Source organism: Lagenorhynchus albirostris, chromosome 2, assembly GCF_949774975.1.
Source record: "Lagenorhynchus albirostris chromosome 2, mLagAlb1.1, whole genome shotgun sequence".
In the NCBI taxonomy this organism is placed as follows: Eukaryota; Metazoa; Chordata; class Mammalia; order Artiodactyla; family Delphinidae; genus Lagenorhynchus; species Lagenorhynchus albirostris.
Window position 1 is genome coordinate 108,135,160 of NC_083096.1, and position 60,948 is coordinate 108,196,107.

At 38.6% G+C, this 60,948-nt stretch overlaps 1 protein-coding gene across 9 annotated transcripts; it reads left to right on the top strand.

The window, feature by feature from the left end:
- The first annotated feature begins 5,320 nt into the window (after positions 1-5,320).
- KYAT3 (kynurenine aminotransferase 3) lies at positions 5,321-59,271 on the top strand. Of its 9 annotated transcripts, none has more exons than XM_060142491.1 (15): positions 5,321-5,439; positions 11,519-11,700; positions 12,626-12,725; positions 28,760-28,818; positions 29,411-29,555; positions 30,197-30,346; positions 33,463-33,549; positions 34,338-34,463; positions 34,560-34,680; positions 40,783-40,859; positions 42,090-42,179; positions 46,155-46,341; positions 50,905-50,981; positions 51,391-51,477; positions 58,899-59,271. In XM_060142491.1, the coding sequence occupies exons 3-15, from the start codon at positions 12,627-12,629 to the stop codon at positions 58,959-58,961; spliced, it is 1,368 nt and encodes a 455-aa protein (XP_059998474.1). In that variant the 5' UTR covers positions 5,321-5,439; positions 11,519-11,700; position 12,626; the 3' UTR covers positions 58,962-59,271. The 9 variants fall into 9 exon arrangements, with proteins under 9 accessions (XP_059998474.1, XP_059998476.1, XP_059998479.1 ...); XM_060142488.1 differs by having other exon boundaries at positions 5,368-5,456; positions 11,521-11,700; XM_060142492.1 differs by lacking the exon at positions 5,321-5,439 and adding an exon at positions 5,835-5,967.
- Positions 59,272-60,948: the final 1,677 nt, after the last annotated feature.

Genomic DNA, 60,948 nt, shown 5'->3' on the forward strand with positions numbered 1-60,948 from the left:
TTAGAGCTGGTTTGGTGGTGCTGAATTCTCTTAGCTTTTGCTTGTCTGTAAAGCTTTTGATTTCTCCATTGAATTTGAATGAGATACTTGCTGGGTAGAGTAATCTTGGTTGTAGGTTCTTCCCTTTCATCATTTTATATATATCATGCCACTCCCTTCTGGTTTGTGGAGTTTCTGCTGAGAAATCATCTGTTAACCTTATGGGAGTTCCTTTGTATGTTATTTGTCCTTTTTCCCTTGGTGCTTTCAATACTTTTTCTTTGTCTTTAATTTTTTGTCAGTTTGATTACTATGTGTCTTGGCGTGTTTCTCCTTGGGTTTATCCTGCCTGGGACTCTGCACTTCCTGGACTTGGGTGGTTATTTCTTTTCCCATGTTAGAGAAGTTTTCAACTATAATCACTTCAAATATTTTCTTGGGTCCTTTCTCTCTCTCCTGTCCTTCTGGATGCCTATAATGTGAATGTTGTTGCATTTCATGTTGTCCCAGAGGTCTCTTAGGCTGTCTTCATTTCTTTTCTCTTTATTCTGTTCCACAGCAGTGAATTCCACCATTCAGTCTTCCAGGTCACTTATCCGTTCTTCTGCCTCAGTTATTCTGCTACTGATTCCTTCTAGTGTATTTTTCATTTCAGTTATTGTATTGTTCATTTCTGTGTGTTTGTTGTTTAATTTTTCTATGTGTTTGTTCTTTAATTCTTCTAGGTCTTTGTTAAACATTTCTTGCATCTTCTCAATCTTTACCTCCATTCTTTTTCTGAGGTCCTGGGTCATCTTCATTATCATTATTCTGAATTCTTTTTCTGGAAGGTTGCCTATCTCCACTTCATTTAGTTGTTTTTCTGGGATTTTATCTTGTTCCTTCATCTGATGTATAGCCCTCTGCCTTTTCATTTTGTCTATCTTTTTGTGAATGCGATTTTCATTCCACAGGCTGCAGAATTGTAGTTCTTCTTGTTTCTAATGTCTGTCCTCTAAGCATAACTCTTTTGACAGATATAATCGTATATATTTGAAGTAGACAACATGGTGATTCCATATATATATATACATTGTAGAATGATTACAAAGATCAAGATAATTAACACATACATCCCCTCACACAATTAACATAGTTAACTCTTTTCTGTGTGGATGTGTGTGTGTGCGTGCGTATGTTGAAAACACTTAAGATTTACTCTCAGCAACTTTCAAGAACATAACTCTTTATAGCAAGAGTGTAAGATGGAAAACACTTTAGGAACTTACAAACCCAGACTTAATTGTCATTTTTTCCTGGAGCAGGTCCTTCCTAGTACTGCTTGAGTATTATGAGTAAAGGAAGAATGTAGTTCTGCCTGCCTGACCCTTAATACCTACAAGGGACAGATGCTGCTTGAGAAGTGGCCTTATTACTCCAGATAATAAGGCATTGCTTGTATCTTCCACTTTGTTCTCCTCTCTGCCATTCTATTGTCGCCTGCAAGGTCCATGTAAAGTGAGATGTCTTTGGTGAGCAAATGAGAGGAGTCAGTAAACCATCACAGCAGTACTATGACTGCATATCAGGAAACCTATACAAAAGATTTAAACAAAATTGAGGTTGATTTCTCTCTTATGTCAATACAGTAGGTCTGGAGCTAGAGTGGTAGCTTCATGATATCAGGTCTCAGGCTCCTTGTCTTCCATACTATTGTTCTACCATCTTCAACTTGAAGATTCTACCTGGTTGTGCAAGAGGGTAGTAGCCAACATGTCTGTACTCAAACTGTCAGGGAAACCACAAACAGAGGGAGCAATAAGGGCATATGATCCTTCAAGACATTTCCTGGAAGCAGCACATATAGCTTCCACTTATATCCCGTTGGCTAGAATTTAGTCATATGGCCCCCACCCAGCTAAAACAAAGACTGGAAATCCAGTCTTTATACCAAGCACTCATATACTCTGCTGAAATTTGGGGGTTGTATTACTATAGAAGAAAAGAATACTAAATATTGGGGCATAACTAGCAGCCCTATCCTAAAGATTCTCTTTCCCTTTTTCTTAAGGAAAAATTGCATAGTACTTAGTAAGAACCAAGCACAATTCTAAGGGTTTTTTTTTTTTCAGTCTATGAAGTCATTTAATCCTTAAAATAGCACTATAAGTAATGTTCTATTACACACATTTTACCGATAAGGAAATTGAAATACAGAGAAATGAAGTAACTTGCCCAAGTTTACACTGCTAGAAAACTGCAGAGTTGAGATCTGAACCAGACAGGTTGGCTTGCCAACTAAGCTATACTGCCTTCTCTCTGCTGTATTTCAGAATATTTTTAGCCCTCTGTATGAGAAAGTGGAAAAGACTTTAAAAGGGAGATACCATCTTTTTATTCAGAAAACAAATGAGCACAAGATATAAGAAAAGCACAGCCTTTAGTTATTAATTCCAAGGAGTCACTTACATTTCTGTTTTAAAAGCCAACATGAGTATAAAGAATAACACAGGGCTTCCATGGTGGCGCAGTGGTTGAGAGTCCGCCTGCTGATGCAGGGAACACAGGTTCATGCCCCGGTCCGGGAAGATCCGACATGCCGCGCAGCGGCTGGGCCTGTGAGCCATGGCCGCTGCGCCTGCGCGTCCGGAGCCTGTGCTCCGCAACGGCAGAGGCCACAACAGTGAGAGGCCCGCGTACCGCAAAAAAAAAAAAAAAAAAAAAACAATAACACAAACCTTGGCATATGAACAAAGTATTTGAATGCCCAGCATTTGGTCTTCCAATCATTGAATGAACGTGCATGTAAACCAATAACAACAATAAGAGATGGCAAATCAAACATATTTATACTCTCTCTCTCTACTTAAACCACACTGAAATAACAGTGAGGAGGTTCTTTTAAGCCATAACCCTATGAGAAAATGAACAAGGGGAAAGACAGTGACAACAAATTTATAGACCTTAGAAAGCAAACAGGCAGGTAGAAATTGACAGCAGATTCAAAAACGGTTAATCCCAGACTAGTCATAAAGAAAGCCAAAAAAGCAACTAGATGCACCCCCACAGAACTCTCCAAAGGTTCAGGACTAAAAACACAAGGGTCATTTAAAGGCCTTTCTAAGAAACAACTAGATCCTCAGATCCCCACTGCAAGTTTGCACATCCCCACCAAATTTCCTCCTTCACTTCAGCAAGAGATTGGAAGTTTATACTCTGAAGAGGGTAAACAGAGAGTGTATGAATTAGGACAAACTAGGCAGAGGTGACTGTGGAGTGGTAGAGCTGAAAAAGAGGAATAAGTGAATGTCGGCAGAATGAACGTTGTGACCCTAGCCCTCTTTTCTTCCTCTGCCACCACCATAGCCCAGACAACATCATATCTCCCACTAACAACCTCCTAACCTCCTCCTTCCTGCTTCTACTCTCGCCTACCTGCAAGTCTCTTCTCCAAAGTAACTAGAGTGACTTTTTAAAATGTAATTAAGATTATATTATTCCTCTGCTTAAGATCTTCCAATGGCTACATCAATATAAAATTGAAACTTTCTGTGGTCTTCAAGGCTCTGCGTGATCTGGTCCCTGCCTTTCTCTCCACCCTAATCTGGAAGCACTTTCCCCTGGATTACAGTGCATTAGACACACTGGCCTCTTTCTTATTCCTTGCATGCCAAGTTTATTCTCATATCAGAGCCTTTTCAACTGCTATTTTCCTATCCAGAATAATTTTTTGCAAAGTTGTGTCTTTATCATTCAATTCTGGTTCAAATGTTACCTTCTCAAAAAAAGCCTATCCTGACTATCGTATTTAAACTCTCTGCAGTCTCCACCCCTCATTGCTTCTTTCATAGCACTTATCACCATCTGAAGTCATTGTATATACTTACTTGTCTATTGCCTGTTTCTTCCTCTTTAAGGTTTGAGACACTCACTTTCTCTGCCTCATTTCCCCCAGAAGCCTCCACACCTATGTTTCCAATTCACGTATTTGTTAAATATGAGAAAAAGATAAGCAGTACTTGCCATCAGGAACTGAACTGACACTTCCCCTTAAGGCTTCGGTATTGTTAGGAACTAGCCCTGGTGTTCGTTCCCCTGTAAAATATAAAAATCGGACAGAACACTAACATCAGTCACTCTCTGGTTATGATGAAATGAGACAACAGATAAGATCACTCAATAAACTTGCCTAAACTCAAATAAAAACAAGGTCACTGCAAACTACAAAAATAGCAAACTTCCTCTTCTCCCGGCTAGCAAAACCATTGCTTCTTTACCAACTACAGACTTAGCCTTGCAATTTTCCTCCCTTCTTCTACATAAGATGTATTATGATGCCCAATCTAATAATCACCCCCACTTCCAGACAGCACCCAAAACAGCATGAATCTCCATTTCCTTGAACCCTCCCCTCCAAATCACCCAATACATGCTCAAATACTTGTCCCTATTGTACACAAGCATCTCTCCATTCACCTGATAATCTTCTGAATCTTGCAGTACCTAGGTGCAGAGTAGATTCCTTCAACCAGAGATTATCTTTGTTCTTTCTTCTGCAGTTGAATAACAAGCTACTGCTCCCCAACTCCTTCTATACTCTCATTTTCTTAAATTAGGAGATAAGGAAAATCTAGTTATGAAACCTAATTCTTACCAGAACCTCTCCTTTGGCTAACACTGCCCTCAATAAAGGAGTAATTTCTGATGTTCCTTTTTCTCTTAGCCGATTTTTCTTCTTCACGTTTAAAGTGTCACTTATTTTCCTTCTCAGTTTCTACCCTATTCCATTCCCGGTTCTCTGATCGAATTCGTTTTACTGTTCAGGAAAGTAAAGTTCCTTCTTTTCCCCCCTCACCACCATCATAGGTGATAAATACATCTACAAAACTTTTCGCACGCTCTCTTTAGCCTTGCCCTCTCTGGCACCTTCTAACATCGTTCAAACTACATGCTTCCGCTCACCTAAGCCCTGTGACCCCACAGCTTGCTTTTTCTTCCAAATCAATCCTTTGTCCTATAACCCGCCCCAAATCAATAGGTCACATACATCCAATTAGACCTCAACTTCATACCCAATCCCGGCTATATACAAGCCTCCGCCCCATTCCACCCCTCACCTAGACCCGCGTCCATTGCAAGGCCCTGATCCGGCTCCGCACCTCCACCTGCCAAGTCCAGTCCCGGTTCCCGGCTGTCCTCACAGCACATCACGCCCGAGTCTAGACACCACAGCCAATCCCCGGCCACATCCCCGCGCACCTCCCTCCCGCCCCCTTACTCTCCTGTGCCCGGCGCCTTTAACCTCCCCCTTCTCCACGCCCGCCCAGTTGCGTCCAGTCCGCTACCCCGGCCTGTCCCTCAGCCAATCGGCGTTTGGAATCCCGACCCCACAGTCAATCCCTTCCAGGCTCCGCCCCCACGTCCGAGTCCAGCCCCATCAGGCTCTTGAGGCCTCGCGGGACTGGAAGTCAGGGAGACGAGGTGTTCGCGTGACGGTTGTGAGTGGGGCGCAAGGTGGTCACTTGGTGGGGCTGAGGGCAGTGGTCTCGGGTGCGGAGACGCGCGGAGGGAGGTTGGGAGGGAGGGAGGCCTAGCTAGGGTGCGCTCGCCCGGCCGCGCGCCTGGCGGGCTGGGAGGAAGAGCCGGGGCTGGATTTCCTTCAGCATTCGGACTCGCCGTTCGGAGCGGAGGCGGGAGCGCGGGCCTGGGCCGCTGACCCCCGGCCCTGGCGGCCCACGGGGCTGGTAGCAGAGGGTCAGCGCTGGAATTTCAGAGTTTGCTTGCTCTAGAAAGGGAATGGCCCTGAGGTGACTGATCTTATAGGGTGGGGTCCCTTGGACCCCGGTCCTTGTCTCCTCCTTTTGCGCTTCATTTTTGCAATTTGGGCATTTTGTAAACGGTGTGGGAAGCTGACACCGACTCCAGTTCATCCGTAATCAGTATTCTTCCAGTTCATCCGTAATCGGTATAATCAATTTAAAAAAAGGAACAAGGCTGCTCACTTGCCACGTAAGTGACTCTTAGTGGAACCCATAGTTTTTAAGATAAAAGAGAAAAGAGGCCCAATCTGTTGCTTTTGGAGCCCCCAGCCAGTACGGACATTCTTCCGTCTTGCTGGCGCGCGGCTCCTCCGCTGCTACCTGAGGGCGCAGCCGGGCAGCTGGCTCCTTCCACACTGGGCTGCACACCCACCATTACAAAGTTAACTCACGTGGGGCTGAAACCAAACTCGTGACAACTTAAACCGGACAGCCAGATTCCTTCCCTCTGCAGAAATTTGTAATTAATTACACGAATCCCATTTTCACAAAACAGCTTTTAAGCAATTTCAGGATCATGTCTCCTAACTTAAGTCTTGTGCCGGCTCAGTATGGCTGATTTTTCCCATTCTTGCTTCAGTGACGTGGCTTTGAGGCTTATTCCCACTGTACTTCCCGCGCCAGTACCTTGTTCACCTCCTATATGCCCTATGTTGTATCAGTAAGCCTTATAAACATTCTAGAAGTGGACCAACAGGTACAGCGTGAGGTGGAAATAAACTTTCCTTGGGTCAGACTCTTAACCTGGGTTGTGCATTCATTAGCACTAGGCCTTTTTGCAGTCACCTCACATTAATCTTCCTTGAGCTTGCTGTTAACCTGAACATCTGTACTTTGTGAAATTCACTAAATCTTTTCCTACCTCTCCTCCACATATGCAAAGTGGTTATGAATTGATTATCTGGGTTTAAGTCCAGAGTTTCAAACTTTTTACAGTTCATCTTGACTGCTTTATTCATCTTTTAGCTCTGGATTCTCCAACAATCCATCAGCCTTCTCAGCTTCAGGTCCCCTCAAGCTGTGCCACACATATCTTCTGTATCTTCATTTTAAACAGCCTACACCAATGATAATAAATAGTTTAATTTTCTATTGATCATGTGTATATGACTGTGGAGTTTATCTTATGTATAATATGCCATAATCAGGTTTACTAGATACCCTGATTCACAATTTCCTGATTTTCTTCACAGAACTCTGTTTTTAAGTATAAATGAAACAGTGAAAATATTGTTTAAAATGAAAAGCCATATACCTTTTGATTTTGTCCAACTTTTCAATGACATCCCAATCTATTCATTTAGCTTCTCGGTGAATATGCATATGAAATGTTAATTGCTTTAGAAAAGTGCTGCTCAAAAAATGTTTATTTAAAGTACAGAAGAAAAAAAGCTTCAGGGGTTCTGAATTTGTATCTATCAGCCTGCTTAGATTTCTTTGGAGCCGATAATTCACTGGTGCCCTCACAGTTCCTTTTACAATGAAATTACCTAGTGAGAGAGTAATGAGTGAGAAGAAAAAAGATCTGGGCATTGAGGAATTCTGTCATTTAAGTTTGGGAAAATGAGAGATTGTCATAGGTCAAAAGCCAAGGGAAAATGGTGTTTCTGGGAGGAGACAGGGCTTGACCAGCTGATCTAAAGCTGCAGAGAGCTCAAGGAAAGTGAGAATTGCAAAATGTCCAGTGAATTTAACAATATGAATGTCAAAATTGACTTGCGCAAGAGCTGCCTCTATGGAATGATGGGTACAAAAATCAGATTGCACTGGGTTAGGGAGTATAGATTGAGGAAAGGGGACAGTTAATAAAATGATATGTTTTCATTGGGTTGGCCAAAAAGTTCGGTTTTTTTCAATAAGATGGCTCTAGTAGCACTTGGTTGTCTTTAACTTCATTCGAAACAATTTTATTAGATGGTATTGTGACAGCTTTCAAATCAGCGTGCATTTTTAAAAAACTTATCAAAATTGGTGAATTTTTATATAGCCATTTTAATATTGACGATGGAAGAAAAAAGCAATATTTTCAGCATATTATGCTTTATTATTTCAAGAAAGGTAAAAACGCAACCTAAGCGCAAAAAAAGATTTCTGCAGTGTATGGAGAAGGTGCTGTGAGTGACTGAACGTGTCAAAAGTGTTCTGTGAAATTTTGTGCTGGAGATTTCTCGCTGGGTGACACTCCATGGTTGGGTAGACCAGTTGACGTTGATAGTGATCAAATCGAGATATTGATTGACAACAATCAACGTTATACCACTTGGGAGATAGCTGACATACTCAAAATATCCAAATCAAGCATTGAAAATCATTTGCATCAGCTTGGTTATGTGAATCACTTTGATATTTGGGTTCCACATAAGTTAAGCGAAGAAAACCTTCTTGACCGTACTTCCGCATGCAATTCTCTACTTAAACGTAATGAAAACGTTACGTTTTTAAAACAAATTGGGACAGGCGATGAAAAGTGGATACTGTACAATAATGTGGGATGGAGGAGATCATGGGACAAGGGAAATGAACCACCAGCAACCACATCAAAGGCCGGTCTTCGCCTAAAGAAGGTGATCTTGTGTATATGGTGGGATTGGAAGGGAGTCCTCTATTATGAGGTCCTTCCAGAAAACCAAACGATTAATTCCAACAAGTACTGCTCCCAATTAGACCAACTGAAAGCAACAGTTGACAAAAGCGTCTGGAATTAGTCAACAGAAAACGCATGATCTTCCATCAGGATAATGCAAGACCACATGTTTCTTTGATGACCAGACAAAAACAGCTTGGCTGGGAAGTTCTGATTCATCTGCCATATTTACCAGACATTGTACCTTTGGATTTCCATTTATTTCGGTCTTTATAAAATTCTCTTAATGGAAAAAATTTTAATTCCCTCGAAGACTGTAAAAGGCACCTGGAACAATTCTTTGCTCAAAAAGATAAAAAGTTTTGGGAAGATGGAATTATGAAGTTGCCTGAAAAATGGCAGAAGGTCGTGGAACAAAACAGTGAATTCGTTGTTCAATGAAGTTCTTGGTGAAAATGAATAATGTGTCTTTTATTTTTACCTTAAACTTTTTGGCCAACCCAGTAACTAGAGGAGACTTGAGCAAGGAAAGCTGAATATGCTGAGGAGAGGGGTAATAATCAATGGAGCAAAGTCTCTGTGGAGGGGAGAGGAATGACATCTAAGTCATGGGAGGAGGGACTGTCCTTTTGTAGCAGGGTCACTTCCTTTATTATAGTAGGAAGAAAAAAGGAATATTTTTAGGTTTGTTTTTTTACATGTGGGTAGGTTGAAAGAATTCGCGTCTGATGGCTTCTGTTTTCTCTGTGATAGAGAGCAAGGTCATCTGCTTAGACTAAGGAGGGTTTTATGTTAGAGGAGTGTGGGAAAAATTTAATCATTTTGTACTATGGGAGAGAAATATTGCCTATTCTCTTATGGCTTTTGGGTGGGCCCAAGAATTAAACTGACATAATACAGATTAACAGGAGAAAAGCACACATTTAATAAAAGTTCTGTGTGACACAGGAACTTTCACAAGGAAATGAAGACCCAAAGAAGTAGCAAAACCAAGTGCTTTTTTGCTAGATTGAACAAAGAGAGGCCATTGTGGAAAAGTAACCAAAAAATATAGGGAGCCTAAAGGAAGATAAGAATTATTTTAACAAGGTCTGTTTGTACAGAATTCTCTCAGCTTTAACTCCCTGTCTAAGAGTGTTTCTTTTTTCCCAGTATAGGGCAGGTATCTTTCACATGGGAATTTTATCTCCTGTTTTCAGGAAGAAAGGGGGAGATCAGATCACTCTTCTTGCCTCGGCTGTTTTTCCAGTGCCTTTAGCTCACAATAATCCTTAGGCCAAAGTGGCAATTTTGGGGGGAGTATATTCTGCCATCCTGTACCTATAAAATATAGTAGAAATGCTGGAGAGTGTTGGGGGTCAATTTGAGATTAATGACCATAATTTGTGGTGAAACCGATCCTATCCTTTGTGATTTTCTCCAGCAGTCCACAGCTTCATGGGCCATAGGAAAAACAGACACTGTAATTGAGTTCATCCGGGGCCAGGGTTTTATAGATACCTATCTATAAAAGACAGACGGGGAGCTAGGGCATTGTAAAGAACATTATTGAAGCAGTGGAACTGGCGTCTAAGTTGGAAAATAAAGGAAGGTGAGGTCTGATTGAGAAAAGGAGAGGCAGCCTCCTAGAGATCTTGATGATATTTAAGAATAGTAATCATTGGAATAAGTAAGCAAATTGGAAGGATAGGTAGTTTATGGTCAAAGATCAGAATACTTCAATTAATTGTTTTGGAATTAGACCAGATTGAGGTAATGGCAAGGTGCAGGATGTGACTATAGGAGAGAGTGCCTAGGGTGGGATGGAAGAGAATAGTGATGGGCACAGGGATGTCAGTTGTTGGATGGACCATCTCTGAAGACATGGGAATTACCTGGGATGATCACAGTACTTAGAGTTGAGAAGAAAACTGTGTGCCTAATGACAAAATCTCTAATGAATGACAAGGAGTTATCAGCAGGCCAGAAGATAATATCATTGAAGCAGATGACGGAAGTAGTAGTCTGGTAATGGTAAAATAGACGGTAAGAAAGAGATAAGTGAGGCATATACAAGCAAAAGCTGACACTGAGGCATATAGGAGTGGTATCTTCAAGGAGCAGTAAGGTTTCAGTTCAAGCTAGGAGGTACAAGGAACACTTTGAAAGCATAAAGATGTAATGGGATTCGCTGAGAATGGTGCAGCCGTTCCGAAAGACACAGTAGAAAGTTTGGAAAGTGGAAGAGAAATGAAGGGCTGGGTCAGTTTCCAGGCAATACTTTGCATTATGGTGGTAATGTGCTGCAGAAAACAGGGAAGAAGAGGTGGGAATTAGGCTTTGGGATTTCCAGATGAAAACAGGTAGATTTAGTGTCAACTTCCAAAGGGGAATGGGTATTGAGGTGTGGTGGCCAGAGGGTGTGGCTCACCCAACCTGGGGGGAATCTCCCAAGACCTGCAGCCTGAGGTCACACACAACCAGCCACTGATGTACAGTACTTTCTGAGATTACCTGGAAACCAAGGATTCATTTATTCATCTGTTTTGAAGTATGGGGAAACTAAGGCCCACCAAAGGTCAGGGAATTGTCCCAGGATAGAAACCTTTTTTTAATATCAAAAATAAGGGTTAGAATCCAGGTATCCTGACTCCTAGTCCTGTTTGCTCCCCTCCCAGCTCCCCAACCCCATTTATCTGAAGAAGGTAGAAGAGGTTTCTCTCACTTTTCTACTTGCAAGGAAGAATTTTACTTATACTTTCGTTAATAACAAATAAATTAGGTTGAATTTAAATAAATGGGCATTTTTTTTCTGAAAAATATATTGTCCTAAATCAAATAACTCTATGATACTGAATGAAGATTGTTCAACATAGTCACTGTTGTTTGGTAATACCTTTCCTCAGAACTAGCCCTACTGCCTAATCCAATTAATATTTTATTCCTGAACAGAACTATTAATGACCAAAGAATAGGCATTTCTTGATTTAAGAAAACCTGGTCTTTGACTTGAAAGATGTAAAACGTAAGAGGTAATTATTTACTTTACAAAGGAATCAATATTTCATAAAAGGACTCATCATAAATAGTTCACTTAAATCATTAATTTATAATGCGATTTTATGTATTCATTCAGTCATTTGACACATTTATTTATCACGTGCCTCCTATGTGCCAGAGAAGACAGTGGTGAACTAAACGCACCAGGTCCCCCTGTTCATGGCGCTTACATTAAATTATCAAATGAATGAGTGAGTGGTCAGCCAAACAAACAGAAAGTGCTTTGCAGAGAATTAACCTAAGCTGATGTGATGTAGAATGGCTAAGAGGCTGTCATTTAAGCTGAATTTTATTGACAAGGTAAGGAATTTCTATTTCACTTTTTAAGAAACATCCAATATATTATTTTTCACATCTGTAGCCTTCACATTTTGGTAACTTAAAGAGATTCATAGCTATTGATAGTTTCAGTGGTCCCTTTGAATCAATAAAGTGTGTCTTTTTTTCTAAAAGTTTGATTATTAGAGATGAAGGAAATGCCATCCACTGATAGAACATTGTCAGAGTAAAACCTTATGGGAAGTTTCTGCTTTCCTGAATGCTTTCACTTCTAAATGGCAGTATAATAAGAATTCCATTTTGCTTTGATCTCCCTACTTTGACCCATGATTGATAATGATTTCCTTACAAGTAGAGAAGTAATCTAGATTCATGCCTCTTAGCAAGCCATTTCAATAGATTTCCAGCTACCTACTGGAATTGTTGAAGGTAGTACCACCTGAGAAAATAAGGGAAGATTCATTCGTATATTCTTCATATTTATCAAGGACCTACTATAATCCTTTTCAAACAACTTTCTAAATAACCTGTTTCTAACAACTTTAATTTACTGTTACAAATTGCATTTTTACTAGTGACTTCTCCAGACGATTCTGAAATTTAAGTAGTTCTTAGACTGAAATATTCTGGATTTTATGCCTACTAGGAATGGAACTTTTACTTCCTGTAGTTTAATGCTCTTGACTAAATTACAACTTTGTTTTTTAAATTCACCATATCCTTACAGATCTCTACTTTAAAATGACACATGCATAAATTTGTATAAGGAGGATTCTATTAGAATGATTCTAGTGATGAGAAATTATATCATAGAAAGAAAACTCAGCTATCAATAAATTTTATTTTTATTTTATACAAGTTTATGGTCTATCACCTAGCTATAAATGGTTAATAGTGATATAAGTATATATTTACTCCCTTTAAAATTTTTTCTTTTGTCCTGTAGCATGTTTTTGGCCCGGGGGAGACTGTGCACCCTTGGCAGTAGACCTCAATTCCTGAAGACAATTTGTGCTTCAAAAATCCTTGGACTCTCTACTTCTGCTGTAAGTATTGCTTAATCACTTACAGAAATAATAGTGCACATATTCTGCAATGTCCAAAAAACATAATTTTTTAGATACTTTATAATTATTTTATTAGAATGGGTATTTCTGTTATATAAACTGAAATTATCTCTTGTCATCAGCTAGACCTGACCTTCACTGGGCAGCTGCTTGCCTGTCTATGTATCAGGCATATTGCTGGGCATTTTATTCAATATCTCACTTTATTTTATTTTTTTAATTGAAGTATAGTTAATTTATAATATTATGTTAGTTTCAGGTGTACAGCTTAGTGAATCCATTTTTTTGCAGATTATATTTCATCATAGGTTATTATAAGATATTGGGTATAATTCCTTGTGTTACACAGTAAATCTTTGTTGCTTATCTATTTTATGTATAGTAGTTTGTATCTGTTAATCACATACTCTAATTCCCTCCCCCTGCACACTCTTTGATAATCGTAAGTTTGTTTTCTATGTCTGTAAGCCTGTTTCTGTTTTGTATATACATTCATTTGTATTTTTAGATTCCACATATAAGTGCTGTTATATAGTATTTGTTTTTCTTTGTATGACTTACTTTATTAAGCATAATATTCTCTAGGTCCATCCACATTGCTGCAAATGGCAATATTTCATTCTTTTTTATGGCTGAGTAATATTCCATTGTATATATACCGCATCTTCTTATGCCAGTCATCTGTTGATGCTTGGGTTCCTTCCATTGTAAATGGAATTTTCTCCCATTCTGTAGGTTGTCTTTTTGTTTCATTGATGGTTTCCTTTGCTGTGCAAAAACTTAAGTTTAATTAGGTCCCATTTGTTTATTTTTTCCTTTATTTCTTTTGCCTTGGGAGGCTAATTAAGAAAATATTGCTACCATTTATGTCAAAGACTGTTTCACATATGTTCTCTTCTAGGTGTTTTATGATGTTATATCTTACATTTAGGTCTTCAAGCTATTTTGAGTTTATTTTTGTATATGGTGTGAGGGAATGTTCTAACCTTATTGTTTTACATGTGTCTGTCCAGTTCTCCCAGCACCACTTATTGAGGAGATTATCTTTTCTCCATGTATATTCTTGCTTACTTTGTCATAGATTAGTTGACCACAGCTGGGTGGGTTTATTCCTGGTCTCTCTAGTCTGTTCCATTAATGTGGGTGTCTGTTTTTGTGCCAAAACCATGCTATTTTGATTACTGTAGCTTTGTAGTATTGTCTGAAGTCTGGGAGTGTTATGCCTACTGCTTTGTTCTTTTTCGTCAGGATTGCTTTGGCAATTCTGGATCTCTTATGGTTCCTATAAATTTTTTTTTTAACATCTTTATTGGAGTATAATTGCTTTACAATGGTGTGTTAGTTTCTGCTGTATAACAAAGTGAATCAGCTATATGTATACATATATCCCCATATGCCCTCCCTCTTGTGTCTCCCTCCCACCCTCCCTATCCCTATAAATTTTAGGATTATTTATTCTAGTTCTGTGAAAAATTTCATGGGCAATTTGATAGGGATCACATTAAATTTGTAGGTTGCTTTGGGTAGTATGGCCATTTTAACAATATTAATTCTTCCAACTCAAGAGCACAGGTTATCTTTTCATTTCATTGAATCATCTTCAATTTCCTTTATCAGTGTTTTATAGTTTTCAGTGTATAAATCTTTCACCTCCTTCGTTAAGTTTCTTCCTAAGTTTTTTGTTTTGTTTTGTTTTTATGTGATTTTAAATAGGATTTTTTTTTACATTCACTTTCTGATATTTTATTACTTGGGAATAGAAAAGCAATAGATTTCTGTATCTTAATCTTGTATTCTACAACTTTGCTGAATTCATTTATTGGTTCTAATGGGTTTTGTGTGAGACTTTCTGGTTCTCTACGTAGAGTATCATGTCATCTGCAAATAGTGACAGTTTGACCTCTTCCCTTTCAATTTGGATACCTTTTATTTCTTCTTCTTGTCCTATTTCTGTGTCTAGGACTTCCAATACTATGTTAAATAAAAGCAGCGAAAGACAAGGCATCCTTGTCTTGTTCCTGAATTTAGTGGGAAGGCTTTCAGCTTTTAACCATTGAATATTATGTTACCTGTGGGTTTGTCATAAATGGTCTTTATTATGTTGAAATATGTTCCCTGTATACCCACTTTGACAAGAGTTTTTACCATGAATGGTTGTTGAATTCTGTCAAATGCTTTTTCTGCATCTATTGAGAATACATGTAGTTTTTGTGTTTCCTTTTGTTGATATGGTGTATCACATTGATTGATTTGTGTATGTTGAACCATGCATGTGACACTGGAATAAATCCAACTTGATCATGGTATATGATCCTCTTTAAGTATTGTTGGATTCAGTTTGCTAATCTTTTGTTGAGGATTTTTGCCTCTATATTCATCAAAGATATTGGCCTGTAATAATTTTCTTTTTTTGTAGTGTCTTTGTCTGGTTTTGTATCAGGGTAATGGTGGCCTTGTAGAGTGAATTTGGGAGTTTTCCCTCTTCTTCAGTTTTTTGGAATACTTTGAGAAGAATAAGCTCTTTTTTTGTTTGTTTGATAGAATTCCCCATTGAAGCCATTGAGTCCTGATCTTTTGTTTGCGAGGAATTTTTATTTTTTATTTTTTTTTGCGGTACGCGGGCCTCTCACTGTTGTGGCCTCTCCCGTTGCAGAGCACAGGCTCTGGACGCGCAGGCTTAGCAGCCATGGCTCACGGGCCCAGCCACTCTGCGGCATGCGGGATCTTCCCGGACCAGGGCACGAACCCATGTCCCCTGCATCGGCAGGCAGACTCTCAACCACTGCGCCATCAGGGAAGCCTGTGAGGAATTTTTTTAATTACAGATTCTATTTTGCTTCTAGTGATTGGTCTGTTTAAATTGTTTCTTCTTTTTTTTTTTTTTCTTTGTGGTACGTGGGCCTCTCACTGCTGTGGCCTCTCCCATCGTGGAGCACAGGCTCCGGACGCGCAGGCTCCCGACGCGCAGGCTCCAGACGCGCAGGCTCAGCGTCCATGGCTCACGGGCCCAGCCGCTCCGCGGCATGTGGGATCTTCCCGGACCGGGGCACGAACCCGTGTCCCCTGCATCGGCAGGCAGACTCTCAACCACTGTGCCACCAGGGAAGCCCCTAAATTGTTTCTTCTTGACTTATTCTTGGCAAGCTGTATGTGTAGAAATTTGTCCATTTTTGCTAGGTTGTCCAGTTTGTTGGCACATAATTGTTCACAGTATTCTCTTTTGTTTTTGTTTTTTATTTTTAATCTCTGTGGTAGTGCCATTTCCCCTCTTTCATTTTGTGTTTTGTTTTTCTGGGTCCTCTATCAGTTGATAGTTTCATGGGTGTTCCCTTGTAAATGATTCTTTGATTTTCCCTTGCTGCCTTTTGAATTCTCTCTTTTACTTTTGCTATTTTAATTATGTCTTACTGTAGGTCTGTTTGAGTTCCTCTTGTTGGGGACTCTCTGTGATTCCTATACCTAGATATCTGTTTCCTTCTTTAGGTTTGGGGATTTTTCAGCCATAATTTCTTTAAATACATTTTCAATCCCCTCTCTCTCTTCACCTTCTGGAACCCCTATTATACATAGATTGGCACACTTTATATTATCCCATTGATCTCATATGTTGCTTTCTTTTTTTTTTAATTTGTTTTTCTGTCTGTTGTTCTGATTGGGTGATTTATTTTATCTTCCAGATTATTTCTTGTGTCATTAAGATGGCTATTCATTATTCCTAGAGTGCTTTTTGTCTCAGAAATTCAATTATCTGTTTTCAGCTGGGTCTTTATAGTTTCTAGTTCCTTGTTGAAACAATCTGTGTTTAGATCACTTCTCTTTCTTAATCCAGTCAGCATTTTTATTAATAACTCTTTGAACTCAGTGTCTGGTAGACTGATTATATGTTTCATTATTTAGTTTTTTCAGGGGCTTTCTCTTGCTCTTTTAATTGGGAGAATTTCCTCTGCCTTTTCATTTGACTTAACTTTCTCTTTCTCTGTGAACTAGGGAGAAATGGTTATCTATTGTGGTCTTGTAGGGGTGCTTTCATGTTGGAGCATCCCTCTGCAGACTGTGCATATCCTTCAAAGACACAAACCAGTGTCTTTGGTGCGAAGGCTGGTTTTGATATGGATGCCAGCCAGCTCTTCCCTTAGGGTGTGCTGACTGTTATCACCTTGTTAGGGGTTGTGGTTCGTGTTGGAGGATCTAGAGCCTGTGCAGGGTATGAAGCAGGACTTCCTGTCTGCTCTGTGGCTGTCGCCACCCTGTCAGTGGTAGGGTCAGCTCACCAGTTTTTGGAGCAGAAGCACTGAGGCTCTGGATTGATCAGGCTTCATTCCCCTTGAGTGTTTGGCTTGTGAACTCACAGAGTCAGATGCACCACCTGAGTAGGTGTCTGTGGCTCCACTCAGACACAACCTAAAGTCACATCCCTAACCCTGTTGTGGTTATCCCTGATCTAGTGCAAGGCTGTGGTGTGGAGTAGGCAGGCCAAGCACTCACTAGGCTGGGGCTGGGGCCGGGACATAGTGGCTGTAGGAAATGAGGCGACTATGCTGCCGCCAGAGATCTGGGCTGCCTCTGTGGCAGTCTTCTCCTAGGACCTGTCTGCCCAAGATCCAGTGCCAAGTTCTGGCGTGAAGTGGGTGGAGCTGGTACACTCATGTGTCTGTGAAAGGGACCTCATCATGTTGGTCGCGGTGGTTCCCAGGCATTGCAGGAGTAAGCGCTAACAATGGCCACCACTCCAGCTGGACCACAACCCAGGCCACTAGGCCATCTCTGTGTCCCTAGATCGAGTCTTCTCCCAGGACGTGTCTGCCCCAGATCTAGTGCCAAGCTGTGATGTGGAGTGGGTGAGGCTGGGGTATTCTTTCTGCTTGGATTGGGAAATGTAGCGAGCCAGCAGCCACCAGTGCAGAGCTCTCTCTGCCCTGTTTATTGGCAGGCCAGACCCCATGTACTCTTCACAGGTAAAGTCTAGGCTTCTCCAGTTCTCTCTGTTCCAGCAATTCTCCCAGCAGCCAGAGGGCTTGTCTCCTCCATGTAGGACCCTGGGACTAGGACACCCTGTCTGTGGCTCAACTCGCTTGCTCCCCAGGGGGAGGGTTCTCTCAGACCTTTCAGCTCCCTCACTGTGGCAGAGCTCCCTACCCTAAGCCTTTTTTCCATTCTGCCCAGTTAGTGGAAATCTTTCTTGCAGCTTTGGTTGTAGAGGCGTTCTGTCAGTTTCCAGTTAGTCTTCCATGCGAATTGTTCCACATGTAGATGTATTTTTTTTTTAAACATCTTACTATGCTGTATTCAGTCTGTGCATTCTTTTTTTTTTTTTTTTGCAAATTTATTTATTTTTATTTATCTGTTTTTTCGGCTGTGTTGGGTCTTTGTTGTTGCGCATGGGCTTTCTCTAGCTGCGGTGAGTGGGGGCTACTCTTTGTTGTGGTGCACAGGCTTCTCATTGCGGTGGCTTCTCTTGTTGTGGAGCACGGGCTCTAGGCGCACGGGATTCAGTAGTTGCGGCACGTGGGCTCAGTAGTTGTGGCTCACGGGCTCTAGGGCTCAGGCTCAGTAGTCATGGCATGCAGGCTTAGTTGCTCCGCGGGATGTGGGATCTTCCCGGACCAAGGCTCGAACCCGTGTCCCTGCATTGGCAGGTGGATTCTTAACCACCGCGCCACCAGGGAAGCCCCCTGTAGATGTATTTTGGATGTGTTTGTTAGGGGAGGTGATCACCATGTCCTCCTACTCTGCCATATTGATCTAATCCCCTTATTATGTCACTTTATATTTACAAAATTCTTCAAGTTATGATTTGTTATAATCCTGTTTTACAAATGAAACAGTGGAGGCTTAAATAGGTTTAGTAACTTGCCCAAGGTCACACAGCTTATAAGTGGCATAACTAAAATACCATTCTCACCTGTATCTAGCTCTGGTATTCTAAGTCTGGCTCTGTCTACTCAAGAAAGGATATTATATAGTGACTCTAAGTGCAGACCAGTTATAGGAGATATGGCAGATTGAGGACTAAGTTATGTAACGAATTAGAAAAGCAAACAAATCCAGAATGTGGGTCATAACCACAGGATAGATTCCTGACTTGGTTTCTTCAACAAGTCAGCACAGGGGAAAAGTGGTGGTGGGTAGTGTTTCAGAGGGACTGCTCTGGGGTGGAAAGAGGCTTAACCACCAGTATGATATATGGACCTTGTTTAGGAACTTGACCCAATCAACAGAAATGTAAAGAGATATTTTTAAAGACACTTAGAGAAATATGACTGTAGATTGGGTATTAGATGATATCAAGGAATCATTGTTAGTGAGCTGTGATGATGACATTGAAGTTATATAAGAGAATATCAATGTTTTTTAGAGATATATACCAAGTATATAGTGGCAAATGACTTAAGGTCTAGGATATGCTTTAAAATTACTCAGCAATTAAAAAAAAAGAAAGAAAAGGAAAAGCAGAAGAGATGAAGCAAATGAGGCAAAATCTTGATATCATTACTGAATCTGGGTAACATGTATGTGAGTGTTTTACATTTTGTTGAGTCTTTTAAGTCTACATCCCTACTTTGCATTTCCACTTTCAGTTTTTTCATTACAGGAACATTCTGTTATTTTCCCGTGCCATCTAGTGGCAAAAGAATGTAATTTGTCTGCTTTTTTGAATGGAGAGCCATACCTTAGAACTAACATCTATTACCTGTGAGATAATTCTGTTAGTGTCTGCTTGCTTGAACAGCATTTTGTCCAAAGGGAGAAAGAGAACATGATTTCACAATACCCCGGCAGCTCTTTTTTTTTTTAAGTTTTTAAAATTTTAATAAACTTCTTTTTAAAAGAGCGTTATAGCTTCAGAGCAAAATTGAGCAGAACCTACAGAGTTCCCATGTATCCCCTGGCCCTCACATGCATAGCCTCTCTCATTATCAACATTCCTCACCTGAGTGGTGTAACTATTACAAACATTGAACCTACCTCGATACATCATTGTCACCCAGAGTCCCCCCCAGAGGCTCTAGAGAGAATCCAGTCCAGCCTCTTCCAGCTTCTGATGGCTGCTGGTATTCTTTGGCTTACGGCCACATCACTCTAATCTTCATTGCCAGCATCTTCAAATCACTCTCTGCTCCATCTTCACATGGCCTTCTCTGTGTGTGTATAATCTCTCTCTGCCTCCCTCTTATATGGATACCTGTGATTAAATTTAGGGCCCACCTGGATAATCCAAAATTATCTCCTCATCTCAAGATCCTTAATTTAATCACATCTGCAAGGATATAAGGATATATATTGCCCTGTAAGGTAACATTCACAGGTTTCAGGGATAAGATGCAGATGTTTTTGGGGAGGTCATTTCTGAGCCAACCACAGTGGGGATTATGGAGAAGATGATCTCAAACAGAGGGAAGAACTTGAATAGAAGCATCGGAAACAGAAACGCACTGAAGGTAATTAGAGAGTGGCAAGTGGTCCTATGCTGTTGAGTCACTGTATATGAGGCAGCAGCACAGAGTGAGAGAAGGCTGAAAGGAGATTAAGAGCCTTGAGTGCCAGGTTCGAATTTGAGTTACGTTTCATGGACTGAGGAGAGCCTTTGGAGAGTTTAGAGCAAGCTAGTAGCATCACCCAGTCTGTGTTTTAAGTGTTTAGCTCTGGAGCACTGCAAATGATGGATTAGAGGCAGAATGCCATTTAAATAATTCAACGTGAGGATAATTAAAGAGGTAGGATTTCATTCATATGTTCAAAAAATACTTTTGAACACATTACCTTTCATACACGATTTTAGATACTGGAGATACAGCAATGAGCAACACAAGTCTTGTTTTCTGAATTTTTCATTTTAGTGAGAGACAGATCATTTACAAGTTAAAATAATTTTAGGTAGTTGTGAATGTCATAAGAAAATGAAATAGAGAAAACTGCTAGAACCATTGGTGGTACTAGTGGGAGAGAGGGGGTGAGTAACGTTAGGGCATATAGTTTCGGCAGCCCTCTCTGAGGAGGTTCTATCTGAATAGAGAGCATATCGAATAGAAGGACATAAGGAACCAGCCACATGAAGACCTAAGAGAGGGCATTCTAGGCAGAGGACGCAGCAATTGCAAAAGCTTTTATATCAGTCAGCTCTGCTGCTGTAACAAAAGCCACCAAATCTTACCTTCTTATAACAGTAGCCGTCCCATTCTCACTCAGGTTTTATGTAGGCTATAAGTCAGCTGTAGCTTTGCTGCAGGTTGCAGCTGCACTCTATATGTTTTTTTAAATTTCAGGATCTAAGGTAAAAATGTAACCCCTACCTGAGTCATGGTCTTCGCACAGTAGAGGAGAGAAGAACCAGAGGCTGAGCCAAACCATGCAACAGCTTTTAAAGTTTCTCCTGGTCCTAGTATATGTCACATTCACTCACATTCCATTGACCAGAGCAAATCACATGTCCAATCTCAAAGTCACTCCTTCCGAAAAGGAGGGGTGAATAATTATACAGAGTAATGTAATCCGTGACAGATGGGAACAAACCTGGAGTGTTTAAGGCATAGAAAGAAGAAAGGCTCAATGAGAATAGAGAATTTTAGTCTGTTTTGCTCACTGATATATCCCAAGAAGAAAAGTGCCTTGTATAAAATAAGTATTCAAGAAATATTTGTTCCATGAGTGAATGAAAGCCAATGTATCAAATATAAGGGAGATATGAGATTGCAATCAATGCATTGGTATATAGGAGGAAACTTAATTTCACCCCTGCCTTAGAATTTGGTTCTCCATTCACCTCTTCCCTGGCTCTCTGTTCCAGACATAGACATTTACACCGCATACCTTCAGCTCTGCCATAGAAGTAGGGTGTCTGTACCCCTCTCCCTATCAGCCTTCCCTTCTAGATGGACTTTCATAGACTGCTGTGACCTGGGACCCCCTCCCATTCTCTAAGGACAGCAGTTCCTCCTATCTTTCTGGAAAATGCTCTTTTCCCCATTCCAAACATATGTTTTGTTAGGTGCTGGTATATTTGTAAAGATACTACCAGGGGCAGTGACAGGTTCTAGCTTAGGGAGCACATCCAGAGGGGCTGGAGATGGGGAGTCAGGTCTATACCGTTTTTTGATTGGGTAGTAAGTACATTTGAAAAAAAAAAAGCATCCAAAAAAATGGCATCCTTGGTTGACTACATCTCTATATCTCTCATGATCTTGCTTCACACTGCTCTGATATCTTTTCATTATAGTCTTAACAGGCATATTAATATAGTACTTTTTAAATCGGGGAGGGGGGGAGGAGCCATTCAGAGCCCTTCCCTAGAATTTTTGAAATTGGCACCAGAGAAGGCAGCTCTCAGGCCCTCTGTGGTGGTGAAATCGGGAGGTATAACTGTGTTTTGTCTCATGTGGAGAAAAGCAGACAGAGATTGCATAGAAAAGTAGATGAAGCAGAGCCCTTATGAGGTTTACGTTTCTGGTTTCAGTGTTACCTTGTTGCTGGCTGCACCCTTTACCTTCTCATGGTGACATGAGCTTTCTAATAAATTCCTTTTTTCCCTAAGCTGTTGAGATTGAGTTTCTGCCTGTGCAACTAAGAGATCTGATTCATATAGTTTTGGAGCTTCAAAGGCATCTATGCACTGGTCTGTTTCTCACTCTCCAAGCTAGGAAAGAGTATAACAAAGTTTCTTTTTAGTCAGTTTGGGGAACTATCAAATTTCTAGCAGACTCTCAAACTGGTAATGTGTCAATACATCATCTTTCCAAAGGGAAAGAGGCACAAGGTTTCTTTTTGAAACAGATCTGTTTAAACATTCACTTTCCACATCAAACTAAAACTGAAGGAAACAAAGCAGGGACCACATACTATACAGAAGAAACATACTACCTAAAATTGCCAAACACTTGAATAATAAATGCACAAACTAGGGGAATGAAGGAGTAAGGTGTGATTCATAACCTGAAATATTATCTACTAATTAAAATTGAAAATTTTATGATGACTAAGAAAATTCATAAAATGTTTAAGATACTCCGTCAAGAGAAAAGGCAAAAAAAATTTTAAAACTCCCATGTGATCACAACTATAAATGCCTAATTCATAGCTCTGAAAGATAATATATGTTTAGGCTACCCCAGCAGCCTGGCCCCACATTAAAGTCATGCCCATTATACGGGTGCTCCCTTTCTGCTCCAGCCTAGTCTTGAAGTACTTCAGTCCATCTGCTTCTCATGACTGGTTATTGTCTTCACCTCTCAAAAAATTAGCTTTGTAATTTCTGTTTCTGGCCTTTTCTTGCATTCTTTTTTTCTAAATATTCTTTTTCGGCACGCGGGCCTCTCACTGCTGTGGCCTCTCCCGTTGCGGAGCACAGACTCCGGACGCGCAGGCTCAGCGGCCATGGCTCACGGGCCCAGCCGCTCCGCGGCATGTGGAATCTTCCCGGACCGGGGCACAAACCCGTGTCCCCTGCATCGGCAAGCAGACTCTCAACCACTGCGCCACCAGGGAAGCCCTCTTGCATTCTTTATCTTTTTTATACTTGACTCATACCCTGTGATTCACAGATATTGACAGCCTTGATTTCCCCAGCTTCAGCTCACCATTTGGGTTTTTTCTACACTTGTCCTATCCCATCTAAATGCATCAGGTCAAACAGGTAGGGCCCTCAAATTACATGCAACTGAAACTTGAGTATGTTTGAGTCTTAGGATAATGGGTAATATTTTTTTCTTCTTTCCAGACGTTCCTGTTCCAGTACCATTGCAGTAAACATTTTTTTTTAAGTCGAAATGTATTTGACATACAATATTATGTTAGTTTCAAGTGTATTACATAATGATTTGACGTTTGTATACATTATGAAATGATCACAACAATAAGTCTAGTAACCATCTGTCCCCATACAAAGTTATTACAATATTATTGACCATATTCCTTATGCTGTACATTACATCCTTATGTTTTATATTTTACATAACTGGAGGTTTGTTCCTCTTAATCCCCGTTCACCTATTTCACGCCCCCTCCCTTCTGGCAACCACTCATTTGTTCTCTGTATCTGTGAATCTGTTTTCATTTGTTTTTTCTGTTTGTTTTGTTTTTTGGAGTCCACATATAAGTGAGATCATATAGTATTTGTCTTTCTCTGTCTGACTTATTTCATTTAGCATAAGGCCCTCTAGATCCATCCATGTTGTTAAAAATGGTAAGATTTTATTTATTTTTTTATGGCTGAGTATATTCTATGTGTGTATGTGTATGTGTGTGTGTGTATATATATATATACACACACCATGTTTAATATATACATATATATATACACACACACACACACACACACACACACCACATCTTCTTTATCCATTTGTCTATCCATGGGCACTTATCTTGGCTGTTTGTAAATAATGAGGCAGTGAACATTGGAGTGTATATATCTTTTCAAATTAGCGTCTTTGTTTTCTTCGGGTAAATACTCAGAGGTGAAATTACTGGATCATATGGTGGTTCTATTTTTAATTCTTTTAAAGAACCTCCATACTATTTTACATAGTGGCTGCAGCAATTTATAATCCCACCAATAGTGCACAAAGGTTCCTGATGATAGCTATTCTGACAGGTACAGTAAACATTTTAAAGACAATAACAATAAGCTTTTTCTTATCTCTGCCAAGAGTGGAACTTAATGGTGATTCTGTAGAACTGCATTTTTTCAGCTTCACATTAACAACAAAAGATGCTGCTTATTAGTACCCTAGCAGTTTTGCATTTATAACATAGCAGTTCAGTATATGTATGCCAGGTATTAATCTACCTGGGAACAGAAGCCACCTCATGGAGTTAGCTGCCCAGAAATTATACAGGCCCTATAGATGTTCCATTGAACACTTGGGCCTCATGTTTAATTCCCCATAGGATTTTAGGTTTATTTTCTTTTCCTAATACCGGATCTACTCTGGACAATAGTTCTTAGATAGTGAGCATTTGCACCTACTGCTGAATCTTGATGTCTTTGGGCATTGTAGCATGTCTTATACATTTCACTGCTATCTTCGTTTCCTTGGGCTGCCTTAACAAAGTAGCACAAACTGAGTGGTTTCAACAACAAAAATGTATTACCACAGAGTTTAGGAGGCTGGAAGTCCAGGATCAAGGTGTTGGCAGGATTGGTTCCTTCTGATGGCTGTGAGGAGGAATCTGTCCCATGTTTGTCTCCCAGCTTCTGGTGATTAGCTGACAAACTTTGGTGTTTCTTGACTTCTAGAAGCATCACCCTGATTTCGGCCTTCATCTTCATATGGCATTCTCCCTGTATGCCAGTCTATCTCCAAATTTCCCCTTTTTATATGAACACCATTCACATTGGATTAGGGCCCACCCTAATGACCTCAACTTAACTAATTACATCTGCAATGAACCTATTACCAAATAACATCACATTCTGAAGTACTGGATGTTAAAACTTCAATGTAAGAATGGGGGGGGGGAGCACAATTCAGCCCATAATAACTACGTATCTCATTATAACTCCAGACTTCATTTCTGCCATGTTGGTGTCAGGCTTAGCCATGAAATTGCTTTGGCCAATAAAATGTGAGTAGAAGTGATGTGTCTGCATCTAAGCAGAAACTTGTTAAGAAGTTTTTCCTTCTGCCATGAAACTAGCCATATTCCAGATAGACTATTTCATCAGCCTGTGTCTCAAGAGTTAGAGTGACATGGAACAGAGCAACAGCTAACTTTCAGTGAATATGTAGCACAAGAAGGAAATAACCCCTTATGATTTTAAGCAACCAAGACTTTGGGGTCATGTGTTACTGAAGCATTAACTTAAGGTAGCTGACACCATAAGTTCACTCCTAATGTGTGGGTTTTTTTCATTCATTCATCAGATATTTATTAAAAGCTTGCTATGTGCTAGGCATAGCACTGTGTGTTGGACACTCTGATGGTTAATTTTATCTGTCAACTTGCCTAGGCCACACTACCCAGAAATTTGGTCAAACACCAGTCTAGATTGTTCTGTGAAGATATTTTTCAGGTAAGATAACGTTTCAATCAGTAGACTTTAAGTAAAGCAAATTACCCTCCATAATGTAATTTGGCCTTGATTCAGTCAGCTAAAGGCTGTAAGAGAAAAAAAAGACTGAGGTTCCCCCAGGAAGAGGGAATTCTGCCTCCACACTGCCTTCAGACTCGAGCTGCAACATGAGCTCTTCCTTGGGTCTCCAGCCTGCTGGAGCTCTGCAGATTTTGAACTTGCTAGCTCCCACAAATCTCATGAGCCAATTCCTAGAAATAAATCGCTATATATATATATACACACACATCCTATTGGTTCAGTTTCTCTGGAGAAATCTGATTAATACACAGTCAGTGAACAGTGAACAACCTAGAAATAGTCCTCATAGAGCTTATAGTCTAAGGAAGAATACAGACAAATAAACAGAAAAAAAGACAATGTTATGTAGTAAATGCTGGGAATGCTTCATGTCATAGGAACACATAGGAGGAGCATCTAACCATGACTTGAGGAATCAGAGAAGGCTCTCTGGAGGAAATGAAGTCTAACTTGAGAACTGAAGGTGGCAGGTGGAATAGGAGTTAGCCAAGTGAAGGGACGAGGTTGTGGAGAGCAGGGCTTAGATCGAATGCAGAAATGCATTCTTAACAGGGGCATTATTGCCCCCAAGAGGGAGAAACTGGTGCTTGGCAGGTGAAATAAATCTTGGTTATTACAATGTTTTGTGATCATCCAAAGCTCAATTCTATCCGACAAAATCTTATTCCTTAATATTTAATGAGGGAGCGGGGGAGACATGATTAGAAAAAATGTCTAAAAAGTCTCCATGGTTGGGGGAGGGGGGTGCACGGTGGTGACAAAAAGAAAAGGCTGAGAAACATTGGTGTAGAAAGACCTTTTGGGTAAGGGAAGGATCACATACGGAGCTTGTGAGAGAAGACCGTAGCATATTTAACAGGTCAGAATGGTTGAGGTATACAGTGGGAAGGAACAGAGGCACAGAGAGTCGTGGGAGAAGAGGCTCATCTAGATACAAATGTTAAAGAAAATTAAATCTGAAAAATGCATTTTGACTACAATTATCCAAATATTTTAGGTGAAATTGGACTTTGTCTAAATTATCTACTGTAGACTATGCTCACTTTTATATATGAATTTCTACTTTGTGTTTGTAGTCATAGATTAAATGAATCATTAACTTTAAACATGTTTTAGAGATGACAAAGAACAACTGTTAGAATACCTTTTCTATCTTTCTCAGAGTTTTAGTTTTATAATTGTAGTCTCTATAACAGCATCATGTTCAGGTGGGCATTTAATCATTAGGTTGTTCTGGAAGACACATTAACCTCTGGAGAATTTGCGTGTGATTTACTTCACTGGAGTTTCAAAGATTAAAAATATGAGAGTAAAAAGATATTTTTCTTGGTTCCATTATTGGGAATAGATGAGAACAATGGTCTGTTTAATAACCATTATCATTATCTCCCTCCCAGATGGAATTAAAATTACTTTAATATTCTATTAGGAAAATCTTTGCAAAAATGCTGCCAATCCTTTTTTTTTTTTAATTTCCAGCAGCTTGGCAACAATGAACTCAAAACTAATTCAGTGCTTTTGAGAGATAATATAAACTTAATTTTAGACCCTAAAGGACTAAAAAATTACATGCTCTTCCATAATTTTAGCTTTTAATATTTTTATACCCCAGCCCTAACTTGCTTGATGTGAGTAGACCTGACCTAAATGTCTAATATGTATATATATATATATTTTTTTGCGGTACGCGGGCCTCTCACTGTTGTGGCCTCTCCCGTTGCGGAGCACAGGCTCCGGACGCGCAGGCTCAGCGGCCATGGCTCACGGGCCTAGCCGCTCCATGGCATGTGGGATCTTCCCAGACCGGGGCACGAACCTGTGTCCCCTGCATCGTCAGGCGGACTCTCAACCACTTCGCCACCAGGGAAGCCCTCTAATATACTTTTTTAAGAGACAGCATTCTAGTAATCAAAGGTCTTGTTAAGTAAAAGACAGTATGCGGAACCAGTACTGAATATGTGTTCTGAAGTCACACTACCTGGGTTCACATCCTGAGTTGAATCTGTTTGGGTTTAAATGCTACTAGGTTTCGTGAATTGGGCAGATGTAAAGTTACATGATCTTATCCTCTGTGTACCTCACTTTCCTCATGTGTAAATTATGGCTCATAATAGAACCACTACATAGAGTTGTTGTAAATATTAAATGAGTTAATTATTTAAGACACTTAGAACAGTGCCTCGTACATACTTAGTACCCAATAATGTTACCTACTATTATTATTATTTAGAACTCCTTATTAAGTAGTTTTAAAACCATTTGTTTTGGTGCTTCCTGTATGCCATACAAGGAACTTAATTGTGAAACTGTTAGTACACCTGGCCTAAAATGATCTTCACAGCATAACTCAAGTATTTATTTATTTATTTATATGTTTTGTTGCACCGGGTCTTAGTTGCGGCTCACAGCCTCCTTAGTTGCAGCTCGCTGGCTCCTTAGTTGTGGCATGCGAAGTCTTAGCTGCGGTATGCGGGATTTTTAGTTGCAGCATGCATGTGGGATCTACTTCCCTGACCAGGGATCAAACTTGGGCCCCCTGCATTGGGAGTGCGGAGTCTTATCCACTGCACCACCAGGGAAGTCCCCTCAAGATATTTCTTTAAACTGACTTTTTTTAGTATCATTATTGTTCTCTTCAGTATAGTTCAGGCCTTTAAATTGATTTATTTTTTAGGCTAGGGTGATATTTTTGTTCTTAGGTGAGAAGATAAACATCTAAGGTTCATAAGGAAAAACACTCCTTAGAGCAGTAGGTGGGAGATGAATTCCTCTTTGGAACTTTGTATTGGCATCTAGAATTTATCTCTACAGTACTGCTTTTTCCATGGTGCCAATAGGGAAAAGCAAGAGTTACCCATGATTTTCTGGCATTTTTGTTTTGATTAAAGAAATTTTAAAACCTTTCAATATTTATATCTTTCAGAAAATGTCTTTGAAATTCAAAAATGCAAAACGAATTGAAGGCCTTGATAGCAATGTGTGGTGAGTACATTAGAATAAACAATAATCATTGGGTGAAGTTTTTTTCCTCCACATGTTTATATCCTTATTTGGGAATTTTTAGCTTTATCTATAGTCTATAAATAAAACCACTTATTTTAATTCATCCATTCAGTGGAAATGGAAGGAAATAATGATTCATACACTGATTTATTCACTTAGCAAATGTGCCAGGTCCTGAGCTAGGCACTGGAAATGGACAGAGAAAATGACAGATTGGGTGGACGCCCTTGTGGAACTTACCTTCTAATCCATCAACTTTTCCTATTAGCCCTCCTTTCTAATGGTTGATAAGAGAACCTAGCAGCAGATGGTTGAGAAAAATATTTATGTGATTAAAATATGGGCATCATGGAACTGAGATTTGTAAGAAACATTAAGTTCATCAGTTCAGCCATAACTTTTCCGGGTAAAGTCATTTTGTAGACGGTAAAATTTTTGTCGTGAACTCATTAATTTTGTTTGATCTGTAAGACTAAACTAAGTCTTATTTTTCAGTTTCTAAAGACTATGAGGTATAAGCAGCTAACTTTGTAATTTTAGTACTTACTAATATTAGTATTTTTTACCTTAGGATTGAATTTACCAAGTTGGCTGCAGACCCCTCTGTTGTGAATCTTGGCCAAGGCCTTCCAGATATATCCCCTCCTGTATATGTAAAGGAAGAATTATCAAAGATTGCAGCAATTGATAGTCTGAATCAGTACACACGGGGCTTTGTAAGTATATGAGGACTATGTGGGGTGTGAGCTTGTATTTTATATTGTATTGTGCGTGAATGTACTTCTACCACTTCTCCGTAACTGGCTTTCTGGAACCAACTGTCCCAACTTGATAACCAGAGGAACACTCACCCTTACCTTTATCTCCTAGGATGAGCTGTCCCCTACTTCCAGCTTCTCCACAGTCCTGTCTTGGCCCTTCGTTTACCGTTGTTCCAGGATGAGGTCCTACGACAAGCAGGGAAGGAGAATATTCACTTTAGACATATTTTCTCTCCCTTTCAAACTTACGCAGCCTCAGCACTGGCTTCTTACTTAATATTCTCTATTTCCAACTAGTTACTTTCTTTCTTTCTACCTCAGCACAACCTCCATCTTTCTGTGGTGGAATGCCTAGGATATCCAGAGATTTCATAGATTCTATTAAAAAACAATTACCACAAGTCTTCATGACCATTCATGCAGGAACCCTCTGAAAATAGGAAAAAAGATATTTTAATTTATTGCCATTTAAAAATACAAATTGGAAAATTATAAAATCCAGGTGTTAAAAATTCTTACATTTTAGAGCCAAACTATCTCAAAGAAGTAGGTTCCATAATTAAATTTAAGGTTTTGTTCTTCCTTTTACTCAACAGGGTCATCCATCACTTGTGAAAGCTCTGTCCTGCCTATATGAAAAGTTTTATCAAAATCAAATAAATCCAAATAAAGAAATCCTCGTGACAGTAGGAGCATACGGATCTCTTTTTAATGCCATTCAAGGATTAATTGATGAGGGAGATGAAGTAAGTACATTAACATTATCATGTTGCCTATATTAATCACTATCATTTGTCCTGCTTTTATTTTTACTTATTTTATACTCTTTTTTATTTGAATCATTTTTGAAGTATAATTTATGTGCAGTCAAGTTCACAAATGTTAAGTACAGCTTAGTAAATGTTTACATGTATATGTGTATGTATGTCTCCATGTAACCACAAACCAGATGAAGATATAGTACATTTCCAGCAACCCAGAAGGTTCCCTTTTGCCCCTCCGTAGTCTATATTCTTCCAGAGGTAACCGCTCTTCTGTGTTCTGTCACCATAGGTTCATTTTGCCAGCTCTTTAACTTGATATAATAGAATCATACAGTATGTACTCTTGAGTCTGGCTTCTCTCATTGATCATTTTGTCTGTGAGATTCATCCATTTTGTTGCATGTCATTTATTCTTATATTTACAGCCTATTTAGATAAGAGAAGGTAAAAGGGGCTAGCAGTGATGCGGGAAAATGAATCTTAGTTTTCACTGCTAAAATAACCTTTAATCTGAACTCAATCAACAAGTATTTGGTCCCTGTCTTTTTGTACCCTGTATTGTTAACAGCACTGTGTGAGGGATGTATAACAAGAAGGCTGAGTGATTTCTTTATTTAGTGACGTGATATAAAACCCACTTTGGCACTGACCTCAGTCAGCTCTGCCCCTAATTCCCCATTATCATTCCAATACCCCTGCTTCAGTATTTCCTCACCTGTTTCATTTATTCAGAATTTATTGAGGATACGCTAGACATTGTGGGAGAGATTTTTAAAAGACGGTTTCTGCGTGGAAGGGGTTCCCTGTTTAGTAGAGGAGATAGACTTGTAAACAGATGAGGAGGAATGCAATGCTATAGGCGGTCGTGGGGAATGTATAAGTTACCATGGTGACAAGAGGAAGAAGTGATCAACTCTGCTAATATAGGTCTGGAAAGCTCTAGAGAGGTGTTGGTTAAGCTGGGTGTGAAGAATGAATATTTGCCATGATCTGTATTGTTAATTCCTTTCTTTGAATTCTCCCCGCACTTTATGTGTACCTTCTTTATGAAAGATACCTGTTACTTTGTGTTACATTATCCTTTTACATCTCAATTCACTCTACTACAGCCAAACAGTAAGCTACTTAAGGAGACATGGTAAGGAAGTACAGTCATACTTTCATATACGTAATCTCCTTTATTCCTATAAAGTAGTTGAAAGTTTTATCTGAGACTTTGGTGTTGTTACTCCTTTGTTGCTTCTTCCTACTCTGCACTTTATTGGTGTGTCCTAGGGCTCAGCCCTTGGCCTTCTTTCCTCTATTCTTTCTTCCCTGATCATCTTATCTAATATTTTGAAACCACACACACCACTTTCCATCATACTGACCTCTTATTTTCCTTATAGTATTTATTACTATGTGAAATTAGCTGATTTACTTCCTTGTTTTCTTATTTATTATAAATGTCTTGCAGGAGACTGTAAGTTCCAGGAAAACTAGTTTATCGCTATAGAGCTAGCACCTGAAATAGTGAGTGCTCAGTAAATATTCTTCAAAAAGAGAGGGGAATTATTTCCATTGTAAAAATAAGGAAATTTCAGGGAAGCATGTTAAGTATATTCTTCAGCTCCACCTCGCTGCCTTCCCAATTTACTTTCCTTCATTGAGCTCTCACTTCGTACCAGGCACTGTTTCTCACCAGGGCTACAAAGATGGGTCATCTTAGTCCCCAAGAATTTCATAGTCTAATTAAGAACTTGAGGAAAAGATTCATTCCTGGCTCATTTCTTTGTCCTCCACAGTACCCAACACACAGCACATTGTATAGGAACTACTCAGTGTGAGTTGGATGACTAGTACAAACAAAGGGGCTTTAGAATATAAGGGCCTCCTATGACTCCAATGAGAAAGGCCTTGAAAAAGAAGTACAAGCAGTAAAAAGTGCAAATTTAGGGTGATAATTAGGTACCATGAATTTAACCAACACAAACTTAAATGCGGCAGTTTAGTGTAGACTTGTAAAATTATAAGTTGTTGCCAGATTTTTCACAAGCAGTTTGACTATATATATAAAGTACCATAAAACATGTTTATACCCTTTAGTCTAGCAGTAGCAATCATGTGAATTTATTCAGCAAATGATTTTAAAAAGATACTGTGCATAGTCACAAGTGAACATTGCACTGTTATTTATACAAGAAAACTATAACAAAATTTTTCTAGAATTCAATAGACTCTCAAATAGCCTTTAAAATAATAAGTGCTAAAACTAAATATTAAAATTTTTGTGAAATACTTCTAAGTTTAAAAAAGATAGAAAAATCAAATGTGTACAATGGATATAAATTATGTGTTCAAACCCTCCTTATAGAAAAGCAAAAAGTTAGGGATGCTAGGTCCAGGCTGGCATACTGCAGAAGGAATACCAACTGGACAGGTTAGTCTGGCCCACTGACCTGAAAGCCAGGCCATGAGTGATTGAGAGAGAGCCTGTAGGAGAAAAGGAACAGGAAGTATATCTCAAGGGGCTAGGAAAAAAGGATCCAGATATAAGTCATCTGGAGGGAAACTGTGGTTATCAGACATTAGCAGTAGCATCCTGTCTACCTGCATACGCTTTTTGTTTAGGGATGCTTTTGAGAAACGACAAACGTCTTTACTCTCAGGATAATACTTATAAATTAGTACTCCACAGCGGAGAGCATCAGTTGCAGTGCTCTCTTTCCTTATGGTCTTGCTCTGCCACTGATCATTTATTTTCTAATTTGAAATTTAAACTCAATGTTTTTGGCTGGAACATCCCTTTGAGAATGTGATGAGAGCTATGACCCCTTTCCCCAGAAAAATATACCTATGCATGTAAAAAATTTTACATACAATTCCAAGGGTCCCACTGCAAGCCTATCCACAGATCTCCCTAAGAGATCAAGGGCTCCAATTAAGGATCCCGACAAGTTTATCCCCAAGGTCTTTTTCACTCAGATATGAGAAGACAAAGCCTGCTTTCTACACTGCTGCATCTCAGCATGTAGTATAGTGCCTTGCACATAGTATGTACACAATATTTGTTAAATGGATTAATGATTAATATGTTGTGTTATTTGGTTTTATTCCAGGTCATAGTGATAGTGCCTTTCTATGACTGCTATGAGCCCATGGTGAGAATGGCTGGAGCAATACCTGTTTTTATTCCCCTGAGATCTGTAAGTTTGCCCCTATGATTCACATGTTTTAAGAAGTTTTGTAAATACCATGACTTTGTTGCCAGTAAAGTTCCTACTTTGATTACATTTTGGGATTTACTGTATATCTCTACTATGACTGAAGGTAACAACTTTAAAGGGGGATCTTTTATTACTTTATCTTGTGTTTGCACGTCTGTCTGTTGTATCAGCGTCTACATTGTGTGTAGTACTATTTTTTGTGGTTATGTGTCTCCCCTACTGACTGAGCACCACCAGGTCAGAAACCATTTCTGACTCACTTTTATAGCTCTGGTCCCCAGTGACTAACAGTGTAGGGTATATGCTGGGTGCTCAATAAATGCTTATTGAATTCTGAATGAAGTAATTTTTTTTTAATTCTGCTTTTATCTTTAGGAATACAGTATAGATCCATTGTCTTTTTAAAATTTTCATCAAAATAAGTGATACAAGGTGAATTACAGAATCTTCTATTAGTCTTATAGTATCAGATGTGTTAACCATAGTTAGAGCTGGCTCCTTTGAAGGAATATAGGCACTTTCACAGCCGTTAATGTTGACAGAGTTCATGTTTCCAATTAACAGGTATGAGCATGGAACTCACATCCTGTTGGGCTCTTAAGGCAGAGTAAAGCTTAGTTATTTCTGTTTCTTTTCTTTGTTTGTCATCTATTCAGTTACCTTTGCCATGCAGTTCTCTACTTTTTTTTCCTTGTTAGGTTACTTTTTTGTAGGACAGCAAACATAAATTAACTGAATTAAATCACATCTTCATTCTTCATGCTTAGAAACTTGTTGATGGGAAAAAATGGTCTAGTTCTGACTGGACATTAGATCCTCAAGAACTGGCAAGCAAATTTAATTCCAAAACCAAAGCTATAATACTAAATACTCCGCATAACCCCCTTGGCAAGGTGAGTCTTTGATATCTTTATACAGTCTTCTGGTCCATCATTTTCTCACATGTTGAATAATTGGCTCTGCTCCTTTGTTTCCTTTCATATGTGTAGGTGTATACCAAAGAGGAACTCCAAGTAATTGCTGACCTTTGCATCAAATATGACACACTCTGCATCAGTGATGAGGTTTATGAATGGCTTGTGTATACTGGAAATAAGCATTTTAAAATAGGTACCAGTTATTACATAGAATCACAAATCTAAATGTGTTTGGGCATGTGTGGAACATCTGATTGGAAAGGATCCCAGAAGAGCTTTAAAATAGTCTTTGTAATGGGTAAATGTCTGTGAGTGCTTAAAAATGGGCCTTGAATGAATGATGCTTGAGTGAATTTAGGAGCAGATTGAAGGACAAGCAGTACAAACTTAGGAGACGAGATTTTGGATCACACTATAAAACTATGAAACCAGAGAAGTAGTACTTTTGCCTTTATTTTTAGCTTTTTTCAAGAATCTAGCTATTACTTGGCATATAAGACTTAGGGGACTTAATTGTTCCTGAACTGGTCTGTCCCTGCTGAGCAGGTTGCCAAAATGCCAGGTCAACAGGAAAAAATTGTCATGACAGTAAGGTATTGCTGTGTGGCCCTTGCCTGGAATTTCACCATTACTACTGGGCCATCTCACAAAAGCCACAGTGTCTTCTGAGGTAATCCAAACTTATATCAACTATAGGGTTATAAACTGGGCTGCAACCTTTGGGTCTTTGCACTTGCCCTACCTATACCTGGAAACACTTTTTGCCAGATATCCAAATGGCTCAGTCTGTCACCTCTCTGGGGTCTTTGTTCAGATGTCAATTTTTTTTTTTTTTTTTTTTTTCGGTACGCGGGCCTCTCACTGTTGGGCCTCTCCTGTTGCGGAGTACAGGCTCCGACACGCAGGCTCAGCGGCCATGGTTCACGGGCCCAGCCGCTCTGCGGTATGTGGGATCTTCCTGGACCGGGGCACGAACCCGTGTCCCCTGCATCGGCAGGCACTCTCAACCACTGCACTACCAGGGAAGCCCCAGATGTCAAATTTGATGACCACAACATTTAAGATAGTTACACCTCTCCTTCCAGCATTTGCTTTGTCCTTTTTCCGTTCTGTTTTTGTTTTTTCCTCTATAACAAATATCAGCATCTATATATTTTACTTCGAACCTGCAAGAAGGTAGGAATTTTTAAATGTTTTGGTCTCTTCTGACTCCTTAGTTCCCAGAAAGTGTCTTGTGCATGGTAGACAGTCAGAAAGTAATTGTTGAATAAAATGAATAGGAAGTATGAAAAGGGTGAGGGAAGGATAACTAAAATCACTGGCAGGAACCAATAAATTTTAAAATTAGTGCACTTATATATAAATAGTTTTTGCACATATCATAATTATCCACGGCAAATTACAAATTGTTGTAGAGACACAGAGGAGAAAGCATCTGCTTCAGGTGATCAACAAAGGAGTGGGCAAAAGACGGGACTTAGTTAGGCAGAGAAATAGAAAGAAAATTCCTATCAGATAAAGTTTTATGCACTGAGGCAAGGAGGCATGAAAGATCAAGATATACTTAAGTGGTAGAAGGGTGTGTTGCAGTAACTGGCACAGATGAAAGTGGAAAAGTAGGGTGATTCTGAAGGACTTTATATATGAGGATAAAGAGTTTAAACTTCATTGAGGGGGTCAGTGGTTCTGAAACTTACTTTAGTGATAGAGCATCTTAAAGTCATGATGTTCACATCATGAAATAGTGACAATACATACTTATTTCATCATGAAACTAGAGGCAATTTTCTTAACAGAAATTCAATAATTAGAAGTCAGTGTAAAAACTACAAGTCTGTGTGTATTTACCTGTAACAAAGTGCTATTGAAACAAATACATCTGAGTTTTTCTGATTTTTGCCATTAATGTTCATTTTCTAATGCTCATTTGTTTCACTGTTGGTAGCATTCACTATCAGATAAGTGGTAGCACTTACCTTAAGTGCTTAAAATTTTGTGGCTTAAGAAAATTTTGTGGAAAACTTAATATTGATTTTTTTAAGTTCTATTTAAAAAGTCAATAATTAATTTGATCATCAGGGTACCAGTGAGCATACTTTGAGAACTACTGCAACAGGTAGTGACGAGGCAGGGTAATTAGTTCCATATTGGATTTGTTTTATAAAGGTAAGAACCAGCTACAGGTGAGGATCTTAAGTCAGATGCCCTGGCGGTGGAGATGATACATGAGGGCTGCTTAGAAGTAAAAACTATAGGGCACAGAATATAGCCTTTGAAGGTGGGAAAGCAAGCAAGTGTGATTCTGAGATCTCTAGCCTGGACCAGTAGGCAGTGATGAGGCCCTTACCCAGGGACGGAGATGTGGGAGGAGGAACAGATCTATGGGGAAAAATGAGCAAAGGAAATTCCTGCTTCTCATACTCTAGTCTTGCTAAGTTTCAGTGTCTTTGAGACATAGAGGAGGAGATGTCTAGAAACAAGTAGAATTATAGGCCTGATCGTCAGGATCAAATTGTGAAGGGATTTATTTTTGGCAGTCATCAAAATGTTGTTGATAGTGGAACCCATGGAAGAGAATGAATCTTCTAAGGAAGAATGTATAAACAGAGAAGAGGGTCAGAGATTTGCAAGATATGGTGCCTTAGCGCAGCAGACTTTTGTTATTTGTCAAAATTGCATCACAGCTCACCTTCTCACATCTTGTTGATGATCTCTGTCTCAGGTCACTAACTTCTTCCCAGTTGAAAATCAGACCAACATGGACAATTAATGTTTTGGTAATTTTTTTAGATTAAGCAGAGAGAGGAAGAGGTATCTATCTAATGAATAAGTACAATTTTATACTTAACATTTTACATGTTTTACAAATGTTCATGCCTATGCAATGACTCAAAGCTTTAAAAAATTTAGTTAACTCAGTTTAGCAATATTCTTTCCAAAATATTACTGTAAATGATCTTGAAATTTATTGTTTAAACCTTATATTATAAGCCCTTCATGGTAAAAGTGTAAATGATGATGTTATTTCCTAAAGATATATATTTTCAACTCAGATTTTTTAGTTGTTTTAACAACTCATAAAGTTCAAACAAGAAAAAAATGAATTCACTATTTCATTATTTAGAGAGTACAAATGTGTGAAAACTTATTCTATTAAATACAGTGGCCTTTGTTACATGAAAGATGCTAAATGGCTCTTCCATCAATTTACAGAGTGCAATAGTAGCTCTTTAATATAATACAGTAAGGCTTGCTGGCCATACATCATGAAATTAGCATCATCTTCATGTTGTCACAGAGGCAGTTTTCCTGGTGTAGTTTTCACTCTTCATCATATCTCTCATCTTTATCTGACTTCTAATGAAGCCTAAGTCACCTGTGAATAACTGTTATAGCTGCTGTGGCTGATTTAAGGATCATAAATGAGAAGTACAAAGACCAGCTGCCTTTCAGGTATAACTGCAAGCTAAACTTACCAATACTGGAACTGGATACGTTTTCTTAAAATCATCAGACCTGCAAAGATTTTTTTTATTTCTTTAGGTTACTATATTCACATGCAGTGCTGTGGTCATCTGCTCTGCTTATGTGTTTACATTAACTTCTGTAGCTCCCCAGATCTCTGAGATGGAGAGGACATGGACATTCAGATGTTTTAAATTACTTAGGGCCCTTTTTATTGAAATAGTAGAACTTGTTCTTACTGAATCAGATTCTTGACTCAAATGATTTCTGCAGGTTTCAGTAAAATGACATTACAGTCGACAAATGAAACCTCTCTTCTGGAAGAGATTATACTAATACACTGATATTTATATACTAATCTATTGATATTTGGAAAATTAGTATAAAATTCCTTGTAAATTATTTAGCTGATCAGCTTACTCCTTGAAAAAAGACATCCTCTTTTATATGGTCAAAATAGCCATCAAGAAATTACTTAGCTCTCCTTTTAAATTTATGCTATAGTCAGATTTGATATTTTGTGAATGAAACCTACATTTGATGTGTGCATAGTTTTTATTTCCTTCATGTATAACTTATTGTTAAAACATATTAGTATTATATTAGTTTGGGTAATTTTTATTTTCAAAGAATTTATTTCTAAATATTGTTTTTACTAATAGGCCTTCCTGATTTTGGATATATATTATTATTTTAAAGGAAGTGATAATCTGCATTATACATAGTTTGGATTTTTCTGTGATCAAGTAGGAAAGTGCGACATCTGTCGTGTCCTTTGGAATATTTTAGAAGACTAAACAGAAGACTAGAAATGTCTCAAAACTTGAAAGGATATGGTTATTTACATCAAATGTTAGAATATTCCTTCTTCAAATGGACCCTCTAAATATTTTCTTCATTTGTCTTTTTGGGTTTTCTTATACTTCACAGAGAATACAGTGGTAACTTCTCTGATTTATATTGTTTTCCTGCCTTTACAAATGTTGACAGGTATTTCGTGATAGGCTAAAATTGCATATGTATCCATTTTGGAACTTTCTTTAGCTATCTTACATTTTAGTAGGCACTTAACTTGCTTATGAGAAGATTACTTCAAGAAGACAGTAACTTAGCCCCCCAGAAATGGGTATTTATTTTCCCTTTGTGCATACCAACACTCTTAGAACAATGTAAGAGCATCTATTGTACCTCTAAAAAAAAAAGGTGAAAAACTTGTGGAATTGCACGTGAAGAATTTCACAACTAAATTACTTGAGGAATCCAAAAAACAGTTTTGTAGGTAGCATTCTCAGATTAACAGAGGAATAATTTACTGATGTCCAACGGAATTCACCAACTCTTGTATTTTATACCTCCATGACTTTGATACCTGCATCCCCTTTGTCCAAAACACCTTTTTTTCCCCTTCTCTACCTAGCAAAGCCCTATGTGGTCATCCAAGTCTCACCTCAAGCATTACTGACTGCAGAGAACTACCCCTAACACCATCTCCTATCCTTGCAGAATATTCCATGCCTGTTGCTATTATAGCACTTATCACACTGTAATATAATTGTTCTTCTTGTCTCCAACCCCCACTAGACATTAAGCTCCTTGAAGATAGGAACTGCATCTTTCTTGTCATTGTTTCCTCTAGACCTAGCTTAGTACCTGGCACCTGATCATGTTTGATGAGTGTATGAATAAGTGAATGAATGATTTTACTAAAGGTATCAATCAACTTGAAAATTTTTATATAGTCATTTGCCATTTTCATGGAATCTGTATTTGTGAATTCATCTACTCACTAAAATACATTTGTAACCCCCAGATCACTAGAGTGCTTCATCTGCAGACATGTCCAGAGGGGTGAAAAATTTGAGTTGCCTGACATGGATGTTTCCAGTTAAGGTCAACAAGGCAACACTCTGCCTTCTTATTACAGCTTGTTCTATAAGCAAGTGTTCTTTTCACAGTGATTTTGCTATTTTAAATGGCCCCCAAATATAGTGCTGAAGTGCTGTCTAATGCTTCTAAGAGCAGGAAAGCTGTGTTATGCATTACAGAGAAAATACATGTGTTAGACAAGCTCCATTCAGGCATAAGTGCTAAAATTACTGGCCATGGGAATATTAGTGGTTGATACCTAATAGGTATAGGGCTTCTTTTGGGGTGAAAAAAAATGTTCTAAAATTGATTGTAGTAATTGTTGCTTAACTTTGTGGATATGGTACATTTAAACGAGTGAACTATATGTCATGGGATTTATATCTCAGTAAGTTATTTATAAAACACATACACACACTCACACACATGCATGCAGGTTGTTGGCCCTTCCCCAGAGTTTCTGAGGATCCAAGAATTTGCCTTTCTTACAAGTTCCCCAGTGATACTGCTATTGCTGTGTGGGGACTGTATTTTAAGAACCATTGCCCTAGGAATCCTGTAGAAATAGACTCAGAAAATGGGCAGAGTAGAGGTGAGCTAAACACTAGCCAGAACCACAAGCAAAACTGTGCCACAGAATGATTATGCTGGGCACCCAGTTACTGCTAACGCTGAGCACTGAGTGCTGTTGCTCCTGTGACCACAGCACTGAACCGGCCTGGAGCGCTGCCTGCTGGCACCTCTGCCATTCCTGCCCTGGGAGATAATTTTGCCACTTAAATGTTTTCAAGCATGGTAACATTTTCAACTGTGTTTGGGTTAAAGTTAAATTATCTCTAAAAAAACCTATTGAAATAACTATACTGACTATAAGGCATTTATGTTTTTAGATTATACTGAGTGTAGACTGACTATAAAGCAATTATCTAACCTTTTTTTTTTTTTTTTTCTTTTTTCTGTTCAGCCACTTTTCCAGGTATGTGGGAGAGAACAATAACGATAGGAAGTGCTGGAAAGACTTTCAGTGTCACTGGCTGGAAGGTAAGATGAAGAAGAATTTAACTGTTTGAAAACAGGCCGGTATTTTACTTCTTGTAGAGTTTTTTGTGTTTTAAATGCATAGATATTCAGTTTACCCAGGGTTTTATACTTACTGATCTGCTTATTTACTCATTCAGTTTTCATATTGGCCTTTATCCTTTTTGAGACTTAATCATTCCTTTAAAAGTAAGAAAAATTAGGTAATTTTTAAATTTTATAAGTAACCAACTAATGGTACTCTTTTCTTTGCAAAGAATGTTCAGATTACTGTATATTAATATAAAACGAGAAAAAGTAATAGATAACATTTTGGCACTTAGTATGTGTCAGGTTCTAAGAGCTTTCCACATACTGATTCCTTTCATTCTCATAACCACATTATGAGGTGGGTATAATTTATTATTCCCATTTACAGACAATAAAACTAAAGTACAGAGAAGCTAAGTAACTTGCCTAAGGTTACCTTGCTAATGAATTCGAATTCAAGCCAGGACAGGAAGTCTAGGTTCAGAATCCACACATTTAACCACTGCACTATGTAGTACAATCACAATTGATCCAATTGAAACTTGGTTATCTTCCAACTTCACCTCTTCTAAACTTGGCTAAGAAGCAGACAGTATCAAAAATGAGGGCTGGAGAACCAAATTATGGAAGACTCCCTTATGGCCCTCATTCAGAGTTACTTTTACCTATATTGAAGTCAAACAAGTTTTTTTTTTTTTTTTGTGGTATGTGGGCCTCTCACTGTCGTGGCCTCTCCCATTGCGGAGCACAGGCTCCGGACGCGCAGGCCCAGTGGCCATGGCTCACGGGCCCAGCCGTTCTGTGGCATGTGGGATCTTCCCGGACCGGGGCACGAACCCGCGTCCCCTGCATCGGCAGGCGGACCCTCAACCACTGCGCCACCAGGGAAGCCCAAAGTCAAACAAGCTTTTTACTGGTTATTAGACCTCCAGAATATTAGAAGTAGCAAATCAAAGAGGGGGGAAGATAATAATGATTGCAGGCACTGTTTACCTTCTGAAGGCAGAATTTAGTGACTCCAGTTGGAAACTATTCCACAAAATGATCAGGGTTGAAATGTTTCTAACTACTAAGACTACACTACTTTCATAGTGTGAGCATTCTAGAAATGCATATATCTAATAATTACATTAAGCTTACCTACTCTATCAAATTTGGTACTTACAATTAGATTCATTTTTCAAATCTAATTTTCTTTTCCAGCTTGGCTGGTCCATTGGTCCTAAACATTTGATAAAACATTTACAGACAGTTCAACAAAATACCGTTTATACTTGTGCGACTCCTTTACAGGTAGGCCTTATAGTAATTTGGGGCTGATGCATGGTCTTTGGGTGGAGGTGTTAGTTTTATGTTGTGTACTTGAATTGGCTTCATTCCTCCCTTCATGTCCTTTTTGAGCAGGGCTTCTAGTATACTTTGGAAATTTAGGAGCAAACACAAACTCATTGCTATCAAGAATAGTTTTGTTTTTAATACATGATGTTTTAACTTTAAACACTCATACATTGCTGGTGGGATTACAAAGTACTGCAGACTCTCTGGAGGACAGTGACAGCCCCAAGCAAAATTAGAGATATATGTGCTCTGTGAAGCAGCAATGTATCCTCTGGGAATTTACCTTTTAGCTATTATCTGCACACTTAAGCTCTATGTATATGACCATTCATTGAGGAAGATAGGGGATAGTCCATCTATAGACAATTGGTTAAATAAACTGTGGTCTGTCTAAACGTTTAAATGTTATATGACTGTTATTAGTTTCCTATTTCTTGGTGCCGAATTACCACAAACTTAGTGGCTTAAAACAACACAAATTTTTTATCTTACAGTTCTGGAGGTCAGAAGTCCAAAAGGGTCTTATGGGGCTAAAAGCAAGGTGTTGGCCTTGCTGCATTCCCTCTAGAGGCTTTAAGGGAGAATCTGCTCCTTGTCTTTTGCAGCTTCTTGGGGCTGCTCACATTGCTTGGCTTGTGGCTACATCACTGCAACCTCTGCCTCTGTCAATACAAGTCCCTCTGTGACACTAACTCTCTTGCCACCTTCTTTCCCTTATAAGGATGCTTGTGATTACATTAGGCCCACAGATAATCCAAGATAACCTCTCCATCTTAAGATCTTAACTTAAATCACATTTGCAAAGTTAATTTTACCATGCAAGGTGACATATTTACAGATTCTGGATTTTAAGACATGGACATCTTTGGGGACCATTACTGTATCACCATGGCTGTTTAAAAGTGAAAAGAAAAGAAAGGAAAGGGAAAGAAAGAAAGAAAAAAAAAACGAATGAGGAAGCTCTATAATTACTGACATGGAAAGATTTCCAGGATATATTATAAAGTAAAAAAAACAAGATACAGAGCAGTATATATTTATGCTATATTCTGTATAAGAAAGGGGGGAAACGATTTGCTTCTATTTTCTTAAAGGATCTCTGGAAGAATCAGTAAGAAACTAGTAAACGTGGCTATTTGTAGGGGTAAGGGGGGAATAGATGAAATTAGTAGATAGGGTCAGGGGTGGGTTGCAAGACTTTTTATATTTTCTATTTTTTTAATATCTGTAAAACAGGGATCTGTGTACTATTACTTTGTGAATAATCAGAACACTGAGAAAAAATTTATTTTTTTGGAAGGCAGTTAAAAGGTCAAAACAGTAAAATATGTTGGCTACAATAAACTTTTTTCCTCCCATCAAAAATACCTACCAAAGGAGAAAAAAAATCCTAATTTAAAATTCTTTTTCCAGTGACTCTCTGAAGTGATATATGATGATAAAGCCTAGTCGGACATCGGTTTTATTATATTTTAAACATATTTCATCCTCTCAAAATAGACCCATTCACCTATTCAGTAAATATTTACTGAGCATTAGAGATACAGCAGTCAAAAATTCCTGCCCTTCTGGAGCTGACAGCCTTGTGGGAGAGTGCAGATCAGAAACAAGTAAATGTCCTAATAACATAATATGTCGGATGTTGATAGAAGAAATGGAGAAAAATAAAATACAGATGAAGAAGAATATAAAGTGCTAATGGGGAAAATACACAATGTTAAAAGGAGTAGTCTTTGAAAGCCTCACTGAGAAGGTGACATTTGAGCTGAGAACTGAAGGAGGTTAAGTAGTCACATGATTAACTAGAGAAGAGCCTTACAGACTGAGAAAACCAGTACAAGACCCTAGGGCAGGCAGTTTCTACCAGTGAAAAGCACAAAGGCTGGGACGGGATGATCAAGGGAGAAGAATAGGAGGGAATAAATGAGAGAGGTAGCTGGGAGCCAGATCGAGTAGGGATATGTTTGTCACCGTAAAGCCTGGGTGAGATAGGAAGCCACTGGAGAGTTTTGAGCACAGGAGTGACATGATCTAACTTGTGTTATCAAAGGGACTCTAGCCGCTTTGTTGAGTTAGCAGACTATTGAAATGATCCAGGAGAGAGACAGCAATGGACTGAACCCATATGGGGATGGTAGGAGTGGTAGGTAGTGATTGGGTTCTGCATATACTTTGAAGGTAGAGCTGACAGTATTGGCCAGTGGATCACATGTGGGGTGTGAGACGAGAGGAGTCCAGTATAATTTTACAGTGAGGACAGATGTTTATGTCTCCTGGGCTTTGAATTTTCTAGGCAATATCTCTTACTATAGGGAATAATAAGTTACTGAGGAAAAGAAAGATTCATCTAAGAACCTAGAACATGTTTTTCTGAACTATCTTATTCTCCATTTCAGCTAAGTGCTTGTTTCTTTCCCATGCCCTCAGACAGCCATGTTTGGAAACTGGAACCATAGATTCCAATGGTGAACCACAGATTCTGAGGCTGAAGCAACTGATCCTTATTTATCCAAGATTTTTTTTTAGTTCTGGGGAGTTATTATTATTGCTGTTTTCCAGGTGAATGTTGTTGACATGCAGTCTTCTCTGTGATTTTGCCCTTCTCCATCTCAGTGTCTTCTCTTGCCGTGCTATCTCTCTTGCTACCCTTCAACCACACCAGACTTAGCAGTTCTTCCAGCAGAACAAATCATATCCTGACCTGTTCATCTGTTTGTTTTCTTTCTCATTCCTCTCACATGTCCCTGCCAATACACACTAATTGGAATCTCCATAAAGGCAAGGACCATGTTTATCTTGTTTATCATTGTATTCCCAGTATTTATCACAATGCCAAGTTTAACATAGATACTCAACATATATTGACTGAGTAAATGCATTTATCCTTTAGTTCTTGCTGTCTCTTGGTTCTGATCAATTTCCTTAAAATTTGGCAATTTTGTTCTGCCCCTCTGTCTCTTAACTGTCCCGGGTTCTTGATTATTTGTTTGGATCTCCTTGTTTGCTCTGAGAACCGGTATTTCTAAGTTCACCTACCAAATTTCTGCCCTCCTGCTTGTACACATCCTTGTTTTCTATGCATGCCCTGATTTGGACTTCTTTATCTGTTCCTGACCTGTTGCCTTCTAAGACACCTGCCTGATCTAAACAACACAGGCTTTTTTGTTTGGCCCTTTCTCTTCTGACTTTCCTGAAGAATGGTAGAGAAGTAACTCCACATGCCCCAGAAACTCATTTCTAACCCCTGTGAGACTTAGACCTCCTTCCTGGGATGTGAATGATTAGAGCAGGGATGTGCACACTTACGAGGAATGACACAGTGGGTCAACTTTCATTTACGCTACCTCGTCCTGCAAGGTGATGGGGAAATGCTGGCTGGTTCATCATTTCTCTGGTCATCTTTCAGACTTAGATCTAGCAAGTAACTCTAAAGCTAACCTCAATAGAAAACAACGATGTCTTTTCATTGCCAAGTAAGCCATCTTTATACACTACAGTCAGCCCTCCCTATCCATGGGTTCTATATCCATGGATTCAACCAAAGGCTATGGATCCACAGTTGGTTAAAATTCACAGATGCAGAACCCAGGGATACAGAGAGCTGAGTGTATTATGGATACTTGAGCATCCATGGATTTTGGTATCTGCAGGAATCCTGGAACCAATCCCCCGTGAATACGAAGGGACAACTGTACCTCTGTTTCAGTTTGGATATTCATGGTTCACTCTCAGCTCTTCACATTAGATTTAATCATTTCCATGTAACTGATTCCTCCATTAATCTGTAGAAATTCACATAGGTTCACAGGAATTCAACTGTAATTCCCTGAATGACTTTTTGCCAACAATCTTTATTTATTATACCAATAAATTCTGCAGTAAATAACATTACCATATTTCCTTTCCACATTTTTCAATCTTAATATACAGGAAGCTTTGGCTCAAGCTCTTTGGATTGACATCAAGCGCATGGATGACCCAGAATGCTACTTTAATTCTTTGCCAAAAGAGTTAGAAGTGAAAAGAAATCGCATGGTACATTTACTTGAAAGTGTTGGCCTAAAACCCATAGTTCCTGATGGGGGATACTTCATCATTGCTGATGTGTCTTTGCTAGGTTTGTAAAGGTTTTTATTATTCAAACATACAGAAACTTAAGAGTGAAATTATATCAGAATTATGAAGAAAAGATTGGTGTCAAAGCCATATCAGCATTTCATTTATGGAAAAATGGATTTCCACAGTGTCAGTCATCTACAATCATCTTGATGATTAGGTTCTTAACCTTAAATATGACTGTTGTTACATGGTTTGGAGTCATTTGTTCTAGATGTTCTATTAAGCATAGAATTTGCTGTCATCTTCTTCTGGTATGTAATTTAAAACACAGGTACATGAAATAATATATGTTCCTTGTGTTCCTTTTAGTAAAATTTTAGTTTCCTTTTTACTTAAAAAATATGATTTCTGGAATATTGATGCTATTGAGGGATACTTGTCATTTTAGAGTATACTGAAATGAAGTTAAGAAGGAACGTAATATTTATTGAAGGTCTACTACATGCCAAGCACTTTCAGACACTCTTTTGGAAAAAAGCATTGTTTGCTCCATTTTTAAGGTCATGAAGACTTAGAAAATATTAAATAACTTGCCTGAAGTCAGACAGCTAGATTCCAAATAGTTCTGTCTCCAAAAAGCAATGGCCTTTATATTACCTGAAGCTGTTATATGTAATTCTGACATGCCACACAAATCTAAAGTTAGAAGCATGATAATGTTTTATGTATAACATCTTTCTTCCCCCAAATTCTAGTGTTAGTCATAGTAAATTTAAGAGCATAATTTATTTTGACAGAAATTATATAAATTACAGCCATTCTTAACAGTTTTAAATATTTTAAGGTTTTATTATAATGAAGTGATATGCCACCAAACTTGAAAAGTCTTTTAAATATACCAAATTTTATAAAGCTAGAAACTTTCAATTTTATAACAAAACAGTGATTGTTATTTCCTCATTTGTCGTGAGAGAAGCAGAGGCCATGGTGACCAGAGGTTCTTGTTCTGCTGTTGCCAGAGAGCTATATTTGTCAGGCTCCCAAGCTCCATTCTTATATAAAACCCTTTATAATGTTCTATATTCTAAGATTTGGAAATCACCTTCCCTGTACTGGGCCTAAATGTGCAGCTCATTTCATGCAATGATAAAAAGAAATAGCAGTTTTCGTCTGTTTAGGAGAAAATTATTTTATCTGCTTCCAACAAGAATTTGAGTTAATTCATATTTAAAGTCTCCTATGCAATAATATGTAAGTAGAAATATTCATATATCAATGTAACATGGAGTGGGAGAAGCAAATAGTTTAGTCACCTAGGTTCATATGGTAGTTGACCCTAGAATAATGCAGGGTTAGTGGTGCCAACTCTCTGTACAGTTGAAAATCCATGTATAACTTATTGTTGGTCTTCTGTATCTGAGGTCCCTCTGTACATGGAGTCCCTCCTTATCCAAGGTTCTACATAAGTGTAGAACCAACTCTGGATTGTATAGTACCATGATATTTACTATTGAAAAAAAAATCTGTGTATAAGTGGATTTATGCAGTTCAAACCTGTGTTGTTCAAGGGTCAGCTGTATTGTAATTAACATTAACTTGAGTCCAAACTTCATGGCAGCAAAGGCAAATAGAAAAATGGAATTAGTTACATAATTCTTGGGTAAAAGTAAACTTAACAGCTTTTTAGATAAGAATAAGTCTTTTCTAGAACCAAACTAAAAGGCACTTAGCACATTTTGACGTTAAACATCAAAAGGACAGTAATGCAACCTTTGCTTGCATTAAGCTCTTAAACAGTTTCTCATTCTATCCTTAGTTGATCCAGCCTGCATGTAATACTGATTTAGGTCCTAGATCTTGAACTAGTGTGGTTGTAATAGGAGCAGAAAGGATTTGGGCTAGAAAACCTTTAATGATGATGGGGAAAAAAGATGTATGTTATTTATGGTCCTCCTTCACCTGTGTGAGAAAAATGTTAGTATCTATAGGACCCTTCTACATATGAAGATGAAGTTCATTTTATTTTACTCTTTCATCTTCTCAGATTGATTTGAGTGTAGAAATTCTTCCATATACTAGAGGTTGGTCCCACAATTTGCTAAAGACAGAAGCAAGAAACAACACTTTCACTTGATGGTAACTTAAAAATAAAAATGAGCCATAAAATTCATGGACATGGTAATTCTCTTTAAAACTATAGCAATGGCTAACTGGTTAATATTTTTTGAGCATTTATGATCTAGTAGGTATTATGCTAAGAGCTTTACAAATATCACAATTCTCACAAAAGCCCTATGAGATTGGTGCTATTATATCCCCATTGATAGTTGAGAAAGATGAGATAGAAAATCAAGAAATTTACTGAAGTTAATCAACTAATAAGTAGCAGAGCTGGGCTCTGAATCCAGAGATGCATGTCCTAACCAGTGAACTTATCTTTTTTCTGCTATACTAGGCAACTTTCCTGACAGGTAAGCATCATCCTAGAACTAAAAAGGGAAACATTTGATTAGAAGACAAGATTACAAATAAGAAGATTATTACAGTAGTTCTAGTGAGATAAGGTCCAAAATTAGGGAGGAGATAGTGTGAATGCAACAACCTATTTTGATTCTCATAGGTTACTTAAATAAGCTAGTGCTATTATAATATGGTTCAAATTCCTACCTTCAATAAAGAAATATTTTGTTTAGTTTTTTTGAGAATCTCTGACTCAAGCATTCAAAAGAAGTAGATTCCAACTTTCTCCTAACTATAGTCTTTAGAATTGTATTTATTCCCTTATTTTTCTTTGAGCACCATGGCAATAAATTTCTCTTTTCTAAGCGTTACAAGAATGAGTAGTTGTCATACTGAGTGAAGTAAGTCAGACAGAGAAAGAAAAATACATGATATCGCTCATATGTGGATTCTAAAGAATGGTACAAATGAACTTATTTACAAAGAGAAATAGAGTCACAGATGTAGAAAACAAACGTACGGTTACCAAGGGGGAAAGCAGACGTGGAGGTGGGGGGGGGATAAGTTGGAAGAATTGGGATTGACATATACACACTACTATATATAAAATAGATAACTAATAAGGACCTGTTGTATAGCACAGGGAACTCTTCTCAATATTCCATAATGACCTATATGGGAAAAGAACCTAAAAAAGAGTGGATATATGTATACATATTACTGATTCACTTTGCTATACAGCAGAAAGTAATACAACATTGTAAATCAACTATACCCCAATAAAAATTTTTTTAAAAAAAGAATAAATGAGTAGTACAGCCTGTGTCAATTACAGTTAGTAAGTACCCTCCTGTTCTTTCTTCTACTGCTGTAATCACCCCTTTCTCCAGGTTACCTTTGAGTATGCTACTATTGTGTACTTGTCACTTGGAGTTTTCATGTAATTTACAGTTAGACTCTATTTTAAGTTGTCATTTTGTTAGAGCCAAATCTGAATTAGACACACATACATACTTATGACTTGAAATAGTAATTTAACTTCTTTATTTGTAAAATGAGGATTGTAGCTTCTATCAGATTGTAGGACAAATAAATGAGAGAATCATGTAACATGCTTAACAAATAGTAATAAATGGTAGAGTATTATTAGCATTATTATATGGAAATTTTACATTCTTAAAGCACAGGAGAAAACTGAAATACAATCATTAAGGAAAACCATATTAAGTCATTTAAAAAAAATACAGGTGAAACTTTCTTCAATGTCAAGGTTTTTACACTGTTAATTTGAAGGGACCCAGGAGTATTTAGTGAATAAAAGAAAAAAGGTAAAGGTAACTGCCTCAATTTATTTTGAGTAATAAATTGTAAAATTTCATTGATTACAGTAGCCATCAATGTTTGTTGCTTTGGGGCATTCAAAAAGATCTTGAGTACAAGTCAATAAAATCGAAACAATATGAAATATAGATTGCTGAATCTGAATGCCAGAGAAATATCTTGCCCAGACCTTAAAGCAAGATTGGAACAAGAGATAAGTATAAGAATACATATTTGAAGTTTTTCATCAAATTTAAAAGAAAATTTTTTTAAGCATAATGTTTGGAAGAGGAAACAATAAAGATATCACTTGGGAGAACTACATAGGCATTTTCCCTTCATAAATAATGAATAATATTAACTTATTCATTCTACAAATATGCTTTTCATTACTTACATGCTAGACTCTGACCTAGGAGATGGGGATAGTGATAGATTGCAATACCTCCGTGGAGCTTACAATTTAATAATGAATTACCATTTGGAGACATAATTATTACAGATGAGTACTCTAAATTTAGGTGTTGTTTCCTTAATAATGATCATAGAGGCTTATATTATTTTTAAACGGAAAGGCAACACTCTTCTTTGTCCTTCCCTTTTCCTACTCTCTTCCAATGCTAAAAGCTATATACACAAGCGTGATCAATCAGATGTATATGTGAGTACTGCCTTAGAGTATCAGTAAAGCTTCTCTGTGAATTCCTTACTTCCCACCACACCATGCAGTATGAATCCAGCATGAGAACATTTTGAGAGAAAATTTTGAATCTTGATAGACAGATGAAATACACATTGCCTCAGATGTAATACATAGGCCATCCAATTTTTATTGTTTTAGATACAGACCTTTCTGATATGAAGAACAGCAATGAACCTTATGACTATAAATTTGTAAAATGGATGACTAAAAATAAGGTAATGTTTATTGGCCTTTGCAATATTGTGCTAAATGTTATAATTTATGAAGGAAACCTGCTGACATGCTTTGAAAACTGTTAACTGTAGTTTTGTTACATGATATTCTACTCATAGCTATTTGGAAGATTTTATTTTATTTTATTTTTGGCTGCGCTGCATGGCTTACGGGATCTTAGTTCCCTAACTAGGGATTGAACCTGGGCGCTTGGCAGTGAAAGTGTGGAGTCCTAACCACTGGACCACTAGGGAATTCCCTGGAGGATTTTTAAAACATTTTTCTTTTGGAAATTATTGTGAATATTTAGAAATATCTATTTGTTTTTAATGTTTATGCTCCAAAAATTAATATTTAAAGTGTAAGTAGTTTTCCTGTTTTTCCTATTTTATATTCCTATTTGTTTTTCAGAAATTGTCAGCCATCCCAGTTTCAGCATTCTGTAATGCAGAGACCAAATTACAGTTTGAGAAATTTGTGCGATTTTGCTTCATTAAAGTAAGTTCCCTATTCTACTCAAAAACACATTTATAATGTCCTTCCTTCTGATTTATAAATCACCATTTTTTTTCTGTTGCTAGACATGATGTACTCATATGCAGTTTTTAATTTGTGGCTTGCTGCCATAAAATTAATCTACCAGAACAAAACTCAGCACTTTTTGAAGTTGAACTTACTGGATTACAATGTAATCAGACTCCTTACCTGTAACATTACAATGTCCAGCATGCAACCAAACATCAATACACATGTGAAGACACAAGAAAATGTGACCCTTAATGAAAAGAAATGTGACTTCTATGCAGTCAATAGAAATAGATCTTAAGGTGACCCAGATGTAGGAATTATCAGACAAGGACTTTAAAGCAGATATTATAAATGTGTTCAAGAAATTAAAGGAAAATATGGTCATAATGAGTGGCTAGATTAATTAATTTTAAATTCTTAAAAAAGAACCAAATGGAACTTTAAGAATTTTAAAAAGTAACATCTGGGGCTTCCCTGGTGGCGCAGCGGTTGAGAGTCTGCCTGCTAGTGCAGGGGACACGGGTTCGAGCCCTGGTCTGGGAGGATCCCACGTGCCACGGAGCAGCTGGGCCCGTGAGCCACAACTACTGAGTGTCTGGAGCCTGTGCTCCACAGCGGGAGAGGCCGCGATAGTGGGAGGCCTGCACACCGCGATGAAGAGCGGCCCCCGCTTGCCGCAACTGGGGAAAGCCCTCGCACAGAAACGAAGACCCAACACAACAAAAATAAATAAATTAATTAATAAACTCCTACCCCCAACATCTTAAAAAAAAAGTAATATCTGATATGAAAAATATATGGGGCTAAACACAGAGGATCGAGGTTGTGAAAAAAAAATGGGTCCACCTGAATACAGATCCACAGAAATCATCCAATCAGAAAAAAGAGGGAAAAATTATTTTTGAAAAATAAGGAGAGTCTCAGATCTATGAGTCAGTGTCAAGTAATAATATATATGTAACTGGAGTATCAAAAAAAGAGAGAGAGAATGTGGCAGAAAAAATATTTTAAGAAATAATGGCCAAAATTTCCCCATATTTGGTGAACAGCCACTTAGAGATCTAAAAATTCAGTGAGCCACACAGGATACAAATAAAAATTACATCTTGACACATCATAATCAAACTGCTGAAAACCAAAGATAATGATAAGATCTTGAAAGCAGCTGGAGAAAAACTATACCTCACATGCATGGGAGCAAAGGTACAAATGTTAACTAACTTCTTATCAGAAACAGCGGAGACCAGATTACAATGAAATGACACCTTTAAAGTGCTGAAATAAAAAATATGTCAGCCTAGAATTCTGTATCCAGGAAAATATCCTTTAAAACTGAAAACAGTATACATCCCTAGTAAATGAAAGCTAAGAGAATTCAGTACCATCAGATCTGTGCTAAAAATAATCTGAATGTATTATTGCTATTTTTAACAATTTAGTGATAAGATGTTATCACTACTGAAAACAATCTTATGAAGATTAAGGCACTCTCTATACCTGCACACTCATGTATAAGTCTAGACAGAATGATGTAAACACTGTTTTCAACTTTTAAACCCATCCTATAGACAAACTATGGGAGACTTATCCAGAATAGAATGTAAATCTTACCAGCATAACAATGTCAACATTTAATTGTCTGAAATGTAGAAGAAAGGGTAAGGCCATTAACACTCGCATCTTATAGTGGATCTAGAAACAGAGGTATATTATTTGAAGTTATAAACAGAACTAACAGAAGAAAAAAGTAGCATAAGACTTCCAGTTTTAGAATGGTAAACACGGCCCTTCCCCATTCTCTTCTTGGAAATTATTAAGGAAACAACTAGGAGAGTGGAAAACAAATTCACAAATCCCCCAGGAAGTGAGAAAGAGTTGCCAAATCAGTGAAGGTAATGGTAGAGGGAAGACACGAAGAAAGCCTTCTGCTTCTACATCTTCAGATTATAGACAGAGCCAACAGGTAGCCTACTCAATATCCAGAACAGCAGGAACAGTAAATGCACTGGTAGTGGGAACTTCTCCAGACCCATTTGGCCCCATGGAAGAGGCAGAGTAGAAACATACAGTCATGTCATCTAGCACCTGTGCAAACCAGGTGGAAAGAAAGGGCTGTATAGATTTGCTCTTCACCTCTGTCAGTTTTGCTAAAGCTATGTTGAGGCAGTGTGGATACGTTAAATTGGAGGGAGCCAATTAAATTAGTTGGAAAGAAATAAAGTCTAAAAGAACTCCCTCTCTCTGAACTCTATATTAATCATATTTAACCTTGTGAGCCAGAGATAATTTCTACTCCCTTCTAGTGGTTCCCTGGATCTTCCTTTATACAAACCTGCAAATACGTCTTCAGATCATAGACAGAGCTAGCAGGTAGCTTACTCATTACCCAGAACAATAGGAGCCGTACGTAGGTGTGCTGGCAGTGGGAGCTTACAAAGAGAATTCAATCAAAGATGAGTAATTAAAAGGAACCAGCTATGAATCTAAAAAGATACTATAAGGGGAAAAGGAGAAAGGTACAGTGAAAAACAATATCAGGCAGAGAATATTCAATCAAAAAAAAGAAAAAAATGTTTCCATAGAACAAACCAAAAGTGTGATATTTCAAATTCAAAACATGTAAAACGAATTACAGCAGAGATTTTTAAAAGTTCAGGGAAGATAGAGTAAGATAATGTAAGAAGATGAAATGGCAGCTGTCAGAGCTCAGGTAAGAAATTGAAGGGAAAAAATAAAGCTATTGGTAATTGTAGTGACATTGGAAACAGCACAGAGAACACTAAATACTTCTGTAAGCACACTGAGGATTGAGAAGAGTGAGCAAAAAGAAGTAGAAAGGAACAAAGAATTTTTTTTTGGCCGCACCATGTGGCTTGTGGGATCTTAATTCCCCAACCAGGGATTGAATCCGGGCCATGGCAGTGAAAGCGCAGAGTCTTAACCACTGGACCACCAGGGAACTCCCAGGAACAAAGAATTTTAAAATGTTAGAAAAATTACAGACGTGGAAGACAAATGAAATACCTAGAGTTCCTGGAGGGAGTGGTGAGGGGAGCCAGACCAATGGAACTGGGAAAGAATTGTATAGCTTTAGTTTGAGAATGCTTTCCATTGAAAACAAACAAATAAATCTAAAAATGGGAAGGGAATGGCTTGTCTCAGGGAACATTGTCACAGAATAACACTGAGATATGCCTTGTTTTAATCTATTGGACTTTATAAATGATCCGTTGGCATCTAGACAAGATGATCAAGGCCTCCATGGAGACAGGAGAGGAGGATCAGCGTGGACTCACCTCCTTTGCATCAGCATTCAATATTGGAAGATAGTGGGGCAACACCAAGAAGTCCCTATAGGGAAAGCTGACACACCTAATCCAACCTCTTGGAAAAGCGAAAAATAAAAGGGTGGCAAAACGTGCCAAGAAAGTGGAAATTGAAAGAAAGCAGGTTGAATTTAGGGCAAAACAAACCAAAAGCAGCAGCACTTTACAATGATTATGGGTAAAGTCCTCAGTAGTTGTCAAATATATGAAAGGATGCTATACCTCACTCATAATAAGAGAAAAGAAAAATAAAACTGCAGTGAAATTTTATTTTTTCTTATAATTTGGAAACAACCAAAACAACTGAAAAGTTTCATAAGATACTCTCATGCATTGATTGAGAGTACGAGTATAATGTGTAAAATCTCTGCAGTGGTTAGTATGAAAATGTATCATCCAAATATAAATGCACATATCTTCTGACCCAGCAGTTCTGCTTATAGGATTTTTTCCTGTGGATTTACTTGTACATTGAATGTCTTGTGTTCGAGGATTGTCAGTGAAACACTGTTTATAATATCAAAGGATTATAAACAAAATATTCACCAATGAAGGCTGTTTGAATAAATTATGTTACATTCACATCCATAAAAGTGTGAAGCAGCTCCATGGAGTGATAGAGCATAGCCTAAAAGCAAGGAGCAGACCAGTTTGTGAGGAATACTATCATCTATATAAAAAGAAAAAGGGAGGGAGGGAGATAGAAGCTTTTAAGTGCCTAGACTGTCCCTGGGAGGAGACGTAATAAAATCCCAGCGTTGCCTCTGGGGAGAACTGAGTGGTTGAGGGAGATGGGTGGGAGGCTGGGTTACTTTAAAAATATATTTTGAAATATTCTTAATAAATAAGTTTGAAGAACTGTTTTTCCAAAGAATTTTATGTAAGTTCCTAACTTAATCACTGATGCCTCTATCACTCCCAAATACCTTATTGTGTATTCCCCATTATACAACATTCTACAGTATAACCATCAAAATCATGAACTTAACATTGCTATATCATTCTATCTAATCTCAGATCCAGTTCAAGTTTCACTAATTGCCCCAATAATGTCCTTTTTATAACAAACAACCAAGTAAATAAATAAATCCAGGCCATATTCATGTCAGGCAGACAGACATCAGTCAGTCAATCCAGGCCAGAATTGTGCATTGTATTTAGCTGTCATGTCTCCTTCAAGCTAGAATGGTTCCTCAGTTTTCCTTGACTTTCATGACCTTGATACTTCTGAAAATTGTTGACCAATTATTTTGAAGAAGGTCCCTCAACATTTGTTTGACACTTACTCGTGAATAGACTCAGATTATGCACCTTTGGCAGGAAACCGTGGAAGTGATGCTTTTTTCACTGTCTTGCATCCTATCAGCACATGATTTTAGTTTTTCCTACTGCTTGTAATGTTAAATTTAATTACTTTATTGAGGTGGTGTCTGCCAGCCTTCTCTACTGTAAAGTTTCACTTTTTCCCTTGATAAATAATGAATGTTTTGTGGTGAGGTACTTTGAAACTATGAAAATATTCCATCTCTCATCAAGCAATTTATTTATCTATTCACTCATATATGTAAGGACTCATGGATTCCTGTTTCATTCAGTGGGTTATAATTTATCATTATTATTCCTTATTTTGATGCTCAAATTTCCCCAGATTTGGCCATTAGGAGCCCCTTTAAGCTGGCCTCTGTTTCCTTTGACATGTCCCCATCATTTTTTGAGCATTTCCTTACTTTCTGGCATAGCAAGATGCACCAGGTTCATTTTGTCATTATCTAGCCCAACTTGGAATCACCTTTTAGTGGAGAATGGTATTACGAAACCAAGATCTGGGCATTAGGAGTGCTCATTGCTGTTGGGGTATTAGTATTCCCAGGCCCTCCCAGGGGACAGACGTAGGGAATATGTAAATGTATATACATACATTCTATGTCTGTGTCTATTCTACTTATTTCGATGTCTATCTAAATATATTGAAGCCACCACAGAGTTTATTCTAGCTTTCTCCCTATCCATATTTGTCCCTCCCTTCTTTGATAGTAAAACACCTGGCTCATCATGTAACCACTACTTTAATCAGTACTTCTGTATGTGACCAGTCTCCTGTCAGTGCCACTGCCCCTCCACCCAGCACCCCTGACAGGCAGCTTTTACCCTACTCAGGCTTTGACACCTCTACCAGGCTGCTGCCCCTGTCCCCTGTATGGCCACCATCCTCACCTCACCTGAGCTTCAGCACCCTGTGCTGACCTGCTGCTGTCACTCTCCTGTAGAGATACCCTCCTCTAAGTCTCCAAGGCCACCACTGTCGCCCACTGCATAGAAGCCCTCCTCTTCCCTTACTGGCTGTGACACTCCATGCCTGTCTGCGTTGGCAGATACCTGCCTCATCCCCTCCAGGCTCCAAGCTGCTTGGAACCACCCTGCCATACAGAGGCCTTGCTTACTTACCCGCCTCGACTCTGACACCCTGTTCCTGGTCAGTGCCACCACTGCCATCACTACCACATCATGCCACCAACATTGGAAAGTCTACTCACTGCACTCTGGCTGCAGCACCCTGCACCAGGCTGCCAAGGCTCCCCCTGCCCCCATACATGATCTCCTATTTCACTCAGCCCCACGTAATGGCTTTTGGACTAAATCACTCTGCAGAGATGGAACAGAAAGGAAAAGGGGAAGTAGAGAAAGCAGAAGAGGAAGTTTATCCATCAATTTAATGTTTTACCATGTGTAGATATTACCTATTGAAAAAACAAATGCATTTTATCAATACAGTTGACCCTCAAACAGGGTGGGAGTTAGGGGCTTATAACTGTGAGACTTAGATGGGAGGGGGCAGAATAGTGTGAATGAACCAGTTTTTCCTCATTCAGAGCAGAGAATGGTGAACATTGTCTGAAGTTGATAAATAAAAAGTTAGAAACACACATTATTTAGATTTTAGTGACAACCACTAGAACTAAAACCAGAAATTGCCGTAAATTGTTGTGTTGGGGGATGGTGGGAGTAGTAGGAAGGGGTGGGGAGGGAAGAAGCAGATGATTATTTTTCAATGTAAACTCTTCTGTACTCTTTGACTTTTTTCTGTAATTGTGTATTAATTTATTCCTCCATTCTTGCTCTGCCTGGCATCCTCTGTGTGTTGGGAGCTAAGGGAGGGATTTTCTTCTGTTGTCTAGAAGCCTCTTTGAAAGAGGTCTGTGATTTTGTATACTTCCTACCCAAATGGACGAAACAGTGAATATGGATCCCATCAGCACATCCTTCAGACTCTCCTCCTGCATCAGTGTTATTTAGGAGTCTGGGTCTTTGGTGCTGCAGGCCACTTGGGCTGCCACAAGTGGTTATGAGTGAGGGTGTTCACACTGACGGACATGGTTTTGGCTGGGATCAGGTTAAACTGTTTTCAGTCTGAGCTGTATATACAGTTTTTCAATCTTTTTTTTTTTTTTTTGGTGATGCTCTTTGGCCCTGTACTGGTTAATTTGTAGATTTCTTTGGTGTCAGGAAAGTAGTAATAAAGTGCCCTGAATTGGCAGCCAGCATCACAAAACAGCATAATGTAGTGATTGCTGTGATGCTTCTCTAGCTCCCCTAACATTGAATTCTTGTGAGGTTCATTCACTTTTCTAGCCTGACAGCAATGGGATATAGAATTATAAATAATTGGTTTGTTTGATTTGCTACTGGGCTCCTTAAAGAGCTCGGGACTTGTGTATTTGGCCACCAAGGCAAGGGATGTTGCTGTGTGTTCCTGCTCTGTGTTCCTGCTGAGATTAAGTGGCTTAATATGGGGCAGAGCTTCCAGTGACACAACTCAAGGTGTCCCCCGCCCCTACCCCCACCCCATGAATGCTCTTGGGCTCTGTCTTAGCTGCAGAGGCCAAGGACTGGCTGGAGCCCATCTGGGCCCAGCTCAAGTTATCAGGGGTTGAGAAGCACTAGGTTCCCAAATCACTACATGACTGTTATGGATGGACTGATTTTGGTATATTTTTTATACTTAAATCTTTATTTCATCTTGAATTTATTTTGATATGTAATGATGATTATTTCATTAATTTACAGAAAGACAGTACACTGGATGCTGCTGAAGAAATCATCAAGGCATGGAGTAGACAGAAGTTTTGATACATGCAAACTGCATTGTTTCTATTAAATGACCTAGTATGGAATTATTTAGTACTGCTACTTGCCGGGTATTGAAAAAAAAATTTCAGTACAAATGAAATTTAAAGGACTATTTCCATTGTTAATCCCACTCCTGACAATATTCAGGAGATCTGATTTTTTTTTCAGCTAAAATGTATTAAAACACCTTTTAGACCATTTTATGAGTCAGTATAGTGCAGTGGTAAGAACTATGAGATGCTGGTTGATGCTTAACCTCTCTGTGCTTCAGTTTCCTCATAAAAGGGGAATAAAAATAGCACCTACTTTATATGAAGTTTGTGAGTTGTTGTTTGTGAGGATGAAATGGTCTGATGTATGTAAAGCCTGGCAAACAATAAGCACTCAGCTACTCTTGGCCAGTTTCACTTCTCTGCCATTGCGTGAAAACCCTTAACCAGTTACATCCCCCTCAAGTCTGTATCTTTGCTTTGTCTCTACCCACCTGTAGTTCTCTCCCCTTCACTTACTAACGGCTTTGAACTTTGCTCATAGTTTTGCCTCTCTGTTGCAAGTACTGCCATCATCTGGGGTGGCTTCAAGGTCCCCATGGATTACCTAGGCTTTTGGTACTTTGACCTCCTCACCTCTGGTGATATTCACCTCCACTCTACTCTCCACTTCAGCCACCCACTTGCTTGGGCATACCCTAAACCTTTCATCATTTCAGGCTGTTCCATCTTTGAGATAATAAGTTAGTCATTTCACACTGTAACCACCTATTCTTACACTAAGTTTCCCCTTGGACAATATTTTCCTCTCTCTCCATCTCTCTCTCTCTCTGTCTCTCTCTCTCTCTCTCTCTCACTCAGCTCCTCTCAAAATATTACTTTAAACTATCATTTCAAATCTATTCTCTATCCACTATTTCTCAAAAATTGGTCCATGGCCCTCTTACATCAGAATCAACTAGGATCTTTGTTGAAAATAGATTTTGGTCTTCACCCCAGACTTACTGAATAATAATTTCAGAATCTGGCCCTTTCCAGGTGATTCTTATTCCCACTAGAGTTTGAAAATCATTGGTGTAGTCTGTAGAACCTTCTATCAGTCTCTTTGTGTCTTCACTCCCTTCCATATCCAGGTTAGATTTCATCATCCATAACTTCAGCCAAGATACTTTGGCTGCCTTGAATAACGTACTCATTGTTCTAGCTCACCTACCTGGTCAAAATAAATAAATAAATAACTAAATAAACAACAACTCATCCCTGGGGTTGAAGCTCCATGCTTGCAGCTGGGCTGCTGAGCGCTGCTGTAGCAAAATGCATAATTGGGCAGGTTCTAACACCCATGAATGCACGTCACTGACCTTAACTTGACTTAATTCTTCTGTGTTCCCCTAGTGAGCTTTCTCTACATTTTACCACAACAGCAATTCCTAATATTCTTCCATTCTCCATAATAAAAATATCCAGCCTTCTCCATTCTCCTAACACCTCAAAGCCCACCACTGCCAGTACTATTAAATGACCTAATCTCCTGCTTCTGTGAAAAGCAAAATTTTAAAAAATGAAAAAGTAGGAACCACCAGACCAGCACTCCCAGCTGGGATTCTACCAATAAGTGAGTCTATGACATCTACATCAGCATCCATCCTTTCTTTATTGCCCCCAGGGCCTGGGGACAGTGGGGAGGATTGGTGGTTAAGCAGATCCAGAAGGAGGCCAGGACCTCAAGAGCCAACTATTGCATAGCAAAACAAATTCCATGTGAAAATTGTGCCTGTCCACTCGTGTGGGGGACTTGATAAAATTTTCACCAGGGTTTAAATCCACTCTTTGCAGCCTTGGACTTGTCCAGTGCTAATCCCACCACCTGTACTCTGGATCCCATGTCTTCTCACATTCTCAGGGACTTGGTTTAGCCTATTCTCTTATATCTTCAGCCTCTACTGGATCCCTTTCTCAACAGTAAGATACTTTCAAATCTCTCCCATCTTAGAAAA

Coding starts and splice junctions, on each gene's coding strand:
- KYAT3 (XM_060142491.1), top strand. CDS start 12,627: ATGTTTTTGGCCCGGGGGAGACTGTGCACCCTTGGCAGTAGACCTCAA. Junction 34,464..34,559: donor CGCATAACCCCCTTGGCAAG/GTGAGTCTTTGA, acceptor TCATATGTGTAG/GTGTATACCAAAGAGGAACT. Junction 42,180..46,154: donor CTTGTGCGACTCCTTTACAG/GTAGGCCTTATA, acceptor CTTAATATACAG/GAAGCTTTGGCTCAAGCTCT.